Source organism: Moschus berezovskii, chromosome 15 (assembly GCF_049115385.1).
Source record: "Moschus berezovskii isolate FMDL1 chromosome 15, NW_MosBer_1.0, whole genome shotgun sequence".
In the NCBI taxonomy this organism is placed as follows: domain Eukaryota; kingdom Metazoa; phylum Chordata; class Mammalia; order Artiodactyla; family Moschidae; genus Moschus; species Moschus berezovskii.
Genome location: NC_142474.1, coordinates 29,860,473 through 29,929,260, shown reverse-complemented (window position 1 = coordinate 29,929,260; position 68,788 = coordinate 29,860,473). Strand labels below are relative to the sequence as shown.

Here is a 68,788-nt window from a genome sequence, read left to right as displayed (position 1 = left end):
TTGCAACTTCCTGTGAAGCTATAATTATTTCAAACTTTAGTTTTGAAAAACAAAAAACCAAAAAACTGTACTGGGGGCCTGAAACTCCTGCCTGTTACACTGGGTTTTCTTCCAAAAGCACCTAGGAGAAGCTCAGAGGCCAGGGCACTGGGACAGGACATGGCCCCCACCTTCCCTTTGGGACCCAGCACTGCCCACACCAAGTGCTGGTCACCCAGGGTGAGAACTGTTCCCTGGACCCCTGGTCTTTTCACTGTAACAGGCCACACAGAGAAGTCCTTCTGCCTCCTAGGAGGGTGGGGAGAAACAGCTGAGCTGACAGCTGTCCAGCCGTGTGCCCAGTGGGCAGCCCCCAGCCAGGCGTCACACAGCTCAGTCCTGCCCCAGCTGCCGGACAGACAGTACGAGCCATGGTCACATGGGAAGAGTTGGAAGGGGCACAGGTGCTGGACGGCCTGGAGCACGAGGACCACGTGTAGGCTGGGCTGATCAGGAAGCAGGTAGAGGCCCAGTCCAGGATGTCTGGGATCCTGGGGGTATGGGCTGGAAGCAAGCCCACCCCCGGCCCGGGCTCTGGGAAGTGGGAGATATGCCTGTCAGATGCCAGGCTGGGGTAGGGCAGGAGCTCAGAAGGTCATCCCACCCCCGGAGGGAGGGCATGAGACCCTGCCACCAACTCCCCCCCACTCCCCGGGGGTCTTTGAGGAGGCCTCTCTCCAGAAGTGTAACGTCCCCAAAGCATGAGACCCAGAGGTCTTGGGAATGCTGGCATCCCTCTGCCCTCTGGCCCAGCCTGTGTGGGGTGTGGCCTTCAACTGGGCACATCTCCGTGGTGGAGTTGACAGCACCACGAGGCAGCCTGGCGGCCACCAGATCCCTGAAGCAGACTTTGTGGCAGGAGGACACGTGACATTAGAACGTGCCAGCCAGCCTGTGAAGTGATTCTAGAAAACAGAAAGTGCTCGGGTGCCAAGGCATCAGAGCATAGACAAACACCGGTGCAGGGATGTGAGACTGACAGCTGGCTGCCCGCCAGTGGGAATGGTCCTCCACTGACCACCTGCCCCACCAGGCGCGGCCTCACCAGCAACAGCCTTGGGTGCTGATACACCCGCTGTGATGTGAGGCAGAGTTTGCGGCATACCATACACAGGCCCCCACACGAGGACACGTATGCTCGCTCAGGAGCACCTGCCTGAACACACGCCCATACGCACAGGTACACACACACACGTGCACACAATCCCTTGCTCTGCTGCGCTTGGGCCCCCTACCTTGGAGCAAGCCTGTGAGGATACGCGAGAAGGTCATGAAGGCCAGGTGGGCACTGCCAAGGTGCGCGAGCAGTGGAGTGGCCACGGTGATGAAGCCCCACGCAGAAGCCGAGAGCAGGATGACCTTCTCGCCGCCGATCCTGCGAGGAGGACAAGACGGTGGCCATGTGGAGCTGTGCAGCCAGGTTGCCAGGATGGGCCAGACCAGGAGATCCTGCTGAGGAGGGGTCGGGGTCCCCAAGGAGCCAAGCACCCCGAGACAGCTGAATGCTGGCCCAGCCCACCCCGACTCGGACCTCGGGTCTCCCAGTCCCCACATTCCCTTCCTAGGAGCCCCCTCTCCCAGCCTTGCCTGGGGGACGGGGATTACCGGTCCCCCAGGTGGCCGCCCACCACCTGAGTCAGGCAGTAGCCCCAGAAGAAGCTGCTGAGCACGACGCCGGCCTCTTTCTTGTTCCAGCCGAAGTCCTGGCTCATGGAGGCAGCACAGACGGGCATGCTGACGCGGGCACAGTAGAGGAGGCATGTTCCCAGCAGCAGTGTCCCTGTCCACACCTGGCACTCGGGCCTGGGGAGAGAGAGGCTGATGTGAGGGACAGCTCGGCCACCTCTCGAACGCCCACCTGTCCATGTCTGGTGACTCCTGGGAGGAACAGGCAGATGCTAGCAATGACGCATGAGGTCCCTGAAACAGCGGAGGTGGGAGCACACGGTGGCCAGCGAGGGCAGGTTAATAGGCTGCAGTGGGGGAGAGCCAGTGCTCCAGGACACAGGCACTCAGTTTCCACGGACCAAGTGTAACCCGCCAAGGGGGCAACGGGCTGGCAAGAGGACCCCAGTTGAGGCAGAGGTGGGGTAGAAGCAGTGCTGTGGCCCCTGCAAGGCCCCCAGGAAAGCTGGGTCTGCTTAGCAGGGGACCCAAGGGAAAGTGGTGTGAGGTGGCCAGCATGCCTTGGAGGCCAGAGGCCTCCTGGAGGAGCCTGGGCAGCAGGGAGGCAGCCCCGACCTCCTAGGAAGGTTGCCAGACAATATCTATACGGAGACTGTCCTCCAAACTCCTGGCCAGCACTCCTCAATTATCAGTCACCAAATCAGGAGAAGCCAGAGACTCAGGAGAGACCAGGGGATCAGCGCCTATGGGACCCTGGTCCAAGGGTGGGGTGGGAAGAGGCATCCCAGGACATCAGGGGGAAGTGCAGGACCCAAGCACAGTGTGGCTCGGTGGCAGTACTGTCCACGGCAGTCCACGGACAGTGACAAATGGACACTGATCAGGGATGTGAAAGAGGGACTCCGGTGTGGAGCACAGGGAAGTCTTTACCGGCTTCACAGTAGCTGTGTAAATCTGTGTGTGCACACTAAGTCGCTTTAGTCATGTCCAACTGTTTGAGACCCTCCTTTGGGACTGTAACTTCCCAGGCTCCTCTGTCCATGTGATTCTCCAGGCAAGAATACTGGAGTGGGTTGCCAGGCTCTCCTCCAGGGGATCCTCCTGATCCAATCTACAACTGTTCTTAAAGATGAGATGGGGGTGGTGGGATTTTTCAATGAGAGAGAGAAGAGCCTCAGTGCCCTTTCTGTGGGGGAGGATGGGGAATGACCTGGGGGAGGGCACCACTAGTGACTTGTGATGTCTTTGGGCAGTGTGGGGATATCCTCTGCAGGGGTCACAGCAGTGGGGAGTTCGGGGGGGGCAGGCCTTGGAGCAGCCTTGGGGTGCCTCAGGGATACTGCATACACTTGGGCTCACCTGTCTAACTGCGGCAAGGGTTCTCCTGGGGCAGGGGTGAGGTGGGGGAGTCAGGAGAGTGGGGAGGCCTTGAGGCAGCCTTGAGGGGGAGTCACGGGCGTCCTGCTTACACCTGGGCTCATCTGCCTAACTGGGACAAGGGTTCTCCTAGGGCAGGGGTGAGGTCGGGGGGCAGGGGAGTGAGATGCTGCTCAGGTTGTGGGAAGCAGACAGGGTAGAGGCTTCAGGTCTGCCCCCCTGCACCCCCAGGCCTGGCGGAAAGGGGCCAAGGTGTCAGTGCTGTAAGGCCTTGGGCAGGCCACTGGGCAGGCAAGGTCAGCAGGAGTGCACGGGCAGTTCTCAGAACAGTTCAGTTCAGTCACTCAGTCGTGTCTGACTCTTTGCGACCCCATGAACCGCAGCATGCCAGGCCTCCCTGTCCATCACCAACTGCGGAGTCTACCCAAACCCATGTCCAAGAGAGGGAATTCCCCTGTGGTCCAGTGATCAGGACTCTGGGGCGGGGGGTGGGGGGGTGGGAGGAGGGTTTCAATCCCTGGTCGGGAAACTAAGATCCCACAAGACATGCTGCAGTGTTGCCAAAAAAAAGGAACAGAGGAGGGCAGGGACCTCAAACCTGGCAGATGAGCCAGGACCCTGGAGTCTCATCCTTGTGCTCCAAGCCCATTCAAACCTTTGAACCCCTGTCTGGACCTGGTGGAGGTTCCCTTGGCTGCCTCGCTGGGCATTGACCTGAAAACAGTGAGAGGCTCCAAGGGTGGCAGAAGTTTGGACTCCATCTGTGGACACGGGTGCAGATCTCCTCCCGGTGGCATCCCCCCAGGCTGAGACTGCCTTGGAGGACAGTCCAGGGTGAGGCCAGGACTGGCCCTGGGAGGGCTGGAGCCCTTGCCTGGATGCCTCCCAGGAGTAAGAGACCTCAGAGGCCGTGAGTGCAACTTTGTGCCCTGAGCCAGTGGGCGTCACACGCATCACGAGCCTGGTAAATGGGCACGATGGGCCATGTCCATTATCTCCAGGTCATGGCCACTTCCACCTGGGGCAAGTGCAGCCACATTGGCGGCGGGGGACACGGGCCCAGCCACCGGGCCTCCCAAGCTTCAGTTTCCTCGGTGAAGATGCGCTCGTTCCCCTGATGCCTGTCTCCTTCACAGGTCAGTGACTAGCAAGGTGACTGCCAGCACCCGAAGCCTCAACAAGGAGTCATTGACTGGGGGGCTGGGGCCGGGGAAGGCTTGGCAAGGCCATCCACCTCCTGCCAGCATTTCCCCCCCAACCCCATTCCGCTCACCCTGGCAACTCAGTGCACTTTCCCACAGGCTGGGAAACGAGATGGGAAGCCTTCCTGTGTCTCAGGCTTGCAGAGGCCCTGGGTGGGGGGTGGCTCAGGGCCACATCATCCAGCTGCTGCTCCCACAACTAGAGGCTGTGGGGTCCTGCAATCCCACCAGTGGAGACAGACCTCCACTCGAGGGACTTGGGGGGCCTAAGCCCAGCCTGCTTCCCCAGAGGGTTGTGTTTGCCAGTTAGGAGTCTGGGAATTACCGTCCAAAGTGCTGTTAGCTCTGGACGAAGGGAATGGTCTGATGTGATGAGCAACTCTCCCAAGGAAACACTTGGGTGCTACTCTGGGCCCCAGCCTGACTGGAGGAGACCCCCTTTCCCTGGGCCTCAGTTTCCCCAGGTGCATTGGACCACAGATTTCATGCTGTGTCTCTGGTCTCTGGGTGCCCTGAGGAGGGGCAAGGATGGGGCTCCTGGGCAGCACTCCGGGACAATTTGCATTTTATATTAGAGCTTCCTATGAGTCCAGTCAGAAAGTGTCCCGTGCTGGAAGGCCCGCCATTCTGCAGTCCCAGGAGCCATCCGCTCAACTGGTTGGGGGCAGGTGCCCCCTTGGAAACTGCCTAGTGACCCTCAGTGACCAGGGAGAGGCCATCGTGCCCCCACCTTCCTTCCTGGTTGGCAAAGTGTGACTGGAATGACTCAGAAGTGATGATAGCAGTGCAGAGGCTGATGGGGCAGGTCTGGGGACTGCCCCTCTCGAGAGGCGAAGCGGGGGCAGAACCCCACAGGGCAAGTTGAGGACTCTCCTGGGACCTGGTGGCCCCAAATGCTAATTTTCTTTACAGAACCAGACTGTGAGTGGGGTGTTGGGGTAGGACAGGGGAGGGGCATCAGGAAGGCCAAGGAGACCACAGGAGGCACTGGCTCAGCGACCCGCAGAGGAACTCAGGGACTTTCTCCTCTGGGGCTCCAACCGTGCAAATGATGCCTCCAGTCCCTCCTCTTGCCCCCACCTTCCCAGCCCAGCACAGCAGGCCAGCCAGCAGGAGTGGGCAGAGGACTGGTGAGTGCAGGTCCATGAGCCTCAGAGGTTGGAGCAGGGTGACCTCCACAGCCTACATGTGAGCCCTGAGAGCCCAGGCACAGGGGAGCAGGGCTTCTAACTTCCACGAACAGCCACAGCCAGAAGGTGCCTTTAAAAAGGAAGCTTTATTCCTTTCTGTGGCCAAAGCTACGAAGGGTCACCTGCATAGATGGGACCGCGCCCCTGGCACACCTGCCCCTCCTTTGGATGCAATTTGCCAGCGCCCCAGGAGCCTGGTTCTGTTTGCTCTCTGGGAGGGAAGTCCAGTTGGAAACCGGGGAAAGCCGACTGAGACTGGCCTACTCTGGAAGGCTGGCAGGGCACTGAGAGGTCAGGAAAGGCATCAGCTTCCAGACCACCAGTTGGCCCTGAGCTTAAGCCTCCAGAATGGGGACCCCCACAGGAGTTGGGGGGCCAGATGCTATTGGCTTCCTCCTAGGGCCCTGGAGGACCCGCAGCCCTGTCCCTGAGCTGGCAGGCTGTGCCGCTGGTCGGCAGAAGGGACATCCTCCACAGGTGCTGGGGACACAGAACGAGCAAGTCTGCTCGTGCAGGCGACCCAGATGTGGTGACTGATCAGAACGCCAGACCCAGAATCCTGGCCTCCGGCAGGGCTTGCTGGGAACACGAAAGGTCATGACAGGATCAGCCATGAAACGTCCGAAGACCTTCATCCCCTCACTCTGCCCAGTCCTGAGTCTCACCCATGCCCACAACTTTTCTAGAAACTTCTGCTTCCTGCCAAAGGCCCCCATGCCTGAGAAGCACCCATGGTTGAGCAAACACGAAGTCACGAAGATCCCTGATTCAGAAAAGGGAACTGTGCCTGCTGCTGGGGACAGAGGGCAAGGGCCAGAGAGAAGCAGGGCTGAGGCTACAGGCTGCCCTGTCAGGTGTGTCCCTGGGGAACAGCCCTGCCTCTGGGTGGTCCATAAGGCAGTCAGCGGCCGCACACAATCGCCACAACCCTTTGTCACAGTTCTCATCATCTCTATCCACACAGGGTGTGAACCACTCCACCCAGGACCCCGCTGCCTGCCTGGAGGTGATCCTTTCTAAACCAGGCAGGGAGGGAAGGAGGTGGTGAAGGCAAAGCCAGACTGTTACAAAGCAACAGGACTCGCTAGAAGCTCCAGCCCTCTGCCCAGCCGCCTGCAGAGCTCGTGTCACTTGGGTTGGCTCCTGGGTCAGGGCACCTGGGTCAGCTGGAGGGAGGAGGCCTCGCCTAGACAACCAGCAGGGAGGAGGGAGCAGGTGAGTGGGAGGCAGGTATACCCAGCGTGCAGCCCTCCTGGGCACCTGGCAAGTGATTTGGGCTCTAGAGCTACCCCTGTCCCTGGGCCCTGTCCCCGGGGAGCCCCTGGCTTCCAAGGTCTTCCTGTGACTGACTCTGGGAGGCTGGGGGAGGGGAAGGCACAAGGCAGCCCCAACCCTCCCCGCTCCCCCCCCTGCCGGGGGATGCAGCGGTGGAGATGAACCAGCCCTGGAAGCAGGGCCAGTTCAGGGGAGGCAGGGGGATGTCAGGAGAGGCAGGGCCTGACATTCACCGACTTGGGGACCTCAGCCCCCCAGAACCAGAGGGGGTCCTCTTGCTCCTGGTCACTGTGTGAGTCACACTGGGGGGCAGAGCCCCCAGCCCAGGGCCATGACCTACCCAAGGTCTCCCTGTAGGGTCAACCCCCACTCCCCCCACCTCCCCCGTCGTCCCGGGGGGACCTTGTGTGCATCACACAGCTGGCCCAGGATGGCAGATGGCAGGGGTCAGGGTCTGCTGCAGGTTCCAGCGTAGCTCCCTGGCCCCAGCCCACTGACTGGGCACCTACAGGCGACCCTCAGGTGGGTGGGCACAGGTGGGGGCTGGGACCTGTCAACTTGTGTGGTCGTGAGCTGGGAGGCCCTGCCCCCAGCCCTCCCATCCCCCCAAGACCCGACCTGGACTGCAGAGAGCAGACGGGGCACTGGGGAACCGGACTCTGGATGGAAGGGAGGCGGCAGGGAGGTACGCGGCCCCTAGGCGGAGCAAAGGTGCCGCCGGCGGGAGCCGTCTCCGCCCAGGACGCCCGCAAGCTCCCCTGACCATCCCCCGACGCGCGCGGCCCCACCTGGACCACTGGGTGTCCTCGGCCGCGTCCCTGCGGGTCTCGTCCGGGGGCGGCTGCATCGGGCGCGGACGGCGCGGGCTCAGCGTGTCCGGGGCCGTTCCCGCCCGGCCGAGCCACCGGGCAGCGCCGCCCAAGTCCACGTGTCAGTCCCAGCGGCGCTTCCGTCCGGCGCGCTCCCAGGACGTGTCGCCCCCGGACAGCCACCGCGGGGCGCGGGCGGGCAGGGCGGGGCCCGCAACTCGGTATCCGCCCCACTCATATCCTTCGGGGAGGCCGGGCCTGGCGCTCCCGCGGGAGGGGCAGACCCCTGCGCGACCCTGGGCCTCCTCGCGGCCGCCGCGGACGTCCGGGACGGACGGCGCGGGCGCTTCCCCTGCAGCCGGCCGGAAGGATGGGGCTCTGGAGGGGCTGAGCCGGCGGTGATCCTGGCGGGCAGCCTGCATGCCGGCCACACATAGGAGGCTCCTCACCTCGCAGGGCTGTGCATACCTCAGGTGAGAGTTGGGGTTGGTCTCACCCACTGCAAGGGGAGCAAGACTGGAAGGGAACCAGTTTCAAAATGGGTCTTTGAAGGTGGGCTCTGGCCCCGGGACCCTGGAGCAGCAGGGGGAATCCTGGCGATCCAGAGCCCGTGGAGGGGACCAAGTGTTCTGACTCCTGTCAGGTGCCAGGCCCCGCCATCGGATCTCTGGAGACTCGCTCTTGGGGGGATTCTCATGACTTCAGAAGCCTTGACGCCCAGGGGTGGTGGGCACAGCCACAGGGAGGCAGCCAGTGGACTTCTGGGCGATTCTGCCTCTCCCAGCTGTTGCCTCTGCACACCCACAACCCCACCTCCACCCCACCTCCCAGGATCCATCCTCCACATGGCAGCCTGGTGAACCTGGCCAGGTCACACCAGGAGGAAGCCCTCTGAACAAAACCTAAAACGCCCTACCCCTTGGCCTTGGCCTTCCCCCTCCCCCAGCTCCTTCTGTGCAGCGGTGCCCAGCACAGGCCTGGCTCTCCCTGCTCCACACACACTAGAACAGACGGCGCTTCTTCCAGCCATACGATGCTCAATGGGTCAGAAAGACGGTGTGGAGACAGTGGTGCTCCCCCAAATAACCCAGGACTGAGGAAAGTGCGAGAATCCTTGCTAAATTCTAGCTGGCAGTTCACTGCCACCTACTGCCCCAGGCGCTTTGGTGATAATTTAAAAAATTTATTTTTGGCTGCATCGGGTCTTTTTTTTTTTTATCTATTTATTTACTTTAGGCTGTGCTGGGTCTTCGCTGCTACACAGGCTTTTCTCGTGATGAATGGGGGTCACTCGTCGTCGTGGTGCGTGGGCTTCTCATCGCGGCGGCGCCTCTTGTGAAGCACAGGCTCTGAGCATGCAGGCTTCAGTAGTTGTGGTGCTTGGGCTCAGTCGTGGTTCCCAATGCTGGTGACAGCTGTTCTGGCTGCGCCCACTGGTGCTGGGGCCTCGGCTCTTCCTCGTTTGGGGCCTGTGCATTTTGTGTGTTTTACTTCCAGTGTTGCTGCCTAGACATACCACAAAGGCCTCACTGCTGTCGTGACCTCCCCTTCCTCAGCCTCCAGACCCGTCCTTACTGCGCAGCACAGATGGGCTGCTACACCTGGCACAACTTCCGGTCAAGTGCAGCCCCGCTGGACCATGGCCTGGGTGTCCCCGGGGTCCTCCCCATCTCTGGCCCCAGTCAGCACATGGGGAAAGCACAGACGTCATGCTGCTTTAGGAAAGCTGCCCACCACGTGCTTGCTCTGCATGTCTGTCTTCAGGGGGCATCCTGGCTGGACGGCAGAGCCAGCCTTGCAGCCACCAGGCTCACCCCTGGCATTTCAGTCCACGCCAGGACCCATCCCAACCAACAGCTGCCTTTTCTAGAAACTGAAAACCTTAATTCAAATACAATATTTCTCATGTGCCTTGAATAATCCTTGTGCTTCGGAAGAATCCAAACTAGGGGTCATTCCTCATGTGACTTCACATCAGGAACACAGAGCATCAAAATATTGTCACGTTTTATTTATTTCAAGGCACTTTCCACCAGAAAGTGTAAAAAAGAAGAAATAAACTACCCTGGTAAAATATCACATTTTAACAAACATGACAGTGAGATCCAAATGAGACGAAGTAGAAAAATCGACATACTTAATGTTCATTACCTTGAAATGCTTGCTGTAAAAAGACTGCAAAAGGAGGAAACAGAAGTCTGCAAAGTCGCCCCTTTAGAGATTTCCTGCCCATGGGGAAGGAACCACACTCTATACAAAGGGAAAGAACCCAGCAGCACCATCTGAATTCTCCACATCCCGCTGGCACCCAGCTCACATGGGTCTTTGCACTGACTGGTCAAGCCCTCCACTGACTAAATGATGAAAAAGCCAGCAGCACTTCTCTTAAGCATTCGACAACACTTCCTACATTTGACAGGCCTTCCTCAGGTCCCCAAAGTTTATGGATGATTCTTACCCAGTAATATACATCTCAAACCTGCTATTTTGAAAAATGTCAGATTGACTGTATGTTAATGATGCACATAAATTATAATATATACACTAATAATAAAGGATAGGAATATGCTGAATTACTTCGTGCTTTTTGAGAAGTGTAATTTTACCTCTACTTCCCTAATATTTTTCTTCAGCTTCTGCTGTATTTAACTATCCCCTGAAGATTAAAGGCCCCTTTCTCCCTACCTTTATTCCCAAATCTTAAGAGGAAATGATCATACAGAAAGGTCACATCTGAGTTGATGACTGAGACAGAGCTGAAGCTCATCACTTCCAGGGGCTGAGCAAAGGACCCCTCCCAGTGCTCACAAGGCCCAAAGGGTAGCTCTAAGGGCCAGTCCAGGGCCTGATGGTCTCCTGATGATCTAAAAGACCTCAGCGCTTTTGCCTTTGCTCTGTGACTGGGGAGGGAAAACTCTGCCTGAAGCTGTACCCACTGAACACCAGTGACCTGCAGCCTCCAAGTGCAGCTGGGAGTGAGTGGGGAGAGGAGCTGAAGCCAGAGACTCTCCGGGACAAACACTGAGTGTGTGGGCTGTGCCCGAGCCGCCCCACAGCTGGAGCAGACCTGACCTCCCAGAGGACCTACCCAGCCGAGCACCAAGGTCAACGGACTCTCCAGATTCGTCTGCTGATGCTTGAGTCTCTGTGGAGCCCAGGTGCCAGTACAGCCCACTCTGTGGGAGGGATCAGGTGAGAACTGAATCCCAGCCACGCAGGTGCTCCCACCAGAGGATGTGTGGGGGTCACCAGCCCTGGAAGCTCTGCATGCCAGGGCCCCCCACCTCCACCAGCCTCACTGAGGGCCAGCAGCTCTGCACTGGCACCCTGGGCCACCTGCCCCAAACCCCAACACCCGAGCCTGCACTCAGGGCTCACTGACGGCAGTGGGCGCCGGGCAGGGTACAGACATGAGGGAATAGGAGCTGGATGTCTGACAGACTGGCTGACACAGTGAGAGGCAGAAGTGCCTCTCAAGAGCCCACTGCACCACAGCGCATGCCTGGCACCATCACGTGTCACTGGGAGCTGCCCCCTTCTGGCTGTAGGTACCAGACAGTGTCACTACGGTCACCCTGGGGAAGCCACCCCAAAAGCAAAAGTTGTACTTGAGATGATGAACACTTCTGAGAGACCACTGTGGTCATTCTTGAAATTAAGGAGAAACCTTTATTTTCAACAAAAGTGCCCAGGAGAGATGGTTCATTGATCCACTAGCAAAGAGTCTCTCACCACTTACAGCACCAAAATATATATTTAAAAAATTAAAAAACACACAGCCCGCCCCGCATACACACACACACACACACACACACACCCATCTCCCCCAAAGCCACATGACCCAGACCAAACAAGAAGACAACCAAACTTAGTGCCCTCGCACAAAAGAAGTCTTTGAATTGGGATTTACAAATTCATATAGTCTTTCCTATGAAAAAACAAAAACAAACCAAAAACCAAAGAGGGAAAGAAAACACTTCTACACGAAGGCCGGCCAAGATGGGGGCGAGGAGGACATGCTGTCCTCCTGGATGCTGACAGAGCGAGACAGTCATCAGTGCTGCCCGCTGCTCTGAGAGGGGCCTCGAGTGGATTAGCGACCCTAAGATGAGGCGCCTTCAGAAGCTGAAGTGCCCAGAATGCCGAGCACAGGCCATGGGGCAGTCCTCGCCGGCCTTCCAGAAGAGACGGTATCTTGCACTGGGAGTTTTCCAGTGCTTAAAAGGGCCACTTTTCCCTTTCAAAATGATGTAGGGTCAAAAAAACAAAAACAAAACACACAAACAAACAGTAAAAGAAGGGAGAAGAGAGTTCTCTGCTGCCGTAAAAATCTTCAGTCCCAGGTGGCGCCCGCGGGCCTGGGGCCATGCAGCGGGGCCCCCACACAGACTACTTGGGTTCCTCGATCACACCTTTGCTGAGGTCTGTCATTTTGGGGTATTTTACTTTCTTCTGGTCCAGCTCATTCTGAGCCCAAAGGAGTAGTTTCAGCAACTTTGCCAGCTTGGGTGTTGACTCACGATTCTCGTAATCCAGGACAGCTTGGTTCACTTCACTCCATACCTAGAAAATAGACAACCAATAAAAACCACCTCACACACAGAGCACCTGCAAAAGGGATCCATTATAAGATGCACCTTATACATCTTCAAAACCATCTTTACACAAGAGGCTGGCTACTTATTTAAACAAACATGAAGCCTGTGACTGTCGGGCACTCTGGAGATGTAAAACACAGTCCTTGCCCAGAGGGGCACACGGTATGGTCAGCAGATGTCACATCCGGCTTGGGCATGAGGGAACTGGCAGGGAGGAGACACCAGTTCCACCCAACAAGCCCTACGAGGACACCTGATGAGGACCCCAAAGACACCCTCCTTTCAGGACAGTCAGTGCAGTGGGCAAGGGGAACTGCGGTCGGGGAGCTGCCCTGTTGCTGGGAACACAGAAGCCGTGAGAGAGAGTGCAAAAGAATCCAAAGCACGTGTGGGATTTTCATCAAAAGATATTTGGAACATCTGTTCCGAAGAGTCTCCACACAGTAAGCCAGCTCGGATTAAAAAAAACAGGCAAAGAGGCTTAACTATCGTTTAACGGTCTCAACACCCTGGGCTCCTAGTATGTCACAAGTAAAGTGTGGGGCCCTCCCAGCAGTGTCCTGGTCACACCACACACACTGCCCCGTTTCTTTGGAAATCCTGCCCCGAATATCCACAGAGGGTGTGACCAGAAGCCCTCTGGAGCCCACCTTCTGCCTCTGCATCATGTTGAGCAGGTCTCCGAAGGGTGAGTCCTCGGGGTTGTCAAAGGCCAGCAGGGCCAATGTGCGCTCCATCTCGGTTAGACACTCGCGGCTTTCCTCACCCTGCTCAGCCAGCTGGGTCTGCGCAAACTCCAGTGCCGCCTCCGTCTCCCGCTGGCGGATCAGCTCAATCAGGTGTTGTTGCTGGTTGGGGGCCAGGCAGACAGGGTGAACAACTTGCGCCCAGCCAGCGACACCCACCCCACCCCAGGGCTGCACCTGCTTCTTATGAAAAGGGCCTCTCAGAGGACAATTGTTAAGTACTCCAAGCTCCTGAATTTGCATTTTCAAAGCAAGAAACAGCTTCTGAGATACATGGCAGAGCAGCTAACTTAAACCCCTTCCCTCATCAATTACAGCAATATTCTAATGAAATTAGCCTCGTTACCTCTCAATAACAGAAAGCAGCCGTCCCCAAGCTTTCTGGAAAAGGGATCGGCTACCCACTCCAGTATTCTTGCCTGGGTAATTCCATGGACAGAGGAGCCTGGCGGGCTACTGTCCACAGGGTCGCAAAGAGTTGGACATAACCAAGTGACTAACACGTCCACTTGCCAAGCTTTTTGCCACCAAGAACCTGTTTTGTGGAAGACAATTTTTCCCCGGACTGGGATGGTTTGGGATCACTCAAATACGTTACATCTATTGTGTCCTTTATTTTTAATGTAATGTTGCCGCTGACCTGATAGGAGGTATCAGTCTGTGGCCCGGAAGCTGGGGATGGCTAACATGAAGAATCAATACTTTGGCCACCTCATGCGAAGAGTCGACTCATTGGAAAAGACCCTGATGCTGGGAGGGACTGGGGGCAGGAGGAGAAGGGGATGACAGAGGATGAGATAGCTGGATGGCATCACCAATTCGATGGACATGAGTTTGAGTAGACTCCGGGAGTTGGTGATGGACAGGGAGGCCTGGCGTGCTGCAATTCATGAGGTCGCAAAGAGTTGGACATGACTGAGCGACTGACTGAACATGAAGAACTTTAATTCATCAAGTGTCCACAAATAACTCACTTGCAGATGGAAGTAGAGATAGCGGTTTGTGTCCAGCAGCTCTGGGTGGAGGCTGTTGATGAGTGCAATGGCCTCCTGAATCTGGCCTTTCAGTATCATCTCACGGATTTTGATTCGCTCGTCAAGTGTTTCTAGATCAACACTGGGTTCAATCCCAGATTCCATTCGAAACTTCTCCGCTGCCTCCTTAAAGCCCTCTGGAAAAGAAAACTACCTTCACTGCTCAGAAAATCAGCAAGATACCACCACCAGGGCTTTTTATCTCTAGAAAGCCCATCCTCTATGAGTGAAAACCTCTAGTAAGAACTGCACTTTCTTGGGATGTGGGATTAACACCTCTGTGACTTACCAGCTACACTTCCTTTCCTTCCACCTGCCCTGCCCCCTCCCCTCTGACTCTAACTTCCAGTCAGGGGAGGATGGGCATTGAGGCGCCCACACTGGGGTCCAGGCCTATGTGGAGAAGCTGCCAACCTGCTCCAGGGGCAGCATGGTGCCCTCCCACTGTGAATGAGTACACAGTTTCTTCAATCTCAGAGACTGATGGGGGCCAAGGTCACTGGAAACTCCAGGAAGGAGACTCACTTTCTGGAGACATGTGGGTTTTCTCACCTCTGCAGAGCGACCCTTTCCTCCTCAGGGTCAGGAGGATGGGGTGTTATCACAGAGCACATGCATTTCCTTCCATAGGTCCCTCCCCCTTTCTTCGACTTGGACACACCTTCTAGAAACAGTCCAGTATCATTTACCAAACTGTCTAGAAGAGATTAATGACTTGGACTTTAAATGTACTTTTGCACATTGTTAATGATGTAGATCAACTGCAAAAATGTCAAAGGCCAAGAAATAGGATTTTTCTTTAGATCTCAGAGACCTGAAATCATGATTTCATCTCCAGAAGAGGATATCTCTTTAAAATGGTAGTTACAAGTTTGTTACAAGAGCATTGTGTTTCCATGATGCCTGAACACAACCTAACTTTCAGGACCCTCCAGTGGTAAAGTCCTGCTTGTGAGCCCAGAAAGGGAGAATGGTGCCCAAGAGGCAGCACCCATAGCACAGCCCTCACCTGTGACCAAGTAGTTCATGATGAGACGGTTCATGTCTGCTCGTTGGACGTGTAAGTTATTGAGCTTTTCCATCCACTCATCCTTTGTGATTTCATCGGGTTTTTCTGTGTAACTCATTCTGATTTATTTCTACAGGGAAAAAAAGTAATATTTTAAGAATTGGTGAAGAATTCTCACAATTGTGATCATTTCAGATGGGGTAGACAGAGGGAAGATGCTTAAAATGTGGAAAACAGCACATGCAGAGGGCCTGAGACTCAAACACAGGCTCAGGGACCAGAGAGAAGGTTGGGGGGTTCAGAAGGCAGGATGAACATGAGGAAGAGCCAGGAGTCTGAGTACCAGGAGGTCAAGAGGTCAGTCCAGGTCAGATGAAGGCCTTCCAGGCCCAGTGGCAATCTGTTAATAGATGGATGCTCCTCTAAGCACAGGGTAGCATGGAGAGGTACATGCTGAAGATTCATTCACCTGCTATGATGTGTGTGCTCAAGACAAGCCATCTTGCACACCCTCCACGCTGACAGAGATGAAGCAGACTGACAACACCAAGTGCTCACACAGACACGTGCATGGTCTCTTGAGCCCCTACCCTGTGGTCAGAACGGACTGCACAGCAACACACTCAGCACCACTCTGAAAGGCTGTGCATGTGTGCTCTGCTCCTCACCGATGGCTCTTCTGCTAGGCGGGACCCCGAAAAACAGCCTACTGTGTCCCAGACACAGACAAGCCTGTGCTCAGAGTCACTGTTCAGGATGGCAACACTATGGAGACTGCCTACCCAGGAGTTAGTCAACAGCAGCAGCGACAAGCAAACGATGGCTCATAGGACTGCAGTCCCAAAGGACCAAAGCCCTGGGGCAGACCAGTTTCTGACTTCAGAATTGTTCAGGCTGTACAAAGACTACTTGGTACATGTTACCACAAGACATCCTCCCTGGGGTCTGCAGCAGCACCCTACGATTGGACATGACTGCTTCAGTGAAACGCATGAGGATCACATTGAGTGGAACAGAAGTTACTAAATAGCTTTTGTGGGGTCGGGTTCTGCCATGAAATCAATTAAAAACAAGACCAAAAACTTTTGGTTTTCAAAGTTTTGTGGATTTTAGGACCACTGACTGTATCAATGGAACAGAATTTACCAAAGCAGTTAAAATACACGAACAAGCCCATACAGGGGACTTAGAAACCAGCTATGTGAAGAGAGCAGAGCAAGTTGCAGTAGAGACCCAAGGGCAGCAGTTTTTTAAAGAACAAAAACAAGTTATACAATTTTTACTTAGTAGTAAATACATTCATAGCAAAAACCATTTGTTATTTTTTCAAGTAAGAGTGTGAACCCTGAAACTCAGGAGGTGGTTATCACGGGAAGGGGCCCCTGGGAGCCCCAGCAGGGGTGTCAGGATGGGTGGTGAGCCCACCCACTGTCCACTTCAGTTTTACCCTTTGTTACTGACATAGCTATTGTGGATATTACTTTATATAAAGCAAAGCACATGCTCAATTACCTCAATAAATAAAAGCAATTTAAAACATGGTTCTGGTTTCCCAGTGGACATGGGATGCCTGTGGGGTGGTGAGAGCTGAGCAGGAAGACCAGTGAGGGGCCACCCAAACAAGAGGACAGCAGTGGAAGAACCAAGAGCACAGCCCACAAGACTCTGTAGACTGAGCCAATGGGCCTTGCTGCTGGACCCAGCGGGATAAAGAAGATTCATGGACCATGGAAGGGTTTCAAGCTTGAGACCTTGGAGAATGGAGTCCCAAATGAGGAAAGACTGGGAGAAGAACAGGTTTGAGGAGTCGGGCGAGTTTGGGGTGACTATCAGACCCACAGCAGAAGAAGTCAAGCAGGCACCTGGATTACAGGTCCCCAGTTGAGCGATGGAAATATTAATTAGGGCAATGTCCACCACAAAATGACTGAAAGCCAAGAGTTCACCAGAGATTGCCCAGGGAGACAGTGTCGGTGGGGAAGCAGAGGGGAGCAAGATAAAATCCTCGGTCGCCGGGGGATGCCATGCCCAACTCTGATCCGCCTTAGAGAACTTGTCTGAGACAAAACCAAGGGGCCGTCCCTCACACAAGGTCATTTCTCTAAGCTGCGGCCACTAGCGCAACTCCCCGCACTCTCAGTCATGAGCGACAGAGCAGTACTGGAAAGTTAACAACTTTGAAGAACCGACCCATTCTGTTTTGTGCAGGAAAAACTGACCACTTAAACACCCCACAAACAGTACGGACTGCGAGGAACCCTTCGCCCCACGAGCAAAGTCCTGTCTCGGCAGCTCAGTGTCTGCTCGAATGCAGTCCTGGTGCAAACAGTTCCCGCCGCAGACCTGTGCGACTTGTGAAGAACTATCACCTCCCAGCAGGCGTCGCCGCCCCTCAAAACATGCTCCATCAACAACACCGAGTCCACGCCCGGACTCTGCCGCCTTAGGAAGCGGAGACAGCTGGACCTGGAAACTCTTGAGGGCGCCGCCTCCCCCGAGAACGCGGCCCGAGGACACCTGCTCGGACGTCCGAAACCGGCAGGCCCCCTGCACGGTCGGCCGGCGGGCGCAACCCCGCAGCCCGGTCAGCCTCCTCACCGGCCCGCCTCGATCCCTCCCTGGCCCCGACCCCAGTCCGGCCCTCCGCCTACCGGCCGCCGCACTCCGGCGGGGACGCTAGGCCCGGCCGCCTGGGCTCGCCGCGGCCATCTTACCGTGCGGATCCCGCCTGCCGCGCTGCGCGGTTTCCGCGGCCGCTCGAAGGGCCGGGCAGGACCGGGGTGGGGGAGGGGGAGGTGGCGGCGCCGGGGTCCGGGAGGCGGAGGCGGGGGCCGCGGCGGAGGCGGAGGCGGGGGCGGGGAACGGGAGGGCAGACGCACCGGCGGCCGCCCCCTCAGCAACTTCCCGCGAGATCGCGAGATCGCGAGCCGGCAGCCAATCAAGTGCCTTTACGAGGGGGCGGGGTGCGGCGCCCGGAAACGCGGGACTCCAGTTTCCGTCCTTGCGCAGAACTCCCTTCTCTGCGCCTTCGCTCTACGGATTGGCGCGAGAGTCAAAAGGCATCGGCTGCCTCTGAGTAAGATGGCCGCCGTGGAGGCGTCGTTGTAGGGGAACTTCGCGCCGGGACGGCGACATCTAGACTGAGGTGAAGGTCCCAGCGTCCTTCTCGTCGCTTGTGTAAGCCCGAGGGCATGGGGCGGGGACGGGGTACAGGCGCCGGTGCTCCGCGCAGCCCGGAGGAGGGGACCCTCCCGACCCGGTGCCTGCCTTCGCGCAGGCCCGGGAGGAGCCGCCCGAGCGCGGACGGCGGGAGCTCTCAGTTCCAACGGTTGGGGTGAGCTCCGGGGCACGCGACCACAGCGGGGAACGCACACCAGCTTGCTCCAGAACAAGTCTACAGGGCCAGACCTGCCCTCAGGGAACCTCCCAGGGGCCCGGCGGTCTTTCCCGCCTGTGGTTCAGAATCCGCGCTCTGGTTGGGCGGGGACAGCAGGCCTGTGCAGCTAGGGCTTCGAGGTGCTGCGGCCGCTGCTCGAGGAGCGGGAGGGTCTTCCTGCCCTGCGGCCGGGGTCGCGGAGGCGCAGAAAGACATTCACGTGTTTATTCGGTTATTACTGTGCGTCCACGGGAGAAGAGTACAGATTACGTCAGAGCAAGGTCTCGTTTTCCAGGTCAGTTCAGTTCTGTCGCTCAGTCGTATCCGACTCTTTGCGATCCCGTGGACTGCAGCACGCCAGGCTTCCCTGCCCATCACTAACTCCCGGAGCTTGCTCAAACTCCTGTCCGTCGAGTCGGTGATGCCATCCAACCGTCTCATCCTTTGTCGGTCCCGTTTTCCAGTTGATGGAGAATCAAGTTAAAAGATTTTAGAATCCTTCGGGAAGGAAATTAAGGGGCAGCCCTTTATTCCATCCGATGAGCTCCAATGTCGTTCTGTTAAAAGTCAAAGTTAAGATGGTTCCGTGTGATTGCGTGGAAATGCACTGGGACTTGTTGCAGAAAGTAAGTGCAGTTTGGTAAACAGATTAGACAAAGACGACTAATTGTGGATATTTCCCGTCAGTGAACTGAACTAAATCTGCAAGTCCAAAGCTTTGGCCCTAATCTATTCAAAATGCAAATGAAGTGTGTCTGCAATTACATTCTTTTCAAGCAGTTAATCCTCTGAACAACTTTACACCCCAGCTTTACAGTGGGCAAGGGTGCAGATTTTTAAAATTCTTTTCAAGGGTGCACAAGCACAAATCCGGTGCCCTAAAGAGCGAGGGTGTTCCAGTCTAAAGAAGGTTCAGCTGCGCCTCCTCTGTGGATCATAGGTTAATGGCCCCTCACTGCCAGAAGTGGTCTTGCTCTGCTTTAATTCTGTCCAGATACTGACTTCCTATTGAAACCCATACAGCAGGCAGGGTCATCTCTCTTGTCCCTGGCCCCCTCTTCACACCCCTCAGCGACTCCCCAGTTGCTTGTGCAGAGTGAGCATAGCTGAAAGCCTCAGCACCCTGCCCTTCCTTTGGGCTCTCAGGAGATGGATCTGGGTGCAGCACTCCTAGGCCAGTGCCTAGGAGTGGGAATACCATCCCGACAAAGCAGGGTGTCGTCCACTGCTTTGTGTTCCCTCGGTCCCTAAATGATCCCTTCGTTGCCTTCAGCACACCGTTCTATATCACTGATGCCTGATAGTGTCACAATTCTCCACCAACATGTGACCCTCACAAGAGCTGAAACTTCTGGTACATGGCAGGGGTTCCGTAGATACTTGTGGAGAATGTGGAGGAGCAGATGAGTGAGTGAGGGTGAAGACCTTCGCTAAAAGCTGTCTCAGCAGAAATGGACAAAAGATGGGAAACAGCGGTCTGGGTGTAGTGAGAGCAGAGGAAGAAGTTGAGAATGGTACTGAATCACACAGATCAGCAGTCCCTTATTAAAAAAAAATTATTAATTTCTGGCTTAGTGAGGGTTTTCCCTAGTTGCGGTGTGCAGGGTTTTCATTTCAGTGGCTTCTCTCCTTGCAGAGTGTGGGCTCTAGTGCACAGGCTTAGTTGCCCTGAGACATGCGGGATCGTCCCAGATCAGGGATCGAACTGGTGTCCCCTGCATTGGCAGGCAGATTCTTAGTCTCTGGACCACCAGGGAAGTTGAGCAGTTATTTAAGGAGAGTTGTTAGGTTTATTAGTTTTAAAAGAGCATGCAAGAATTATCTTAAAATGAAATGTGTTTTGAGAATAAAATACACAGTACCTCCTTTAATCAAATCCTGGACTATTCAACGACCAAGTGTCATGCACATTTTACAGAACCGCAGTGTTTTGGAGGGTGTTTCTGTCTTTCTCTCAAACCCTCAAAGCATGGAGTCAAACTCCTGAATGCTGGAGCCCTGCTTTCCAGGGAATTTGGCAAATCAAACCTGTTTCTTCAGGGTAAGGCATAAGCTGATTGGACATTGCTGCTCAGAATTGTTATCGGTTCTTGTTGTTGAGTTGCTAAATCGTGTCCGACACTTGTTGACCTCACAGACTGCAGCACACCAGGCTCCTCTGTTCTCCACTGTCTCCCAGAGTTTTCTCAGATTCCTGTCTTGTGAGTTGATGATGCTGTCTAACCAGTAATGGCTAAATGTCCTTACCACTAGTGGGCAGTAAACTCCAAAAGGTCAAGTGCCATAGCCTTGACTTTACTCAGGGTCTTGTTCTTAGATTCATCCTGAAGCTGTTGAAAGGAGTAAAGAAGACTGTTTTTATGCTTTAGTTCTGCTGCATGTATCCAGATAAGTTAGCTGAATGAAGACCCTGTGAAGCATGTGTCATGGGGTCTGAGATGGTTGCCCTCCTCCTCCCTGCTGGACTGTATTTCCGTTTCTGGATTATACCACTAAACCAGCAAGCACTGGTTATGTCATAAGTTTCTTTAGATGGGTAAAGTAATATTTTAGAGTAATATTTTTTTTTTGAGTTTTTAATTCCTGCAGAGGATGTAACATAAACTGTGTCTAGCACGGTGCTGCCTAAAACACATGGGGTGGATTGAAGGCTGGGCTGGACAGTGGGGCACAGGCAGCAAGCTCAAGTGGCAGTTTACCTGCCCTGTCCAGTCAGTGGGCTGTTTGCAGACCATCTCTGCTGAAACTCGCCATTCCCTTCCCTCCTGCCTGGAGAGGGCTTTGATAAATACATTGGTTATAGATACAGACACATGCACTTGTGTATATAAACATCTCATAACATATGTGTGCACAGCTATTGAAAACTTATCTGTATATGCTTTACGGGGTTTCTTGTTTTTGTTTGGTTTTGGTTGTTTTGTTTTTGCATGAGCCCAGTTCTGATCAGATGTCTGATATGGGAGATAGAATACTGAATAAAGATGAGCCATTGTTTCAATTGATAACCATGTGTTCTTTTGAAAACTTGCCAAATTTTGTTTTTTCTTTTTTTGACTTTAAAATTCTCTTATGTTTACTCTTTAAATGCTTTTACTTTCTATTGGAATGAGAGAAACTTTGGTATGCCTGACAGAATCACAAGATTTTTCATTTTTCTGTATAGTTGTAAAAGGCAACATTCTTGGTCTCCTATATTGATTTGTTGACATTTCAGAATAAAACCTTTTGGGTATCTCTCTGAAATTTCCTAGTAGCTCAACTTGTGTTATTCTTGTTGAGATTTCCTTCAAATGCACTTTGCTCACTTTCACCATTTTTTTTCTGTGATCCAGGCAAGCACAGGAAATTACATGTTTTTTTTTTTTCTCTTTTGGACAAATCCAAAAAGCTACTGTTAGACCTGACTTTCGTGAATCTTTCATTTTTCAAGCATTTTAATTTTGGAAAAAAATAATCTCTTAAAATGTAGCCAGTACAGTTACTTAGGACTTCCATGGTGGCTCAAAGGTAAAGAATCTACCTGCAGTGCAGAAGACCAATTCAATTCCTGGGTCAGGAAGATCTCCTGGAGAAGGAAATGGCAACCAGGTCCAGTAATTCTTGCCTGGAAAATCGCATGAACAGAGGAGCCTGGCAGTCTACAGTCCACGGGGTCGCAACGGTCTATGGGGTCGTGTCGGATGTGACTTAGCGACTAAACAACGACAGTTATTTGTCGATACGTACTTGCCGTACTTGCGTCTGAGGACTGGCGGCTGTGGCCCTGCTCTGGGACCTTCCTTGTCTCCGCTGACCATCCCCTCCCACCCTGTGGAGGGAGGTTCCTGTTCCTGCTCACCAGCCACCTTCAGAATTCAGTTCAGATCTGTTGGCCTGTTTTGCCTTTCTCCTTTGTCACCTGCTCTTGTGGTATGACGGACGAGCTTGTGAGGAAATGCTGAATCTAGGCACAGTGTGGTGCAGGCAGCACGCCACGTGCTTGTGTCTGCTTTACTCTTAAACTGCTTTTCTGTGAAAGGAGTTGATTTTTCTGGCTTTTTTATTTGGTGTGTTCTTTTAGAGACTTGAGATGAAACTAGCCAGCAAGGAAATACAGTTCTTATGCCTCATACTTATTAAAATATTTCTTCTGAAGTTAGCTATTTACTTTTCACTAAATTTATGGGGAAAGTAGTCTCAGTATCAGGAGCCATCCTGAAAGGTAGGAGTAACCAGCATTGTTCTGAAGTCTGAGCCCTGCAGCCCATGGCCCCTGGGGTTAGAGGACACATGCGTTAGCTATTCAAAAACACCCAATGCTGACCAAGGCCAGGGAGGAGGAGCGAAGGGGGTCCCACCAAGACTTTGACCCTTGGTTTCCTCTCTTCTCCCGGACATCTCCCCTCCAGCCCAGGCCTGCATCTGAGTTTGGGTCCAGATTCACTGGCGACCTTGCCCCAGGGCCAGGCAGTGGGCCCCACCATTGACCCCAACTTCCTGACCCCTTCTTGGCCTGCCTGCAGGTGGGTGCTAGCCTGTTCACCCTTGAATTCTGAACAAGAGTAACAATAAAGCGACTTGGCTGCTGCCTCATCTGGTTTTAAATTGTCCTTGGAGAGGGTCTTGACACACTTTTACCTTGTCTCTCAGGGTTGCACTTGACCACCAGGAGAGAGGGGTGGTTTGCTCAGGACCCTGCTTTCCACTGGGCTTTAACTCAGGGGTGAGAGAAGGCCGAACACCAGGAAGTGGTCTTCTAAAAAGGATTGCTGACTTTTCCAGGTGTGCTTTTCTGCCTTCATAAATTTCCTCAGAATTGTTCATGGGTGTTGGTGGCAGGACCTGGTGTCCACACATGTTGAGGACGCATCAGTCGTATTTGTCCCATACTTTTCCTCAAAGACTGAAACCCCTTGAGGCCTGGAAGCTTGCTTAGCTTCCTAACCTCTGAACCACTGTTGTTGTCAGTTCCCTGAACTTCAGGATTTTTATTTGTGTATTTGGGGTATTTGAGACAATTGGAGACTCCTTTTAAACCTGTTCCTCTAGGTTTAGCTATTAAAGTAAGTTTGTTAGGAGAAGGTAGTCCTTAGCTGAAAGTGTAATGAAAGTGAAAGTGTTAGTTGCTCAGTGCTGTGTTTGCGGCCCCGTGGACTGTAACCTGCCAGGCTCCTCTGTTGATGGGATTCTCCAGACAAGAATACTGAAGTGGGTTGCCATTCCCTTCTCCAGGGGATCTTCCTGACCTAGGGATTGAACCCAGACCTCCTGCATGTCAGGCAGATTCCTTACCATCTGAGTCACCAGGGAAGCCCCTTCTTAGCTAGTAGACTTCAACTAAAAGTACCCAAACTGCAGTTCTAGAAATACCTTTTTCACCAGGGAAGAGCAACTCCTGTGAGGAGTGACAGCAGGTGAACTGAATTATCTGAAGAGGTTATAGAAGGACAAGGGCCTGCCTCCTCCCACAGGTGGCAGATGCCTCTGAACCCTGTAGCCCATGGTCACAGCCAGCTCCCTCTGGGAGATTAGAAAGGGAGGCGAGGTGCAATTTCCTTTCCTTTGCTGCCCGAGTGCTCGCCTGAGCTGCCATCCCCAACCCAAGTACTGTAGTGGCACAGGTGGGGCTTCCTTTTGGGGTCTCCTTTCTGTCCCCTGAGCTTTCTGTCCAGAGCTTCCTCCTGTTCCATCGGCAGCCAGAGCCTTGGTGTCATTCACAGGACCCAGTGCCCACCTGAAGCCGCACACAAGTTAAAAAGAAACACAGATGTAAAGAACAGACTCTTGGACTCTGGGAGAAGGCAAGGGTGGGATGATTTGAGAGAATAGCATTGAGCCATGTATATTATCATATGTGAAATAGATCTCCAGTCCAGATTTGATGCATGAGACAGGGTGCTCAGGGCTGGTCCACTTGGATGACCTTGAGGGATGGAATGGGGAGGGATGTGGGAGGGGGGTTCAGGATGGGGAACACATGTACACCCATGGCTGATTCATGTCAATGTATGGCAAAAACCACTACAATATTGTAAAGTAATTAGTCTCCAATTAAAATAATTTTTAAAAAAAGAAAGTGAAAAGACAACACAGATTGGAAAAAAAAAACTCACCTTGTAGAAAGACATTGCTGCTGGTTTGCTTCATGTAAAGATTTTCAGTCAAAGAGGCTGGGTGGGGTTTCCCCATTCCAGCTCCCATTTAGGGAGCCTTTGAAGATAGCTTCCCTTGCGCCCCAGCATATGAGTCCCATTCAACAGACAGCTTGCCCAAGATCATACTGCTGGTTCAAGCCAGTTTCAACTCAATCTGTCATGTTTCTGAACTTCTCACTACACTCATCTGGGACAAACCTGAAGACGGTCAAGATGTTGGAGTGTGAAGTTAGTCTGCAAGATTCCATGGAAGTGGTCCTAATGGAATCACACCAACAGAAACAAACTGTGTTGGAATTCTTTGAAGAAAAGGGGCATTCTCTGAGAGCCTGGCAGGCTGTGTGGTCTTTCCAGATGTTTATTTAGAAGCACACCTGCTCCCAGGCCCCTAGTGCTCCCCTACAGAAGCACCTGGCAGCCCTCTGTAGGGTCTTGGGTACAGCTTTATTACACACAGGGCACTTAAGGAGTTACTGTCCTGGGGCCAGCGTCCCAGGGTAGCAGGTGTTTCCCCTCTGATGTCTGCTTGTTGAGTATTTGGGGAGGGGAAGGTGCTGGGGAGCTTCCATGGTGGCTCAGACGGTAAAGAATCCGCCTGCAGTGCTGGTGACCTGGGTTTGATCCCTGGGTTGGGAAGAGCCCCTGGAGGAGAGCATGGCAACTGACTCCAGTACTCTTGACTAGAGAATCCCCATGAACAGAAGAGCCTAGCGGGTTGCAGTCCATGCGGTTGCAGAGTCCAACGCGACTAAGCACGCACAGGTACTGGGGTGTTAACTGATACTAGGCAGCACTGAGTGAAGAAAATCCAGGTGGAGGGTTATCATTTGTCAGATCCCTTTCCTTGCAGTCCCCGTAGGCAGGTGTGCCCGTTTGTGTGCGCTGAGGCTGGAACTGCCCCGGCGCTGAGCTGTTTGGCCCGGTAGGGAGCGGGCTCGGGTTCCAGAGAAGTTGGGAACGCAGTCCGGCAGGAAAGGAACGCGGCGCCTTGCTTCTGCGTCCGGATGCCCGACTTTTCTGCCACAAACTGGGCCCAGGGTGGCTGACGGGAGCCGCGCCGCCTGCGCTGCCAGCCTTGGCCCTTGGACTCCGCCACCGCGCGGCGCAGGGCAGGGGCGGGGCCTGGGCCGTGCTCCTCCTTCCGCCCGCCGCGCCGGGGCGCTGCTCGGGGTGCGGCCGGCCAGTCTACCCCCGGCATCTCGGTGGCCGGCGTCTTCCCTCCACTGGGAGCGCGGGCGGCCGCTCTACCTCACGCGTCTCGGTGGCCGGCGCCAACCCCGCCCGCCCACTCTGCGGCGGTCGGAGGAAATGGCTGCGAAACCCTGGAGGCTCGCGGCCCACGGTGAGTGGCGGCCGGGGCGCCGGCCGTAGGGGCGACCGCCCGCGGGACTGGCGGGGATGGTGGACCTGGAGGCCAGCCAGCCTGGCGCCGCAGGGCCCGCGCCCGGCCGCGCTCCGTCAAGCGGAGAAGATGGCGGCGGCGGCGGGGAGGGGGAAGGGAGGACGGCGCGGACCGTGGGCTGGAGGGGGGCGGAGGGCGCCGGCCTGCTGGGCAGGGTCCACTCTGAGGGGCCGGGCCCGGTCCGCTCGCTGCGGGCGTGTCCGAGGGGCCGGGTCGTGGTCGGAACGGATTGAAGTGCGCCAGCAGGACGCCGCCCGGTGACCCGCAGCGGGGTGACCCTAGAGCGGGGCGATGCTTTTTCCTAGAAGTTCCTGGTCTAGCTGCTGGTCCGTGGAAATGATTCTGCCTTAACTGTGTAACGTAGGGTTGAATCCCCCACCACCACCCTTTTTTTTTTTTTAACCAGGGTAGTTTCTCTAGACATCTTAAAGGAGGTGAAGTTTCCCTATCGGTCTTTTTTTTTTTCCCACCCTGAAGTGTGTTTTTTGTCGCTTTTGTTTCGCTTGTTTCTAGTCGATTACTCTTGTAAAGGATAACATTAGGATAGTTGTGTGGTATTTGATGCTATGAGAAGCAAAGAACAACAAAAAATCGCTTCAGAAAATCGGTTTCATTTTTTGAAAGAGTATGTACCTTGTTGGGGGCGGGAGGAGAAGGGGACGACCGAGAATGAGATGGCTGGATGGCCTCACCGACTCTGTGGACATGACTTTGAGTGAACTCCGGGAGTTGGTGATGGACAGGGAGGCCTGGCATGCTGTGATTCATGGGGTCGCGGAGAGTCGGACACGACTGAGCGACGGAACTGAACTGAACTGAACTGATGTATCTTGCCGTAAAATGCAGATTTTTAACTTTTATTGCGTCACTTGTCGATTTGATGTAAGATTCAAATTTATGTTGTATTTTATCCTCTGGTTGACCTCACAGTAGAAAGGGATCACTTTCAGCTTCCCCAGAAGATGTGCCCCGCCATCCCCTTTCTGGCTCAGGCCTGTGGATCCTGATCCCACGCCCTGGTTTGGTTTCTCTCTGTTCTTTCTTGGGAGACCCTGGAGGTCAGGGCAGGTTTTCTGCTCTGAATCCAGCCTCCAATCGATGAGCTTAGAGATCGGACTTTACAACAACAGCATGTGAGTGAAATTGAAGATACTGCTTAATTCGTGTGTTGGCCTTAGGTAACATCCGTGTAATTTGTATACTTGATGGAATGAGATTTCAGCCTCATGATCTTGGGCATTTTGCAGGAGGGAAAGGCAGATGTTAAGATCTTTTCATTGTGTTTATGTGTTCACATACCTCATTGTACCTGTTGGTTGGTATGGGGGAGGCTGAGCCTCCATTTGACAACAGTTCACAGTGGGCAGTCCACCCAGGCTGACCCTGTTCTGAGCAGTTTATGTGTGCTCATTCGTTTCAGTGACTATGATGTTTCTGTACCTGTTCTAACCTCCCAGAAGCTGAAGCACCTGTAAAGAGCTTGCCCAGGATGGAATACCTGGGTTCTATCTGGGCCTTTGGGCCAACCCCAGACAAATGTTCTTTGATTTCCTCAGAGCTGTGTAGTTCTGGTTTCAACGTGCTTCTAAGGAAGGTGCTTTAACTGGAGACTTTAAGGAAATAAGATCTGTGACTTTTAGGAAGACTTCTCATTGTATTCAACAAATATTTATTGTATCCTGTGTGCCAAGCACCCTGGCTGTAGCAGAGACCAGAAGGGTGGTCTTCTCAGACCTGGAGACTTGTAACAGGGACCTATGAGGGTTGTCAGCCACGTAACCAGGAGCTTGGGGCCCTTTTTGGCACTTGGGATTGGCGTGTAGATATAACCATCTGTATGACTGGCCCACTTTTAACATGGCATAGATGTGTCAAGGGTTACCTGTGGAGACCCAGCCCCAACCCTGTTGTGAAACTCCTTGCCTGATGCACTTCTAAGCATTCTGTTTCCTAGTTGGTTGTGTTCTTGCAAACTTGTTTTAGCAGTGAGTTTAGGAATAAGGTATATCTTTAACTTAGTTCTGATTTTCCACCAAGAACTGTCCTTTATTAGTATTTGATTATTCAGATTGTTTCAAGTGAAGTGAATTATGCTCTGATAAAGGGCATAAATTAAAAGTTGTGCAGTTGGCTGTTCCCCTTACTGTCTGCTAGTTCCCCCGGTGACCTTTGCTTTCTGGCCAGCCATGCCCCTCACAGCACGCATGCCTGTGTGAACATCACAATGACTTGTTGAGGAAACGTGTCATGGGGCTTGGACAAGGTGCCCAGTGCTTCAGGTGGGCCTTCATGAGGGTGGAATTTGTCTTCGTGTTGAGGAGGGGATGGATTAGAGTGGGGACCTGGGATCCCATCTTTATGACTGGAGTTGTGGGACCTCTGTTGACCTTGTAAGTCTTTCTATGACCACAGAGGCCTCAGCGGCTCTGAGCCCCTTCCCGCGCAGCCCACAGGCTGGGTCTGTTTCCCATGTGTTTTCCAGATGTTCCAGGTCCTGGTTGTTTTATATTCCTGTTAAACAGGATGTGTTTTTCTTCTTTTACACACTTGTCCCAACATCCCTGGTGACTTCCATTTGGCTCCTGAGAGCCAGGGTTGAGTTTTTCACAGGCTGACTGACTCGTCCTTGGGTCCCTGAAGTTGGCACTGTGTCCAAGAGCAGACTGATTTCTCACACACCTGGTGGCCTTGAGAATCCTTTAAGAAAACTTTCCTTAAACAGTCCTTTGTGCACTTCTTATTTAGATGGTGGCATCTTTAACAGTGGATACATAACATGACCCTATTTATGGCCAGCATCAAATAACGTGTGTTAATTCCATTGCAGAATCTCCACGATTAACAGCTAATGGGCATATACTGATTGGGAAGGGATAGGCCAATGTGAAGTGATGTGAAGTGCTTGATGTGAAGTGCTCACACCTCCTGGAGTCTCACTTGATGTGAAGTGCTCACACCTCCTGGAGTCTCTTGCTCAGGCCTCATTTTTTTCTTCCTAAACTTCTAATTTATCCTCCTACCCAAGCATGCATTTCCTCTCTGGTAACCATAGCTTTGTTTTCTATGTCTGTTTTGCTGTTTTGTAAATAGTTTTTCTCTGACTTAATATGATAATCTCTGGGTCCATCTGTGTTGCTGTAAATGGCATTATTTCATTCTTTTTTATGGCTGAGTAATAGTTTTGCTTAGAAAATCGCATGGACAGAGGAGCCTCGTGGGCTGCAGTCCATGGGGTCGCTACTAGTCGGACCCAACTGAGCGACTTCACTTTCACTTTTCACTTTCACACATTGGAGAAGGAAATGGCAACCCACTCCAGTGTTCTTGCCTGGAGAATCCCAGGGACGGCAGAGCCTGATCGGCTGCCGTCTATAGGGTCACACAGAGTCGGACATGACTGAAGCGACTTAGCAGCAGCAGCAATACTCCGTTGTATACATATACAACAGCAGCAGCAATACTTTGTTGTATACATATACCACAGTATCCATTCATCTGTTGGTGGATATTTAGATGGTTTCTGTGTCTCAGCTCTTGTGAATAGTGCTGCAGTGAGCTTTGGGGTGCATGTATCTTTTGAGTTTTCTCCAGCTGTGTGTCCAGGAGTGGATTACTGTTTTGTGCGGCTATAGTCCATGGGATCGCAGAGACTCGGACACGAGCAACTAAGCACATAGCACAGCATGGCGACTCTTAGTTTTTTCCTCTTTTTGAGTTGTATAATTGACCCTTGAACAACCCAGGTTTGACCTGTCCAGGTCCACTTGCACAGGGCCTGCTTTTAAGCAGTAAGTACTACAGTACTGCACAGTCTGCATACATAGAGGCCAAACATAAGTTATATGTGGGTTTTCAACTGTGGGCAGATTGGGAGCCCAATTTGTAAAGCAGCTGTTTCTCTCACGGGTATCAGACTTGGGTACTATGTTTTTGGTTTTCATATGCTGATGCAGATGTGTAAGTGATATTTAATATACCTTTACAACAGGAAGGTAAATGGGGGCCTCCCCCAGTATAAATACAGCTGTACTGTGTTTGGGTTGCAAAGATCAATTTATACATAGAAAACAAGACAATATACAAGAATATAAAGAAAGCAGAGACCCCAGAAAGTAGCAGCCTTTGGAAGCTCAGTTACAGCTGTGGAAATGTTTGTGAGCTTGGTTTTGCAGGGGGCGGGGTGCAGGCAGGATGTGCCGTGAACTGGATGTAGCCTCCTGCTCCACTCACGGGCATGGGGCTTGTTCCGTGGCAGGGGCTCTGGAGTTCATCCTGCTCTCATTGTGGTCTTAGTAGAGAACACCGGCACATGGCTGTTCCTGGATTCTTCCACACCGGTCTCCTGGTGACGGTCAGAGGTGTGCGTCCATGCTGGGAGCACCCTCAGAAACACACCTGCGCTTGCCTAGTTCTCTCTGCCAGGTCTCAGTGAAGCAGCCGCCCTCGCAGGGGACAGAGATGCTGCGTGCTCTGTGCTGAGCACTGGGGGGCCCTTGATAAATGTTCACAGACTGTTCACGAGGGCTTGTTTTCCCAGCCACTCACAAGCAGACATTGTCGTTTTCATTAACTTGCCATTTATCCTGCACTAACTGGTACTTGATGCTGTGTTGTTTCAGGTATCCTGTTAGGAAACTGAGGTCATGGTTGTCTCCATATACCTGAGTAGAATGCCTGTTAGGTTTGCAGCTGGGGTTGAAGTCTGGGACACCCTGGGACTTAGGCATTAACGTGGGAGCGTCATGCTGTGGTCATTGAGGGTGGACACTGCTGGCTCCCTTGGTCAGAATCAGGGATGCTCAGCTGCACAGGGGGAGTCGTCCCCCTGAGATCCCCCATTTAGACAAGTTAGTACAGTGCTACCCGTTGGCTCTTTAGGTTGTAATTTTAAAAGAGTTGACTTTTTCACAAGGTGTTGTAGTGGTAAGGTGCTCTCCTCAGCACATCCCAAGCCCGGGCAGCAGTGGCAGTTGTAGGGAGTTGCATCAAGTTCAACTCTGTGTGGATCTGTAAAAATTAGTAGGACAGTCCTGTTGTTTATTTTATAACTTTTATTTAAGCTTGGGCTTTCCCCACTGCCCCCTAGACCTAGACGTTGGCCTCTGCTAATCTCAGAGAAAGAGGACAATTCCAGCTGAAGTGTACAGTGTGGGTCTGGACTTTGCATGTCCATGGTCTCCAAGCATCATGCTTGCCCCATGGCCTGTGGCACAAGCTGCAGCTGCACTCGGGAAGCAGATCCTTGTGAGAGAGCAAGCTTTGTTTCTCCCCAACCACTTTCTCTTTGGACGTCGGCGGCAGTCCCTCCAAATGCTGCAGTTTCACGATCTTTGCCTCTCCATCGTCCTGGAAAGGTGGCGTCCTGAGCCTCACTGTCACGGCCCTGCAGTCTTAGAGCCATCTGACATCACCCTTCATGTCAAGTCTGTGCTGTTGGTTCTCAGACTGACCCTTTATACCTGAAATTAACAAGGACTCCAAGGGCTTTTGTTTCTGTTTTATCTATTGATATTTCCCATCCTTGGCATTAAAAATGAGACATGAAGTTTACTTACTCACTTAGAAATAATAGCAAACACCTGCATATTAACATAAGTAACACTCTATGGAAACTATGTTCCAAGATAAGAAACAGCTTAATAAGAAAGGTGGCTTGGGGTTTTAAATGTCTGACTTAAGCAAGGCAACAGTAGCCGGATTCTCCTGCCTGCTTCTACATTCCAGCTATCATCACACCAACATCATTTAGCTTCTGAAAAACTACCCTGCCTCGAAAGGTCACAGAATACTTTCATGTTGTTGTTTAGTCACTCTGCTAAGTAGTGTTGTACAAACAGTTTGACCTTGGAGGCCAGATGGAAGGTCCGGGGGCCACACTTTGAGAACCTCTGCCTAGATCATGATTAGAAATGCTGTTGTTGAGAAATGAGAATTGAAAAAGACAGTTGTCTCTAAACTTTAACACCTGGGAAATGGATTGCTGTTAAGAAGATAGGCAGTGTCTTTGAATGCAGGCGTTTCAACCCTTTCCTTGCTTTGGGGTAAAAGAGTGGAATATGGCCAGTTTGCTGTCCCCAGTGAGGAGGGTTCAATGCACACATCTCCCTCTCAGTGGACTGCCTGGAATGAGAGGCTTGGAGTGTGGCCAAGGTGCCTGCTGGGTGAAGTCTCAGGGGTCTTTTGATCTGAGGGTGTTTTGCCTCTACTGTATGACGTCCTCTCCTCACCCACAGACTCCCACTGGACCCTAACTAGCAGCTCTTGCCACCGTGAGGCACTGGGGAGCTGGAGGGTCAAGGTTCTGTGTTAACAGCCATGGGACTTGGAGATGCTAGGGAAGCAGCTGCGGGGGTGCCTGCACGGATGGCTGTTCTGGGAGGTACTTTCCATGCCCGGGTCCCGGCTGTGACCAAACAGTCACTGTTGCCCTCTGTCTTGGTTGGGGAAGGGGAGGAGTGGCACCCATTTGGAACCCCATCCCAGTGCTGTCCTGGGCATTTAGTGGTGGCCAAACTCACCCCATCCTGCAGACTCAGTAAGGATAAGAGCCTGTGCAGTTCAGAGGGTCCCTAAGACCCCAGCGATGGCCTTCCAAGCACCAACCCCCAGGGTATAGGGTTCAGATTCCCTTGACTAGTGTTTGAAGCCATGTTTTCCTGTCCCTGGGAGGCAAGAGGGAGCTGCCGTGACGCAGACCTAGACTGGGGGGTTTCACACAGTGGACTTGAGTTTCTGCAGCTCCGGGGACGGGAAGCCTGGGGTCAGGGTGCTGGGGCAGTTCGATCCTGGTGGCAGGGCCATGGGTGAGCTCTGAGGCCTCTTGCCAGGGCAGTCACCCCATCTGTGAAGGCTCAGAGGGTGCAGATGTGCAGACCACTCCAGGAGCTTGTCCACGGTGGCAGGGCCCTGTAGAGAACGGGGAGCCTTGTTTCCTCTGTGACCTCAATGTGTTCAGGTGGCTTATCTGGTCACAAGCCTGTGTTTTCACTAGAAACTGGGGAGAGACACTGGAGTAGCCACTGCACACAGGGAGCTGGGGGCCTGACCTCAGTAGAGCTTGCCCAAGGGAGACGTTGGTCCCAGCGAGTTTTTAAGCAAAAAGTTTTGTTTTTTGTCTCCACATACCTGTAAAGCAAAAACACCTCAGAAATGTTAAACAGCAGGGTTGTTCCTAGATTTCTCTCTGTGGTTACCTCTTGAGAAGCTTATCGTGCTATGGGCACCTTTGCTTCAGGGTAATTTTTGTAACCTCAGGGTTATCCTGATGGGGCTCCTGAAGGACTGAACTGTCATCTGTACATTCAAGTCAGGATGAGCGTGGGGTCACATGTGGTCAGAGGACACCCACCCTTAAGGGTGTTTCCCATCATCTGAAATTCCTGAGCAGGCCATCAATAGTGACTGCCTTGTTAATAAAAACGAAGTAGTGAAAGGGGCTTTAATTGGGAAAGCTTGCCTTTTTTTTTTTTCCTGGTAGGTGGTTTAAAGAATTTTTAGCGTCTTCTCAGTCCCTCTTCGTCCACAGCACAGAATTAGTCAGAGACGGAAGACCCTTAACATGAAATCTCAGTAGCTGTGAACCTTGGCCTCGCCTGGCAGAACTGTAAAGTGAATTAGCGCAGCCAGAGTAAAGAGGTAACGCTGTAGTTGGGAATATTTCACGGTTGTGAGGTTTTGAGGACCATCCTGTTTTGCTGCCAGGTAGGGCAGGGCAGGTGTGTGCTTGCCTGTTACCTTCTTGAGAAGCTTAGCTGTTTGATCTTTGTACTGGGAGAGTAGGAGCTTCATTGCAGTTAAAGTGTCTCGGAGAAATGAACCCTCAGTCCACAGACCTGACATCTTTAAATGACCAAGATGTGGTTACTTGCATGTTGCAAGTTTGTAGAAGCTGAGCCTTCAGATGTACCTGGTTGTAGAGTCCAGTTTCACCCCCGTTGTTTGGGGAGCATATTTTTTGTTCTTAAGAAAATCATTTCTGGCGGCTTATTTTTCAAGGGTTGGACAATCTGAAGGGAAAATTAAGTGGTGGTTTTAGACCAGTTTTGTGGAAGGAAATGTTTGTTCTCTTCTGATACTAAAGTGTCAATACATGTGACTGCTTGACATGGATCCAGCGTGTCCTTAAGCAACTAGAAATGTCATGTTACAGATGTTCGTGGCATGTATCAAAACCCTTTTGGAGGGCAGGCTCGGAAACCCTGACCAGGGTCACAGACTTGTGAGCAGACCCCGCCAGTGGGCACACGCCACTGGCACAGCGGTCCCTGGCAGCGCACCCGCTGAGGGGACGGGGCGCCCGCAGAGCATCGCCGCATTTTCCGCATGTTTGGCAGGTGTTTTCTCAAAGATACACAGTGTGAATCTTGAAGAAAGCAACTGACAGTATTTGTTACTGATGAAAAGATGCCAGCTTAAGTGAAAATTAGAATTTTGGAAAGCTTTTTTCTGCCACCATGAGCTTGATTTTCCCCGTAAGGAAGAATGTTTCAGGAGATTGACGCTGGCATTAGCAGATGTGTCTCATGCTGGCTAGTGAGATATGCTGGTCTGTGGGCTCTGCGTGTGTGCGCTTGGGCACAAGGTGCGCTCTGAGTGCCTTACAGTTTTATAGCTGGGCTGTAAGCCAGGAAGGTGTGCAGAGTGCACGGATGTGGCGCCAGGTTCCTGTCACAACTGCTTTTTGTGGAAGTGCAGTTTGTCAATGTTACTGTGGTATGAAGGAATGCGCGCAATTCTGAAAGTCTTTCTCAGGTTTAATTTTGGAAATACACATCCCACATGAGCAAATGATCTTTGGGGTCCTCAAGTTCTAGGGATATCATGGGGCCTCGACAACAAAAAGAGTGGAGAGCTGCCAGGGAGGTGGGCTTGCACCTGCCCTCGGGTGCTGATGGGGGCCTGGGGAACCCACGGTTTCTCGCTGGTATTTGCATGTCTACTTAGTAGGAAATGGAGCCGTTTTCAGCTGAGAGGACATTTGTACTTAGAAACTTTAAGATTGTACATTTCAGTGTATCCAGTGTTCGCCTCTGGGTTTCTCTTTCCCAGTGTTCAGCTCAGTTCAGTTCAGTTCAGTCACTCAGTCGTGTCCGACTCTCCGCGACCCCATGAATCACAGCACGCCAGGCCTCCCTGTCCATCACCAACTCCCGGAGTTCACTCAAACTCATGTCCACAGAGTCGGTGATGCCATCCAGCCATCTCATTCTCGGTCGTCCCCTTCTCCCACCCCCAACCTTTCCCAGCATCAGAGTCTTTTCCAGTGAGTCAGCTTGTCGCATGTTTCAGCTTTAGAGGAGTGCCTAAATGGCAACCCACTCCAGTATCTTTGCCTAGAAAATCTCATGGACAGAGGAGCCTAGTGGGCTGCAGTCCATGGGATCGCAAAGAGCCGGGCATGACTGAGCGACTAACACACCGTCCTTTTCCTTTCTGGAGTAGTTGTTGGTCCACTGTGACCACCGTTTGGTGACCTGCTGTTGTATGTGGACCTACTTTAAGCTTTGTTAGGAACATAGCAATTTGTTTTTAACTTGCTTTGATCATAGAGGTTTTGTTTTTCTTTTATCTTGATTTTTTTTGTTTCATGACCTGAAATTTTATGTTTGAATTTGTGAAGAAATCATGAAATAGATTTTGCAAGTATAAAATCAAGAAAAATGAATCAAATTGTCTAAAATTATGTTATCTTTTCTGAGTTAAGTATTTCATTCCACTTAACAAATAACTGGATTTTCCTTTTTTGATTTTTCAGAACTCAAATCCAAAGGCATGATGTTTTTAGATTAGCATAAATTTTAAAAACGTTTTTTTCCTGAGAACATCCTAATTTCTTTACTTTTTTCATTGTTGTGAAATATAAAAGTAAGAATTATTTCCAGTACCTTCTGAGAAGTTTCTCATTTTGAAATGGGTTTACCACTTAAAAGAGAAGCAGTGGCCATGGTGTTGGGGAAGAGGGGTGGCCAGAGTGAGATGGATCCTGTCCCTTTAAAAGGAGGTGGGATAGAATGTTTGTCCTGAGGTCACTAAGGAGACCACAGTTAACAGGGGAGGCAGTTGGAGTGAGGCGAGGAAGAGGTGAGGTGAGGCACAGGCAGGGGTCTTGGGTATAGAATGTGAAATGTGTTAAAATGTTAATACTGCAGATTTACCTAGAAACAGAAACGTGTTTGTGGAGCATTTAGGTTTGATGATTGAATGGGGACAGGAGGAGAAGTGTTCTTTAAATGCGTCAATACACAAAGATAAGCTGTACCACAGGATGTCCAATAATTTTAACATTAGTCTCCTGAAATCTATATTAGATTTTTAACTAAAATGATGACATAGCTACAGTGTTAAGAATTTCTAAATAATTGCTTTCATGTATAATTTTCTAGTTCATCTTTTCATGTTTTGTTCCTGATTCTCCCTCTGGTTTTTATTGGCCTGGGTCCATCAGAAGTAAGGTTGTAATTAGGAAGCAGCTGATGCCAGTGACTGATTTTGAAATCTTCTCGCCCACTGAGGCCTCTTCACTCGATCTCCTGCTCCCTCTCCACAAGGGTCCCAACCATGGCCCACCCCAGCCCCTGCTTTCATTGTGTAGCCAAAGTGTACATCTCCCCTTTTTAAAAAGAGTCCTTAGAGGAGGGGGCTGTGTTTGTGGACTTGCCGAATGTCTTTGTAGGTCCCATAATGTAGACTTAAGAAATTGCTTGGAAAGTTTTGTGCCTTTTTTTTCCTTAAATATGATTTTAGTTCTGGTTGCTTTAGATCTTTAAACTGTTTTTTTTTTGTTTGTTTGTTTTAGAAGCTTACTCCGTGGACACAGTCTCAAGATAATTTGCCTTGTGATCTGTGAGCAGTGGCTGACGACAGCAGCATTGGGGGCCTGGTGCTTTCCTTGTGTCACGAGGTTGTAACGGCCCTGTTTGTGCTGGGTTTAGGAAGTCGGGAGAAGTGCCCATGCTTCTGTGTGGGGCAGGTAACAATGGCAGTAGTGTTGACATCTTACTGACTGGAGATATATTGATGCATCTTTTGTTATCCAAATGTTATTTACCAGAGATGTTTCAGTATTCACTCACATATCAAATTATTAGCCACAGTTTTGGTTTTACGAAACTCCCACAGTTGATAATATGTTAAATGCCAACAACACAATTTTAAGTTTTGATGTCATGTTTTTATTTCAAAAGTGGCATTTATATATGTATAAAAACTGGTATACCATTAATATGTGTTTGAAATATTATAAACTTTAGCCCAAGAGTGTCTAATCAATCATTAGATTGAGTGCGCCTTTAGTTTACATGACATGTATTCTTGAAGGTGAGGGCTGTATCTTGCAGAGGAGAGTCCTTCCTGCAGAAAGCCTTGGGTGACCAGGACAGTGGCATGGCCCTTGAGGGCACAGTGTCACAGAGTGGGTGCTGATGTCACAGAGCGTGGGCCAGGGCCCAGAGCGGGGAGCTGCAGGTCTGGATGGGGGATGGGAGGTGACGCCACTTGGTGGGAACCAAACAGAGTTCCGTGGTGTGTGACTTTGAATTTTGCGTGTTTTCTGTTTGCAGGTTTTCATTCTGTACGAGTCCTTCCCCTGGGATGGAACGTGGCATAAAATCTGAGTTGTCATTAGCATTTAAATGTAATTGAAGCTTGTACAGCTTGGGGAAAAAATTCTTAAGGTATATACTGTATTTTTTCAGGCTTTTTTCATTTGAAATAAGAAAGAAGTTTTCACAAACTAGAGCCTTTAATGATCTCTTAGAAGAGGGAAGAAATAGACACACGAGGTGCCATCTGGCTCAGTGTTCCTGCTGCGGACCTGAGTGCAGAGCTGGCTGACCCCTGTTGTGTCGACACGGTCTCGGCTCTAGGATCTGGGTGGGTTCAGCGGGGCTGGGTGTTCAGGGTGCAAACGAGTCCATCTCCACCCTTCCCCTGCTGGGTGGTGGACTTCTCACAGTGCCGGGGGCTCCAGAGTTCTGGGCCCGAAGCCAGCCAGGTGGGAGGTGGGCCCATGTCTCCCTGTGGGGAGCCAGAGAGCCCCTGCTGCCCTATCTTGCCCCGTCCTGGCAACACCACTGCCCAATTCCTCATTCTCCTTGACTTCCGGTATACATGCTTGTCCTTAGCAGTCAGGGGATATGTTCATAGATGTGGTTTGCTCGCTGGGTTTTCCTCCTGAGCATGGGGTTCGTAACTGAATCCTCCCGCACTGTAGAAGCACTTTTGCCTTCTGTAGGTCGGGTTTTCCCATGTGTGAGGGAGTCCTTTGTTTGCTCATAGCTGATGGGTGTCAGGCCTGGACCACAGCCCTGGCTGTTGCTTGACATGGCCTGGTTGTGTTTCCTTGTCAGGTATGGATGAGAAGGGTGACCCGAGCGGTGAGGAGGCGCCGAAAGCCATCAAGCCCACAAGCAAGGAGTTCCGGAAGACGTGGGGCTTCCGGAGGACCACCATCGCTAAGCGCGAGGGTGCCGGGGATGCGGAGGCAGACACCCTGGAGCCGTCGCCCCGGCAGCAGCAGAGTCCATCCCTGCGGCGCAGCGGGCGGCAGCCAAAGCGCACTGAGCGGGTGGAGGAGTTTCTGACCACTGTGCGGCGTCGTGGCCGTCGGAGCGCCCCCGTGTCCCTGGAGGACTCTGGGGAGCCAGCGTCCTGTCCAGCGACAGACGCGGAGACTGCCTCTGAGGGCAGTGTGGAAAGCGCCTCGGACGGGAAGAGTGGGCCCAGGTCCAGCTCCACGGGTGCTAAGCAGCGGTCGGCCTCCTCGGCAAAGGCCAGAGAGGGCGAGGACGAGGACGACACGTCTGACAGCGACAGCGACGGACTGACCTTGAAGGAACTCCAGAACCGCCTGCGGAAGAAGCGTGAGCAGGAGCCCGCGGATCGGCCCGCGAGGGGCATCCAGAACCGCCTGCGGAGGAAGCGGCGGGAGGAGGACCCGGCTGAGACCGTGGACGTCCAGGCGGGTGATGCGATGGAGGGCTCGCTGCCCACCTCACGGGAGCCTGAGGGCGACCTGGGGGCTGCGGCCCAGGCAGCAAAAGAGGACAGAGAGGGCCGGCCGGATGGGAGAGTAGCCCCGGGAGGGAGAGCCGAGGAAGCCGCAGACTCGGTCCGACACAAACCGGAGTGTGAGGTGTATGACCCCAGCGCCCTGTACTGCCTATGCCGCCAGCCTCACAACAACAGGTGGGTCGTTGGGGAGGGTTGGGGGCAGAGCCAGGAGAACTGCCAGAGACTTCACTGTTCTCTTAAAGAGAGTCTTAAGCTGGTCTGAATGAGTGACTTACTCATTGGGAAAGATGAGCAAGTCATTGTCAGAAAGAAACCAGTGGAGTGGGCGAGCACTACCCAGAACCATGCCCTTGCCAGGTGGTGGCTGATGTGGGATGTTGGCTGCCTGGTCATACCAGCCATGGCAGTGAATGGGTGCGATGGCTGGCACCAGAGTGGGTCTGCCGTCCAAGAGAGCCCTCGGGACACTGCTTGAACTGGCTGTGACTGGAGCACAGTGTGGACGTTGGGTAGTTGCAGGGGTAAAGATGTGGCTGCCATTCTGTGGACAGGCATTTGAGGTCCAGGGCAGGGTGCCCTCAAAGAAAAGGATGATGTACATTTGGTAATGTACAACAGTAATAGAACTGAGAGAAGGGCACACTGAGATTCTTTATGCTCCATGTTTCTGTAATTTTTTTTTTAAACAGTATTGGAATTTGACTTATTGATATTTTTAAAATTGAGTTTGTCTCTCCCTTTCTTTTCATTCCTGATACCATTGGCTTCCCTGGTGGCTCAGGCAGTAAAGAATTTGCCTGCAATGTGGGAAACCTGGGTTCAATCTCTGGGTTGGGAAGGTCCCCTGGAGAAGAGAATGTCAACCCACTCCAGTCTCCTTGCCTAGGAAATCCCATGGACAGAGGAGCTTGGCAGACTACAGTCCATGGCATCGCAAAGAGTTGAACACAACTGAGCAACTAACACTTTGACCATTGTTTTATTTCAGGTTTATGATTTGCTGTGACCGATGTGAAGAATGGTTTCATGGTGACTGTGTGGGCATTTCTGAGGCTCGAGGGCGGCTCTTGGAGAGGAATGGGGAAGACTACATCTGCCCCAACTGCACGATCCTGCAGGTGCAGGATGAGGCCAGCTCAGAAGCCACAGACATGCAGGACACGAGGTCAGGACCCCTGGGTGCCGACAGCACGGACTTCACCAGTATAGGAACCGTGGAGCAGAAGTCAAGTGAAGACCAGGGAATTAAGGGTAGAATTGAAAAAGCTGCAAACCCAAGTGGCAAGAAGAAGCTCAAGATATTCCAGCCCGTAAGTACTTATTTCCTGAGGCCGACGGTAGAGGTGACTGTAAGCCCTCAACTGCCTTTGGCAGAAACATCAAGATTAGAAGAGTCTTCTGAGTTAGTGATTGGCATAGGGCTAGGGTAGGGCTGGGCTCTGCGGGCTCATGGGTCCATGCACCAGCTCAGGGCCAGCATGGCCTGTTCTGTGTTTATTGTTGTTAACTGTGTCTGTTTCCTGTGCTGTCATTAGTGATCTAACATATTTCATAATTTTTTTAAAAAATTAGTCTTTAGTGTTCTCATGACCAACATCCTGAGCTTAAAGTGCATGTATTAAGAAAATTACTTTTGAGTCACAGAAGTGCGTGTGCAGCTGTGTCGCCTGCCCTGTGTTGAGAAAACCAGTAGTCTCAACCCCACCTCAAGGCAGGATGCCGAGGCCAGCCATGGTAGCCGCACAGCTCCTCAGGGTGACCAGATGACTGTGCCTGACGTGCCCTCTGTGATGATGTTCCCCACTCACCAGTGTTTGTGCAGCTCTTTTTTCCTCCTTTCCCAGCTCTTCACACGTCTTGTCCAGGGGTCATGGTTTCTGTGCATCTTGAGAACTGTCTCAGGCACTCACAAGTGTCATACTCAGAGTGTGTTTTCACCCCAAGCCTTTCTTGAATTGGGCACCCCCCGCCACCACCATGGCCCATCTCTTGTAGGTGTTGTACACATAGGGGTTCTGCGGTGGCCACGTCAGCACCTTTGCCATCATCCCCTTGCAGTGAGTTAGCTTTGAGGCCTGGACCCTGTCCTGGGGGTGTGAGGAGGCACTGAGTGGAAATATGAGAATAACTGGTAATTAAGAAAAAGATAACGGAAATGGAAATCAGCAGGAAGCTTCATCTTACTGCTGTGTTTAAGACTGCACGTAAGCTTAAGTTTTTTTTCTGGGTAAAACTTGGATTCTATGGAGGAAAATCAGTTAAGTACATTATTTGAGGAAAAAGATTTTGCTCAAGTACATTTCATGTATATGTCACATACATTATTAGTCTCGACCATTAAAATGTGCTTTAGTAATCATGGCCACAAGCAGCTATGTTCAGCCCTTGTCATATTCCAGATTCCTGCCGCATAACATGGAGAAGGAAATGGCAACCCACTCCAGTGTTCTTGCCTGGAGAATCCCAGGGATGGGGGAGCCTGGTGGGCTTCCATCTATGGGGTCACACAGAGTCGGACATGACTGAAGTGACTTAGCAGCAGCAGCAACAGCAGCCGCATAACAGGGTGACCGGAACTTCGCGACTTAGACAATAAATGTCCATTAACCCAGAAACCCAGAGCCGGGTCCTTGGTTCCAGGTCTTACAAGACTGCTCTCCATGTCTTAGTGGAGCTGGGGTCTCTTCAGTCTCAGTTGGGGTAAGATCCACTTCCAAAAGCTTTCATGTAACTAAGCATATAAAGTATGTTCCTGGCAATTTCTGTGGCATGCTGATACTAGACCTGTTGTTTCTGAGATTCATGTGTAATTGGGTGTTCTGGCTATTGCCTGAGGTCCTTGACTGCAGAGCCCAGGCTTGGGCACCCTCCCAGCAGAGCCAGCAATGGGGTGTTCCCTCTTTTGGAAGCTCAGTTCCTCTTTTGAGGGTTTTTACCTGATAAGTCAAAGCTTTGGATTAACTCAAAAGCCTATTACCTGGTATCTTAATTAAATTGGCAAAATCCATGCCCATTCGCTCAATGACAGAACCTAATTCTGTGTGAAACCCCACCGTGTTGAGAAGTGTGCAGCAGAAGTCCTCTCAGAGTTCTGCCTACCATGCAGGGCGTGAAGGGTGGTTGAAAACATGACGCCTTACTCGGGAGGTGGGTTTATGTGTTTTGAATAAACAGATACATTTTTATGCAAAATCTTTCATACATGGTTAAAGGCATTAATCTCAGTACCATAAATAGTGACCTTACAGAGCATGGTGCCTGCCCCAGTGGGTGAGTACATTGAACCCATGTCTGGTCCTGCAGGTCGTGGAGGCGCCTGGTGCTGCCAAGTGCATCGGCCCTGGGTGCTCAAGCGTGGCGCAGCCCGACTCGGTCTACTGCAGCAACGACTGCATCCTGAAGCATGCCGCGGCCACCATGCGCTTCCTGAGTGCAGGGAAGGAGCAGAAACCTAAAGCAAAAGAAAAGCTCAAGACAAAGCCAGAAAAAATCGTTCTTCAGAAATGTAGCGTTCAAGTAAGTTGACCAAGACCAGCCATTTACGTAGTTGAAACCAAAAGTACCTGGAGGTGCCAGGCTTGGGTTGATTGAGAGAGAGGAAGGTACAGAGGGGCCCAGACGCCTGCACGCTGCCCTCCGCCTTCCCCACCAGTGTTCTGGTGAGAATTACGAAGAGGCAAGTGTTCTCATGTTTTCTTCCCCTGCCTCTAGCTGAGGGACTAACAGAAACACAGAAGCCAGTGGCTGCATGGAGTAGCTCCCCCCGCAGATCAGCCATCCTGGGAGCGAGTGGTCACTGTTGGAGTCTGTAGGCAGCGGGGTTGGGAAGCGGGCCCTGAGGGTGCCCACATTGAGAGTCGGGGGCGGGGGTGCAAGGTTGTCATTGGTATGCCTGTCCTCTCCACGTGCTGTTATGTCCACAGCCCTGTCTGGGCAGTGTTGCTTGGGTGCATTTTCACACGGGAGCGCTGCCTGCTGTGCTTGCGCTTCATTTCATTGCTTTGCTCCAAAGCCCCTCATTATCCTGTCAGCCTGGCCCCTCAGCAGGATGCTAGGGCGGTGGCCGATGCAGCTTGTGGGCTGGGCTGACCCAGGAGCTGAGTGTGTCCTGACCTGCATGGCCAAGTAAGATGAGCGCAGGCTAACTTCTGATCTCCCTAGTGATTGGGGCTTTACTGATTATCCAGGCAGGCATTAAAATCTCTTCTGTGCACAAGAGACTGGCTTCAGACAAAAAGGAAAACGCAGTGAAGAAGGCAGCGGTGGCCCCTCCCAGGAACGAGGTCCTCACTAAGGAGCCAGCCTGTGAGAGCAGCACGCCGTCCTGGGCCAGCGACCACAATTACAATGCAGTAAAGCCAGAACAGACTGCTGCCCCCTGGCCGCCACTGTTGTATAAATGTATGTATCACCCAGGGGGAGCTCTGGACCCTTCCTGGTCTTTCTGGACGGCCGTGCACTCAGGCCTGTTCAGATCTAGGAGTTCTAGCCATGTGTGGTGCTGCATCTGCAGAGATCGGAGCCCTTGCCTGAGGCCAGGAGGCCTCCTGAGCCTGGCGCACCCTTCCTTAGTCTGTCGGGACTTCCTGTCAGTGTTTCTAAAAAGCTGTACCAGCTCATGGCTGAATGTTCACCTCTGACCCATTGATGTCTTTAATTGCTTTCTTTATTGTTAGGCTCTGGTAAGTATGTGTAGTGTCTTCAGCAGAACCTGATGGTGGGGCACTCAGCCCACCCCCAAGGTCCGCCGGAGTCTGCCACGGTGCCACCACTGCCGGGAGCTCTCCACATGGGGCTGTGCCATGCAGCCTGCTCCCCACACACGTGACACCCTCTCTTCTCTGTATGTTGTGGGCATCTTTTACTGCATAGTAGTATTGTAGCTGATTTTCAGCTGAAGTATGATTTTCAGGAGTTAAATTATTTTTGACCAAACGGATTTTTTTCACGTCCAATTCACATACTACACACGACACAAATACACACGCCAGTCCTGAAGGCCGTTGGCCCGCTTCCTGTGCCGGAAGGTAAGTGAGCACGATGTCTCTGCGCTGAGCAGCACCCAGACCAGGAGTCCCGCCCTGCCCTCCTCCCCTGCTTCCTGGGAGTGGGGTTGGATGGGTCAGACAGACTCATGCAGTCCCAGAGGAGGTCGTGCAGCTTGCCTCTCCTCAGTTCTTGTTTCTCAGCCTCATTCTCCAAAATTAAATTTTGGACGCTTAAATTGCTCCAGGGCACATTGTATTCTGTGATTGAGATTATTTCGTGCTCAATTTTAATTTATGCTCTTAAACTCTTGCAACTTTTTTGAAAGCACCAAAAGGTTAAGTGGTCCTAAGCTTCCAGATTACAGGCAAGTGCTGCCTTCTTTCAGCCCAGTCTTAAACCAGTCCCCCAAAGGGGGACCTCCTGGCTCTAATGTGGCTGGAAAACTGCATAACTAAATGCATTTTGAGAATGTAAATGACCCAAGACCTAAGAAATGAAGTTGCAAGTAAACTGCAAAGTGATACTATGTGTATGTGTGTGTATATATATATATATTTATTTATTTTCTGATATTAGGAGTGAGTGGTTAAATATTAACCAGTTGCTATATTAAAATGAATTTCAATACACCTCAGGTTGTTTGAACGAAGAACTTCATGCTAACAACGTGTCCAATTTTCATCAAATTATAGCAACTCAACACAGTAGAGGTACACCTCTACACAGTAGCACTTTCCAGGGCTTATGATTGGACCTAACTGTAACCATTGCCCAGCTGTCAGCGGGCGTGGAACAGCCTCTCTGGGATCCTGTGCTAACTGCTCTCGGTTGGTTGTAGGCATGTGGCAGAATAAAAGGAAGACTGGGGTGTAGCCCCAAACTTGGGTGATTGATTTCTCTCCAATTTCCTTCTCTGTCTACCAGAATCCCCCAGGCTCTGAGCTAGGAGTCAGCTGTAGGGTGCTCCACAAGTTAGGGAAGTTGACAGATAGGAGGGGTGGGCACTTGTCACCCAACTCTTTCTTCTGGGTGTTTGGTGGAAGACTGGGGTGGAGAGGTGGGGAGACCAGCCCGCGAGGAGGCAGTGACTGCTCACAGTCGGGGTTTTCTCTTCCCTCTGCCCTGCCTTTTCTCTCTGCACATCAGCTCCTCACTGACTTTCCCAGCACATTTACGGCTCAGAACCACGTGGATGGATAGCCACAACTTCAAGCCTGCATAAGGCTAGTTTTTGAGCTAGTTGAGCTAGTTGCTTCTGATGATTTTTTGTTATCCCAGAAATGTCATCTTCCCAAAAGATGATTGGGAGGAGCGTAAAAGGGCGCTGGTAAACACCCGACTTCGCCTCGGTGAGTAGCAGCTATGCCTCTGCCTCTTCCCCAAACCACCACCTGACAGGGAGGGGGCTGCGGATCTTCCCCAGGGCCCTGCACACACACTCAGCAGGACCCTTACCTGCCACCCGAGCCTCAGGTATGACTTTGGGTGCAGGTGATGCAAGGACAATCATCAGGAGGGGTCGTTGTCCACATGGCCCTGGGTCCAGGTCAAGTCTTGGGTAGACATTGGGTGGTCAGCGTGCTGCCCTGGCGATGCTCTGGACCCTCCTCTCCCAGGCTGGCACTGGCCTGGGGTTGTGGGTAAGGGGCAGCCCTTGCTGTGCATGAGGGCTCTGACCTACTGCCCCTGCGGACGCAGAGCCCTTCACATCCTTGGGGTGATGGGAATAACATGTACTTGCTCTCTGATATTTATTTATATTGTTTTTCAGAGTTTCTGTACAGTTTAGCTTAGGGGAACAATTGCAGTTTTATTTCTCCCCCAAATTATGTATGTTCATGTTTTCATAGTTCTGTAATTCATTTTTCCTCTCCATTTCCTCCTCTTCACTTCTCAGTACTGTCAAGTCACAACGAGGGCTGAAGTGTTTTTTTCTGAGGTGTCCCTGGTTTGTTAGAATTTGAAAGTGGGACTCTGACAGACTCAGAACATTTTCCCATGTTTTAGGCTCCCTCCATGGCCCCGAGGTGATTTGAACAAACACGGGATTTGAACAAAATTTTGAATGAAAAATGAAATTTCTGCAGTTTCCTTTAGCTTTGAGAATTAAAATGGGAATCCCTGTGTGCCAGGTCCAATGATGCTGAGCAGCCTGCTGGGACACAAGCGTGGCCCCGTGAGCCACGTGTCCAGTCTCCAAGTTGCGGCTCCGTGGGCTCCAGGACCCAGGGATGTGGTTTCACAGGGGCGACACCTGTCACAGGCTGTGAGAGAAGAGCTTCCCAAAGCAGAGCAGTCAGTAGCGATGCCCTCCTCGGAGAGACATGTTTTATCAGCTGCATGAGCCATTTTTATCCGTCTCTTCCAGGGTAGTGGCAAAAAAAAATGTGTTTGGTGACAGACTAGCTTTGCACGTCTGCATCTGTCCCCCTACTTGAAGAGTCAGAACCTGTTCTCATACAGGGTTCACCAAGATGGCTGTTTTTTGTTACCCATACAGCTGGAATGTTTTTGGATGTCATTATCTGGTATTTTTAAGTATTCTAACAAGTGTTTGATTTTTTAATAGCCAAGCTGTTCAGAAAGTTAGTGCAGGGAAGGTTTCGCATGCACAGGTGTTTTCTCTAACAGACCCTCAGGTGTTTCCAGGCTGCCCCCTGTAGTTCTGGTGTTTCACCGGGGGGATGGGGTGGAAGCTTCCAGCAGGACTGGTCTTGCTCTCCACACCTGCTCTTCTGTGGCCTGCGTGTGGCCTGTGGGGCTCTGTGTCTCCTGTGACAAATGCAGATGAGCCCGAGGCAGGGTCCCGAGGTGGCATCGAGTCCACGGGCCTCTGAAGATACAGCTGTAAACCCTCCCCTGTGGTACACGAGGCTCGGCTGTACTTGAACAGTTAACGTCCTCGGTGTGTGTGTGTTGCACATCACCGTGCACATAGTTAGTCTTTCTTCTGAAAGTTAAAGGAGTTAACCTAAGAAGATCTATAAAGTTTTCCACTTTAAATTTATGTAAACGAAGCTTGGGGCGTTGCCGTGCACCGGGAGGCATCAACAGGACGATCAGCAAGGTAACTGCCGCTTAACCCTCGGGGTCAGCAGGTGCCTTGGGCCACAGGCTGCACTGAGCGCCACCCTTGGGGACTAGGGGCCTGCGGCTTGGGGGCAATAAGCATCCAACCCCATAATGGTTCTTAAAGTTGTAGATGATTTAGGCACAGACGAGTGAAAACTGAACCTCAATGAAGTGGTAGGAGTGCCTATTGGCAGGGTCGGAGCTCAGGATATGCAGCAGCTCTGCTCCTGGTGGGGTCTCAGGGCGGGGGTCACCCCACCACTAGCCATGCAGACAGGACACGGGAACACTGCCTCCCATGGCCTCCGTCCCATGTCATCCTAGTGATTCCTGTTGAAGGGGTGACTGACTGTTTCTTTCATACATTACCAACCCATTGTGAATCATTCAGTATTTTATTTTCAAAATACTGTATGTGAAACTATTAAAACAAGGAAGGGTTTTTTTGCCTCTGGAAGTGTACTTGGTTTCCTGCAAATTTATTGTGGATAGTTCTATGCACCTCTCAAGGTGTAAGTCGCTCAAATACTGGATGTCAGTAAGAAAAAAGTCCCATCTGGACCAGCTTTGGCCCCAAAGCAGGACAGTTAGGCTGTGCACCCACATACAGACTCCTGCTGTGAGAGCACAGAGCCAGAGCTCAGGCCTCCCGAGTCTTCTCTGTACCACCCCCCCAACTCCACCCCCGCCATGTAAGCATTACTACTACTGCAGGAGAAATTCACTGAAGAATACTTAATTAAGCAAAGGTACAAAAGCAAAACGGTAATTTTCACACCAGGAGGAGTTAAAATGAGAGGCATCCTCATACATGGCCAGGCTGAGCTGAAAATAGAGCTGCTGATACAGTGTGTGGAGTCCATGCCCCAGATCCACTATGGTCTCTGAGCCCTGGCTGGTCCCCTTACCCGATCCTTGGGCAGTAGCTGCCTTGTCTGGGAGGTCTGTAGCCACATGGGAATGGGCAAGGGGAAAGGGAGGGGTTCTCCTCACACCATGTGGCGAGTCTTGCTTGGCGCCTGGTCACACCAGAAGCTCTAATTCCTTTGACATTTACAGCCCGTGCTTCCTGAGAAGTGTCCCCCTGCCCATGCTTCCCCTGTACCCAGCTTTCATTGTGACTAAGCCTCATATCTGGGGACTTTTAGGGTAAATTGGCACCTTGTTTGGGCAGGACAAAAGGCATAAAGCCATGGCCGTCCCTCAGGGTTTCTCGCGGGGCCTATGAGGAGCCACCCTGCAACAGCCTTGACTGGGCGCGGGCAGCCCGGTGCTGCTGCCTGTCCTGCTGCAGCTGCACAGCACTGTCTGCCCAAGGAGGGCGGCCCTCCGTGCCTGTGTCCTCCCGTCCCCACCGAGGCCCACCAGTGCCACCCAGTGGCCAGCGAAGCCATAGCGCCACAGCTGCCTTGCCGAGTGACAAGGCCTCCGGTTTCATGCTGATTGGGAAATTAGCCAATTAGAATGTTGCTGGTCCCTGAACGCACCGGCCTGCCTGGTTCCTACCGGGCTTCACCACAAACAACTCATTTCCAGTACAAACCAATGGCCGGACCCAGCAGAAGCGACGTCATCTGGGGCAGTGACCAGGCCACCGGGCAGCTTTTCCTCCTGTAGCTGCTCCCCAAGAAAACGCCTAACCTGGAACTCGGGCCACTCTGCCACAGGCAGGACCCCAGGATGATCCAGACTGGGCACACAATCCTGGGGGTGGGGGCTGTGTTCTTCCAACTTCCAGGCTGGCAGCCTTCCCTGCTTCCTGACAGCACTGGGGGGTCTGCCGTCTCTGGAGCCACGATGCCCTGGGGGTGCTGCTTTCCTTCCCTTCTGTGAAGGTGCACACACGGTAACAGCTGGGAGGAATGTGGGTGCAGTTAGCAGGTGCAGTTTAAGCTCTACACAAAAATAAGTTTGTCACTGTCACACTCCAGTGCTGTGTGGAGTCACTGCCATTCAGGCAGCAACCAGTCCACATCTGACAGTGGGGCCAAATGGACAAGGGGGACAGAGCCAACTAGCTGTGAAGGTCCAGCCATGTCCACATTTTTACCAGTTTCTTAATTTACACTAGTTACACCTACTTACATACTCTGAGATGCAGGGAAGGCAGGATGAAAGGTGACTTTAAAAAGCCAGAAGCAACTAGTTTTCCAAGAGAGCAGAAGGCTGGTTCGGGAAAGCTGTCCCCGAACTCAGGTGATGTTCACTTATTGCACCTGCTCCTGGACGGCAGGTTGCTCACTTCAGTCACCTGGACTGGGAGTGGCCCAGAAATACTTCTGTTTCCAAGAGGGAGCACACGGGTGAGACAGCACAAGCGTGGGTCTTAGGGAGTGAAGGATGTGAAGTTAACAGGAATTGTCACCTGAAACAACGTAGATGCCACATGCAGGATTTGTGACCTCCACCACAGGTGCCTCTGAGGATTCTGGAAGCACTTTAGGCTATCATTTTGGAGTTACTTTAAAATGCTGTTAATCTCAGTGGTTTGTAAAAAAAACATCAGTGACTGGGCTGGTTTTAGGTCTGGATTTTAATCCTGACAGACTGGTTCCTTCATCCCCTGCTGGTGGTCACGTCTGGGACTGCATCCTGCTGCACTCTGCTCTGTTCTTTCCCCCCAAGAGGGCCTCCACTTGTCTCATTTAACCTAAACTCTAGCAGTCCGCACATTAGGTGCTGCAGACCCTCTTAGCAAGTCTGAGCTGGTGAAGAAAAGTTTCCGTGTACCGAGGTGTGGCAACTCCCTTAGGGACATGAACTTGAGCTGATGAAATATGCACAGAAATGTAATTTTTCATTTTAGTTACTGTGAGGTCCCCAGTTTTTACTGTATTAACTGATTTGCTTATGGGATGTGGGTATTGGTGAGCGGGGCAGACGTAGAGCATTAGTGGGCCCTCCATGGGGAGTGGGTGGTTCTGGGAAAGCCTAGACAGCATCACATGGGGGTGCCAGCAGACACAGGGCTAGTGGTTGGGACACCGTGGATGAGGGGCATGAATCAGTCTTTGTGAGATGAAAATGGGAGACTGGAAGTCGAGATTGTTGCTTGATGACAGTAAACTGCCTCTAACCCGACTCTTAAAAGTGTTGGGTGTGCATAGTAGCATTGTTTCAAACTTGGTTAAAAAGTAATTTCCCTTAAACTATGAAGTGGAAAAAACTTGCAGTCCCTGGGCTTTTAGCACCCTGTCTGCCCTGGCATTGCCAGTGTAGGAGGCAGGGCAGTCCTGGAGGGTAGCACTCTGACCCTGTGCCGGGATGGCCCTGCAGGGTGTTGGCTGTGAATGCCTCGGGGCTGTTGTGGGGTCAAGCCTTAGCTGCAGATAGGGTCTCACTTCCCTCACTGGACTTTCTCCCTGGGTCTCCCTAGGACAGTTGGCAAGAAGCACCAGCAGGTAGATGGGTGGCTTTAATCTCTGGATAAAGTGGGAAGGTTGCTGGAACATCTTGAAGTCTCCCATTTAGGTGCTGGGGGCTCATCATGCAGTGGGTGTTTGAGCAGTCTGCACGTGGGCAGGTGGCCTCTGCATCGGTCCCCCGTGAGGTGACCACCCGCCCTAGGTGGTGTCCCCATGCTGTCCTAGCTCACACCCTGGACCCGCCTGTTCCCCCATCTTGCCCGTCTGGGTCCAACCATTCTGGGCAGTGGACCAGAGCAGGGCTGTCTGGGAGTGGGCCACAGAACCCAGTACCAAGGGACTGTTTATAAAAACAAAATTAGTGACGGCTGGTTTTAGGTCTGGATTTTAATCTTGACAGGCTGGTTCTGAGAATGACCTGCCTTGCTTACCTGCAAGCGCAACTGTCTTGGTCTAATACAGGGTTAGGTATACTCGGTCAGCATGAAGTACTGGCATAACGATTTCCATTTGAGCTTTTGACCGCGTCCCTTGTCTGGGTTAAAAGCTCGAACCTACTGTCTTAGCCAGTAACACACTGCAGCTGGAGGCATGTGAATGGGAATGTGTTGTGGCCCTGCCACCCGGCTCCTGGTATAAAAGTAGCTGGCCTCCCTCATGTTGCAGTCTTCTGCCAGAATCCTATGTCTCATTAATGTTACTGTGTCCAACTGACTTTCTGAAAGAATGATGAACACCTGTGAGCCCCTTTCCCCCCGGGATGGACTGTTGCTAGTACTTCCAGAGCCTTGGAAGGGGCGGGGCGGTGGCAATGAATATGCATTTAAAGAGTGTGCTGCATCCTGGAAAGGTTTTCTAAGTTATGTTTACCAAAAATTGCACTGGAGTTCTCCATGAGAGTGGTCTTTGAAATTATACCTTTTCTTGATAAAGTGAAATCTGCCCTTCAATTTTCAAGTTATGTTAGCAGTTTAAATTTAGCCTTTAACAGCTTACTGGCTTATTGGTTGAAGTAAAAATTTTAATTAATAATAAAGCATTTGTTCTCAAAGTATATAGTCGCTATCAGAATTGTTGCTGGTAGTCCTTTTTACATGCCTTTTGTGAATTTAACAGTTACTTTAACAGTTCTCGTTAAGTCCGTTTCACAGAGTGATGCCTGGTTAGCTCTGCTGGTTTCTAATGCGCGTGCTGTGTGGGCCCCCACCCTACCTCACTAAGCGGGTCTCTCTCCTTTGCAGCTGTGAAGGAGGACAGACGCGTGGAGGACAAGACGGCTGTGGTAGTGGCGAAGAAGTTGGCTCCTCCAGGCTCCTCGGGGGCCGGCAGACAACCCCCGGGCAGAAATCTCCTTCCAAAGAAGTCCCCTTCTTTTGCAAACGCAGCAGTGGCCAAGCCCACTGTCAGAAAGGCGCCCTCAGGCTTCAAGGGCACCATCCCCAAGCGGCCTTGGCGCTCAGCCACCCCCGCCCCCTCGGGCAGTGCTCCCCCTGCCAAGCAGGCAGGGCTGGTGCCTGCTGCTGCCGCGGCTGCCCCCAGAAAGTTCCCCAGCTCTGCTGCTTCTGTGGGCGCTGTCAGGAAGCCTGCGAGCACCTCGGTTCCCCTGGCCTCTCCAGCGCCAGGACGCCTGGGCCCCGTGAGCCCCGCCTCATCACAGCCAAATTCACAAATTCGGCAGAACATAAGACGCTCCTTGAAGGAGATCTTGTGGAAAAGGTGCGCTGTTTCACTATTTCTTATCTGTTAAAGTGGATGGCTTTCCCCATAAGAGGTGGCAGTTTCATGGTGGCCCCACTGTTCAAAGGAAAAAGTCACACGTGGGACTTCACTGGTGGTCCAATGGTTAAGGCTCCTCGCTTCCTCAGAGGAGTTTGGGTTCAATCCCTGATCGGTGAACTAAGATCCCGCATGGCACATGGCGCAGCCCAGAAAATAAAGTCACTTGTAAGTGCAGCAGTTGATGTGGGGCTTTTTTCATTCCTTCTAGAGTCAATGACAGTGATGACTTAATCATGACAGAAAATGAAGTAGGGAAAATTGCACTGCTCATCGAGAAGGAGATGTTTAACTTGTTCCGAGTCACAGACAATCGGTACAAGAGCAAGTACCGCAGCCTCATGTTCAACCTCAAGGACCCCAAAAACCAGGTGTGTGCCTGACCCTTAGGAGTGGGACAGCCCTGGCCAGGTGCTGCCCAGGCTTGGAGTCAGGGCACTCGGTCCCCGCGGTGGCTGTGGGTGAGCCGTGTGCACTGTCCTTATGGGGCTGTGCACTCACCTGGTCAGGCTCCTGCCTGCCTGCTCTACCTCTTAACTCCATACTTTCTTCAGTCGACTTTTCTGTGAGGTGATCTCTTGCAGGGTTGGTGCAGCAGGCCATCAAATCAGCTGCCCACCTTGGGGCCCCTGTTGCTTGGGCCCTCAGCTGGCCTCGGGGAAGGAACTCACCTTGCTGTGGTCTCCACATCCTTTCTAGTGTATTAGAATCAGACCTGCAGAGGTTTTGAAGACATGAATGAGACCTGTTTGTTTATAGGGACTTTTCCATCGAGTTTTGCGTGAAGAAATCTCGTTGGCAAAACTGGTGAGAATGAAGCCAGAAGAACTGGTCTCCAAAGAGCTCTCTGTGTGGAGAGAGCGAACAACAAAGCCCGTGAGTACTGGCAGGAGCGGCGGCTGGAGGCCCAGAAGCCTGCCCCCACCCCCGCCCTCCCACCCCTGAAGTGAACTAATAGCCTGTTGGTGCAGGCAAGTCGTCTTGGGGAAGAAGGTCTAAGGCTTTATGTCTTTCTCATTTTAGGTGATGGAGTCCAGAACGAAATTGCACAATGAGACTAAGAAGCCTGCCATTAAACAGGAAGCCATTCCCGACATGGAAGACTCTCCACCAGTGTCAGACTCTGACGTAAGCACCTGCGCCTTTGGGGTTTCCAGATATCGCTGGGTGTTTGAGTTATTGGGAGGACACTGACCTTAAGCAAGTGTGTAGAGTTCTACTGCTTCTCAAGTTCTTGTGTCCAGTGGTCCTGTTTTCTTTCTTCAGTGATTCTTAGTCGTATGGGGTGCTTTCTCATGGGTGCTGTTCATTTAGGGATGGGTTGGAAAAGAACTGACCCCTCTGCCACTTGATGTGTATTAGGAACAGCAAGAGTCGGTGCGGGCGGCCCCCGAGCGGAGTGCAGCGCCACTGCCGGGCGTCTTCAGCAGCATGCTGCAGGACACAACCAGCCAGCACCGGGCGCACCTCTTTGACCTGAACTGCAAGATCTGCACAGGTGAGCAGCCTGGGGACACTGGAGGCCTCTTCCTGACCTTGGGCTCAAGCCAAGTCAGATAGTCAGGGGCTGGAGTGCACCCTGCCTTCAGAGTGCCGCTTCTTAAAGCTGGGGTCATCCATCTGCTCATGGGCGGCTTCACCCTCCACCATGTGGGATTTCTCACGCAGGCCTTCCTCTTGTTCTTCAGGTCAGGTTCCATCCTTGGAAGATGAGCCAGCTCCGAAAAAACAGAAGTTATCAGCTTCTGTCAAGAAGGAGGAGTCCAAGTCCAAGCACGATAGCCCCCCACCTGAGCCAGTTCTTAGCGAGGCAGATGACCCGGCGCCTGAAACCCCGCCTGAAAATTCCTCAGAGCCAGACCTGGAAACTGCAGCTCGCACCCACTTGGAGGGGAAGTACCTCCCAGTGCCTCTGGAGGACAGCCAGCCTGAGGCCCCTGCTCTGGAAGGTCTGCCCTGCCCCACCCCTGGTTGTGGCAGCGTGCTCACCACGGTCACGCTGTCCGGCCGGGACCCCAGGACTGCACTGGGTGGGCCGAGCACGGCCACAGCTCCCGCAGCAACCCACCTGGAGGGCACCACCCCAGCAGAGCCCCGACAAGACGTACCGAAGCCAGGGCCACCCTCCGTGACGGTGCCCAAGTCCATCCTGGCCAAGCCGTCCGCGTCCCCCGAGCCCAGATACCTCCTGTCCGTGCCGCCATCCCCAAGCATCAGGTGCGGCCTCTGTGTCCTTCCTTTCTGATAGGGAGAGCAATAATGAGTGACTCAGTCATTCAGCTCAGAAATCCACCCAGAAACGGAGCTCTCTTCAGTTTTCTGTTTCATAAAAAGGCATTTTTTAAAGTTTTGGTTTTAGGATGTAGATCTTAAAAACTAAATTTAGAGCCATCTGCTTTTGTGCCTATACAGTATATATTTCTTTGACCAGGATGTATTTGGTGTCTCAGATGGTAAAGAGTCTGGCTTCCCTGGTGGCTCAGACAGTAAAGAGTCTGCTGCAGTGCGGGAGACTTGGGTTCGATGCCTGGGTGGGGAAGATCCTCTGGAGAAGGAAATGGCAACCCATTCCAGGATTCTTACCTGGAAAATCCCAGGGACAGAGGAGCCTGACAGGTTACAGTCCATGGGGTCTCAAAGAGTCAGATGACTTTCACGCAATTTAAGTAAATACTGGCAATTCTTTGGGCAGAGAGAGAAGGTTCACTTACTTTCCGTGGTTTTGTTTTGCAGCATCTCAGAGTCCCGGTCCCCTCCTGAAGGAGACACAACCCTCTTCTTGTCTCGACTCAGCACCATTTGGAAAGGATTTATTAACATGCAAAGCGTAGCCAAGTTTGTCACTAAGGCGTATCCTGTCTCTGGATGTTTTGATTATCTCAGTGAGGTTAGAACTGAGAGAGAGAAGTGTGAGAGTGTGTGTGTGCACGCGCACGCATAAACACACCTGTTTTCCAAGGAACTCTGATCCCGCACTGGAGTCAGATGTGAACCAAGAGAGAACTGTGTGTGTGTGTGTGCGCGCGCGCGCATGCGTGTGTGCATGCGTGTGTGTGTGCAGGCGTGAGCATACCTGTTTTCCAAGGCACTCTGATCCTGCACTGGAGTCAGAAGTGTGACGGTCTTCCTCTCGCGTGTCTCGATGCACAAGCTCCTCTAAAGGCAAAATAGGGGTTGTTTGTGCTGGGCTAGATCTGAGATTATGCAGTTCGCACAGTGGTGAGAATTCAGACCCTTCTTCTTCCCTGAAGAAGCTGAAGCTCCTCTTCCTCCTCCCTCTGCTCCACTAGAGCTTATACAGGACCTGGGTGGGTGTATGTGTGCCCAGCCATGTGTGTGCACGGGCACACACACAGCACCATTGGTTTTTAAAATTAACGAAACAGCACTAGCATTTCAGACTCAGCCAAGAGTGCGCAGGTACTTCTGAATCATACCTGATTGTTACTCTGTGTTTGTTCTTAGAAGGGAGCGTTAAAATGCTTTGCTGTCACCCTAGTTAGTAGACGGTTGTCCTCGTACCATCCTTGGGGTTGGTTGGTCGTTCATGATCCTGCATGTTAGTTGCCTGAGCAGCATTTGACTGTGTAATCGCTACTTTGTGTGGAATAGTTGTGGTTTTCTTGTGAATCTGGTATCTGGGGTCTCTCTGTGACCACCAGGGTTTTACTGGCCACTCACTCAGAGTCTGTTCCATTTAGGACCTTCCCGACACAATTCACATTGGTGGGAGGATTGCTCCAAAGACCGTGTGGGATTACATCGGCAAGCTCAAATCCTCAGTGTCCAAGGTACCTGCCTGCAGCCTGGTCGCTGTGCCCCAGGAAGGAGGGGTTTGTTAGTACTTGAAAGGTCTAAGTTTGTGAGATGTTTCCAGGTGAATGTTTCAAATCCAGCTGACAGCTGGCCACCCTGTGAGGGTGTGTTTGGGGGAGCATGGCGGTGGAAGCTTTGTGATATGTGTGGAGCTGAGTTGGTCAGAAACACGGCCGCTTTGCTTCCTTACTGTTGAGTTGCTGGGGTAGAGTGGGCAGCGGCGGGGGCAGCGGAGATGTGGACACAGCTATGTATCTGCATTTGTGCTGCTCTGTGGTGGAGGGGCTCTGGTTTTTGTTGGGGTCACAGAGGGTGACAACCCTGGTCCAGTTCAGCCCTTGGGTTTCAGAGCTGCAGACAGCTCATCACACGCTTCGTGGTCTTTTAGCTCTGTGTCAGACGCTGGCCCTACACGCAGATGAGCCCTTTGGTTCCAGAACCCCATGAGGTGTGATCTGTGTCGAGATCCCCCTGGGACTATAAATAGAAATAATTTTAAAGCAGCTTCTCCAAGACCAAGATGGAACCCAGCAGTCTTGAGTCTCGAGCCTGTGCTCCTTCACCGTCCTGTTTTTCTCACGTGTTGGGCAGCAGGACTGGGCACTGCTTCCCCTGCAGCTGCTCCTGAGGCTCAGCAGCTTTTCTGAGCAGCCACAGACCTATGCTCCCGTCCTGTCTGTCCAGGAGCTCTGTCTGATCCGCTTCCACCCCGCGACCGAGGAGGAGGAGGTGGCCTACATTTCACTCTACTCCTACTTCAGCAGCCGCGACCGCTTCGGCGTTGTGGCCAACAACAGCCGGCACGTCAAGGACCTCTACCTGATCCCACTCAGCGCCACCGACCCCATCCCCTCTAAACTGCTGCCCTTTGAGGGGCCAGGTAAGCACCAGCTTTCAGACCCCAAACATCCCCTCCCACTGACGCAAAGCCTCCCCTAGACCTGCCTTGGCAGCAGAACTTGGAGCAGAGCTGAAGCAGATTGGGCTGCAGAACTTCCAGGGTAGAGGAGGGGGCACTGGAGGTTCCCTGTCAAGGCGTAAATTGTCTTAAAGAGTTTTGTGCAGAGGGCCAAGCCTGCAGTGTCCACCTAGAGCCTGCCTGGCCCCAGGTAAGCAGGTGTTGACATGCAGGAGCTGGGGCAGTGCAGGGCGGGCCGAGATCTGGCCTTTCGGTTCTGCCTCCCTCTGGATGTCAGCCGGGCTGTTCCTCCTCATCTTGGGATTCATTTCAAGGAGTTGCAGGAAATGGCAGTGAAATAGGAAATGGCTCTAGAAATAGGCACTTTGAAACCTGCTGCTCGAGTTTTACCTTCAGTGGGCCTTTTTCTGCTTGCTTCTTCCTTACAAAGTGCTGCATCAAAGCGTGACTTAGACACTGATCTCTTATGGAAGGGCCAAGGTGGTTCCAAGGGGGATGTGGTCTCTGAGGGCTCTCTAAATCCTGAGAGGTTGATGTGACTTAAGTTTCACAGAAAGATACCCACATAGAAGCGTCCCCTTGGCCAGGAAGTCCCCAAGACTGATAGCCCCTCAGAGATGCCGAGTCCACCACATGTTGAGGGCTCTTGAAGTACTTTACTTCAGGGGTGGTGGCTGCACCTGGCATCTTTGGGGCCCCTTGCACCTGGCATCTCCGTGTCTATGGCCATGCTCCTGCCACAGCCACATGCACACATGCGCCTACCTGTGCTGGCTGGGCCCCTGCAGGGCCGCTTGCCCCTGGTGGGCTCTGCAGCCGTGCCGCCAGAGTCCTGTCAGTCCCCACAACCACAGGTTTGTGCTCTCAGCACCACACACAGACTGTCTCAATGCCAAACACGTGTCAGAAGCCAAGTGCTTCAGGGGGCCGTCGCCCTTCCTCATGCTAAAGTGGTGCTGCCTGATGGGTGGCAGGGAGGGCTGTGGCCAAAGTTCTTGGCAGGCAGCTCCTGAGGCTCTGGCCAGTCCCTGGACACCGTGTTCCTGATGCTGCAGTGACGGTCGTGAAGCCAACTACCCAACACCGTGAGGAGCCTCTGGTCAGTCCTGAGGGCGGTGGCCTTTGTGGGGTCTAGCGCAAGCATAGACGGGGATAGGCACGCGCTGAGTGCTTGTCCAGTGGGGCAGGGAGACCGTTCCAACCTCGTTGGAGCCCCTCTTGTAGCTCTACCTGCAGACTCCATGGCTTCGTCCCAGGGCATCTTGTCACATGAGCTGGGGACTAGCCAGGCTTGGGGCCACGGGACAGTCCCTGGGAGAGCAGAGGTGGATGAGTCAGGCATGGGGATGAAGTAGGGAGGGAGTGGCTGGGGGGCCACCAAGGAGACTTCTCCAGTGAAGCCCAGTCAGGAGCTGATACACTGTGTGCCATGCTGGGTAGGGGCCGCACTGGGCATTCTGGGTGACACGGCCACAAGGAGGACTGGGTGGGGGTGCTTGCCTCAACTGCCAAGTGACCACACTGGGTGACTAACAGGGTGGACATCACTCCTACCCCCACATTCCCGAGCCTGAGACTCCTGAAGGGGCGCCCCACAGCTCCTGTGGCAGATTTTCACCCACAGAGAGAAGACGTTTCAAGACTTTTTGATTGAAGGGCTCCTAAGTCTCAGCTTGTTTAACTTGGTATATGTGTTTTTAATTCTCCTGGGATGTTCATCTGACAGTGGTATCTGTGTGCCTTCTGTCCACTTGCACATTGGCCAGACGTCGTGACCCTGGGCCACACTCCTCCCTGAGCCACTTCACACACTTAAATCATGATGCGGTGCAAGTGCTCGCGGGCAGGTCCCAGGCTCGTGGTGTGTGCAGTGTCTGCCAGGTGGGTAGGGTGCTCGGCTGTCTCTGCACCGTGTTTATGGCACCGGCCTAGCCTGAGGGGCATCATGTCCCTCAAAGCAGCCAGCCCAGCTGAGCACCCATAGTGCCTGGGGCTGTTGCTGCCTGAGGTCACCAGACTGGGGAGTGTGGAGCCAGGGTCTGCCCTGGCCCTGGCTCCGTCCTGAGGCCTCACTGGGGCACGGGGCTTTGAGCAGCCCGCAGGCCGGCTGCTGGGGCTGGAGGTGGAGAGTGACCCACTCAGCACGACTCGGTCTCTGGAAAAAGTTACCAGTGACCCTCACCACTGAACTTAGGAGCCAGTGGGTTTTCACTGTGTGGCTCACACCCAAGAAGCAGGTGGAGACAAGGCTTTGAACCCGTGTCCAGAGCTGGGGAGGCCCTGCACCCTCTGCCCACTCTCAGCGTCCTCTCCACCCTGCACTGTGGATGGTGGACCTGGAGGGGTCTCCACGCACAGCCCACAGCCCAGCCCCCTGCACGGCGTCCAAGCACACCCTGAGCCTGCTCCACCTCCAGGACCTTCTGTCCTGTGTGCTCTCAGACTTGTCCCAGAGAGGCCGGGCCGTCATCATGTCACATGCCGCCCTGCATGTGACAGTACTCTCTATGGTGGAACATAGCCCAGCTCGACGCTCCTCACACTGGGACAAGGCTCCACTGCTGAGATGCGGGGTCTCAGCCAGGGCTCCCCAGCCACACTGAGCAGAGGACAGGGCATACCTTCTAAGGTGTGGCAAGGAGAAGGCTGTTTTCTTAGCAGATGGGGTCAATCCGTGGTGTCTTCTGTCTGCATTCCTAATTGTCTCCTGAATTAGCTGAAAATGTCCGTGACTTGCAGTGTTGTCAGGTAAGCATGTCTTGAGTGTCTGCGTGTCTGCGTGTGTGTGTGTGTGTGTGCGCGCGCGCTCACCTAGTTGCACACTTCCGTAGCCATGCAGAGACACTGTAATCAGAGTCACAGTCATGCCATGCAGAATGTGTTTCTCTCTCCTTTGAAATCAATAAAAAAATATTTCATGGAAACTGGTCATTGTTTGTCTGAGTTTGAACCATTTGGCAGGTCTTGGTACCTGTCTAGGCTCACCGTGACCAAGGACTATCTCTGCTTTGCCTAAGCCAACACCACGAGCTTCCAGCTGTGCGGGCGGCACTGCACGGGCTCCTGGTCGCTGATGGACAGCGCTCTGCTCACTGGGACCACAGGTCTTAGGGACCCAGCGTGGGAGGTCTGCCAGGGAGTGAGTGTGCGGGGGCAAGGCAGGGCTTCTCCGCCCAAGCACTGAGGGCGGTGGCTGTTAACACCAACACTGTTTCTGTTCCTGCAGGTGTGAACATTTTGTCTTGTTGGACTCAGGCCATAAGAAGGTTTTCACTTTAATGAATAGTGGAACATGCCAGGTAGACTTAGGGGTAGGAGAATCATGATGATGGGGTTAAGGAGGCAGCTCTCAGCTGGTTTATTGATTAAAGCTAAACCTCACCCTCCAAGTGCCACATCTGAGGTATCTGGGGGCACCCCCCACCGTGGGGTGGGAGTTGCTGCTTCCCATCACTTTCCCTGGCCACCCTGTTGCTGACACACCCAGACACAGGCCCTTGTTTGGACCTTGGCTCAGGAAATAATCACAGGCCTTTTCAGTGAATCCACTTCTGTCTGTATGGGCAGTCTGGGACTGGCCCTCCCACTGTGAGAACCTAGGGGTACGTGCAGCTGAGAGACTTGTTTCACCCCCTTGGAACATTGTGGACCGTTTGCTCTCACAGTTTGGAGAGTCAAGTAGGGGTACCAACATCCTGGTGCTCAGTCTGGTCAACATCCCTTGTCTGGAATCAGTAGTTCAGTGTCCCCCACACCTACTTCTCATCTACTTTCTCATAAGCCTCACAACTACCCTCACAGGGAGGTGGATACATTAGCACCCTGGCTGGTCACTGCTGCTGGGGCTAGGGGTGCCCCATGCCCTCTCTGGAGCCCCTGTCTCTGCACACTTCTCAGGGTGCCTCTCCTCCAGGGCTCACACTCAGCAGTGGCCATGGCCACATTGGCCCCAGTGGACATCTTTGGGGACGACTGTACCACCAACCGCCCCAGTGGTGGCCTTGCCAGATGCCCACGTGTGAGAGTGCACAGCAGGTGCAGTGGACATGCCCTCGTCTCCATGAGGGTCACTGCCAAGGCCCCATGTAGTGCAGGGAGTTGTAGGTCTCCCATGAGCAAGTCCTTTCCGAGGTGCTGGCGACATTTCAGGTCTTCATGCTCCGTAAGCTGATTGTGTGAGTCGGATGCAATCTGACTGGTTCCAGATAGGGGCGTGCACTGTGAGACGACCCAGTTTAGATGTAAGATCCTGGAGAAGATTAGTAGGGAAGTTCAAAACTAACACTCCTCCAACTCCGGAGCTTGACGAGGCGTGTGCAGATGGGGTAGCTGAAAGCGGAAAGCATTTAACCACAGACCTGCTCAGGCGATGCCAGGGAGCTTAGTGTTTTCAGAACAAATGTAAACGTGAAGCAGTTCCATCATATGTGTGATGGCCGTGGCCACAAAGGCAGAGACTGAAGTGTTTTGCTGAGTCAGGTACACTTTGTTGGTTAGGAAGCATCTGGAGCTGGTGAGAGCCATGGTGGTGGTTGAGTGCTGACTGAGGACAGGACGATGACCCTGGAGCTAACGTGGTGACCACGGTCCACACACGGCCACTCTGGCCCGAGCTTGGTTCACACCCCAGGCCGGCCCTAGTCTTGGCCCTTCAGAGGTCTAGCTCTTCAGAGGTGGCACAGCCTCACTGCGGTGAGAACCGTCATGGGCCCTGCCCTGAAAGGATGGCCCTGGACAGGGCTCCTACCTGCCCTGCCTGCCATTGCCAAGCACATCAATCTGCTGCTCACAGGGCCGCCGAGGCTCCAGCTTGTGCTCAGCACACGGACCTGTTCTGCCAGCTCTGGGGCTGTGTCGGCGACAGTCAGCCTAGAAGGGCCTTGAGAGCCAGCTGAGCAACTGACTACCCCAGTCTGGGTTTTCGTGAGCTATAAATACTCAGTAGAAGGCTGTTAGAGTGAGAGGCATACTAAGTTAAAGTAATTCATTTTGATTAGAAAGTGAACTTGATGGCTTACCTTTGACATCTGAGCAGAGCTATTTGGATACGATGCTCGGTGCAGTGGGCCTGGCCCTCCTGTGCCCGTGTACCCGTGACCCCCTGTGTCTAGCTCCTCCCACCATTCACAGCTGTGTCAGGTCAGATAGAGGACATTCTGGAAGCCACTCCTCTCACTAGTGGGGTTCTTCATGGGCCCTCGGCCATTGAATGTCAGCCTGTGAACAGGAGGCCCAGAAGCCATGTGGGGAGGGGCTGGAGGTGTTTTGTGTGGAGGTTACCCGTGTGGATGCTGGCCTGGCCCAGCTTGCTCTGGCAGGCCTGGCCCTCCTCGTCAGCACCTCTCTGCTGGCATTTAGGAAGGGCGACAGAAATGCTTGGAACCATGTGATGGTGTCCAGAAACAACTGATTTGTGAGCAACTTAAAATCACAGAACAGGAAAAGCAGTCCCGATTTTCTTCTCAGTGAATAAACAGGAAATATGTAGTGTGAATATCTATAAATAGTGCTGATTTATCCATAAATTGAAATTATACAGTTTGATTAATTTTAACTATCTTCTGCTGTAGAAACAGAATTTTTCTCCTGTGTTTATCATTTCTTCCTAAATCACTGATGTGTAACTTGGTTTTTTTTGTTCCCCTGTCAGTATTCTGGATTTATTATGAGTGTTGCGGGGGGGCATTACTGAAACAGTAGCATTTCTGATATAGGGTACTACAGTGAGGAAATAGTCATTTTAAAGAACTGTGCTCTTTCTGAAGTTCTCAGCATGTTTTCCATGTGGCCTGTCCATCACTGGCCCTGCCCTGAACACCTGTGCACTGTAAGGCCCATGTCCTCTGTTGACAAAGACCTGAGCATTAGGTAGCTCTTAATAAGTTAGTGGTCATTGAGTTTCTTTCTAAACCTGAAAGAACGTTTATTTTAGCCCTTTCGGTCAGCATCATTTTTCCTGTTAATTGTAATTTTTGACACAAGTGAGTGATTAACTTAATGGAATGCTGCGTGCTACATTGATCATTGTAATCGAGTTGTAGAATTGGTCCCTAATTGAATCTTTAACATTAGTATAAAACAGCTTAATTTATATATTGCAGCTCATAAGAGTCGAAAGAGAGTGCTACCCTCCTGATTTGTAGCAAGAGACAAAAGAACAGAGCTCAGAATTTTAGAAAACATTGTGGTCCACACAGGCTTCATTCCCAGTATGTTAATGGTCTGGGGCGAGTGCTTCTGTCTCAGCATTGCGTGTAATCGGAAACCTGTAGAATTCCAGTTGCTGAGATGAAACGTGTCTGTGAATCAGGCCCCCGGTTCATGGGTTGTGGGGCGTCAGGCCGGGCAAGTGTGCAGTGCGGTCCCGGCGCAGTCTGCGTCTGTCACTGTAACTCTGCAAACGCTTGATTTTGTCTTGCCATAGAATCTCTTCCCCATCCCTGCCCATAATAAAGCTTACCTCTCAGGGACAAAGGCTGATTTAGATTCTCACATTCTCACAACTCTTGTTTTTTAGGTCTCGAGTCACCGCGTCCAAACATAATCCTCGGGTTAGTGATCTGTCAGAAAACAAAGCGGCCCTCAGGCACTGGCGAGCTAGACAAGACGGAGGAGAAGCGAGGTCGCGTGCTGACACAGGACGAGGTGGAGCCTATCCACCCCAAAGTGCCTGCTGCCCTGCCGCCGGAGAAGAGGCCCCCCAAGTACCAGCTCTGCCCAGGAGACGTGGCTGTCAGCACCACGCCCCCAGGCTCTCCCCCACCCCCACCCCCTCCTCCAGAAGCTCCTGGGGCGCCAGGCTCGTCTTCCATGTTGAAAATACTGTCGACCCTCAAACCAGGAGCCACAGCACCATCTGGAACGGCGGCGGCAGCTCCAGCGGCTGCTTCCTCTGTCTCTTCTACTTCAAAGACCGCCTCGCCCCTGGAACACATCCTGCAGACTCTCTTTGGGAAGAAGAAGTCCTTTGACCCCCTCTCCAAAGAGCCTACAGAGTTGGCCCCAGCCCCCCACCAGGACTCCAAATCCAAGACTGATGGGGGGTTGGCGGCAGCACCCCTGCTGGACCCCATCGTCCAGCAGTTCGGTCAACTCTCCAAAGACAGAGCCCTGGAGGAGGAGGAGGACGATAGGCCATATGATCCCGAGGAAGAGTACGGTCCCGAGAGAGCCCTGGATACTCCACCCAGTGACCAGGCCAGGCACCAGGACATGGAAGAGGCCCCCGAGGCAGCTGAGCGGGAGGAGGTGGCCTACGACCCTGAGGATGAGACGATCTTAGAGGAAGCCAAAGTGACCATCGATGACCTGCCGAACAGAATGTGTGTAGACACACGTGGTGGGCCTGGCCTCTCTGCCCCCTCCTTGGTAGAGCAGCAGAAGATGATTGAAGAGCTCAACAAGCAGATCGAGGAGCAGAAGCGGCAGGTGGAGGAGCAGGAAGAGGCACTCAGGCAACAGCGGGCCGCCGTTGGGGCCTCCATGGCCCACTTCTCCGTGTCGGACGCACTCATGTCACCGCCTCCGAAGGCCACACTGCCCAAGGCTGAGCTGTTCCCGCAGGAACCACAGGTTGTGGTCAAGCCGGCTCCGGCCCCCACCACCAGCCAGGCCCCTGGCCCAAGCGCCGAGGCGCGGCTGAGCCGGGACCCCCGGCAGGCCCGGCGGTTGGCCGTGGAGAGCAATGAGAGCGAGGCTGCCCTGAGGGCCCCGTCAGCCAAAGAAGCACCCGGAGGGGCCTCTGCCGGTCCAGGGCTGCTGCCGGCCCAGGAGGAACCAGAGTCGGCCCCTCCACTGTGGGCTCCAGGTGAAGAGGTCCCACTGCCGGCCAAACAGGATGGTCCCCCGCGTGAGCCCTCAGAAAGCCTCAGGCCAGAGAGCATGGCTGGCCTGGACTCCGTGGCCAGACCTGCCCGGAAGGTACTACTGCCCACACCGCCGGGTGCCTCCTTCCAGCCTCTCTACCCTCCGCAGAGCGAGGGCCAGGCCTTCCCCGCTCCTGGTTTCTCAGGGCCCATGTATGCGCCTCAGGAGAACCCAATGGGTTCCTCACAGTATGATGACCTGAGAAATGCTCAGTTTGCTGAGAAAAGTGACGCCCTGGCCACTGACAGTGAAGGAGACAGAGAGCCCCAGGCCAGGCCAGGCGAGGGAGCCGGTGTGTTCCCTGCCTTGGCACAGAAAGGGGGACCTCCACCCCAGTTTCAGGGCCAGAGGGAGCCCACACCGCGTGCTTTCGGGATGTCAGGCCTTCATGGCCCCAGTTTCCCGGCTCCTCGGGGGCCAGTCCCTCCATTCTCAGAAGAGAACGCTAATAACGATGGGCCAAGAGGAGGGCCTCCACCGGCGGCCAGATTCGGGCCTCAGAAGGGGCCCATCCCTTCCCTGTTCTCAGGGCCACATGGGCCACCTCCTTACGGGGACGGCAGGGGCCCCTCCCCGTCCCACCTGGGTGGACCCAGGGGAGCAGGGCCACCTCCGTTGGAAGAGTGCAAGGACGCCCACGGGGAGAAGAGAGAGTACCTGGATACCCTGTACGGTGAGGCCTCAGGTGGCCCAGCCCAGTGCGAGGGACCTGAGCAGGCCCCATTCCCAGGAGGCCGGGGTGCCACGCCGTTCCAGTTCGGGGGCCAGAGGAGGCCTCTGCTGTCACAGTTTAAGGGACCCCGAGGCGGCCCTCCTCCCTCTCAGTTCGGAGGTCAGCGAGGACCCCCACCCGGCCACTTCGTGGGCCCAAGGGGGCCTCACCCTGGGCAGTTTGAAGGCCCCAGAGGCCAAGCGCCTGGCTTCATGCCCGGACCCAGGGGGATGCAGCCTCAGCAGTTTGAAGAGCAGCGGGTCCACTCACCACCCCGGTTCTCTGGCCAGAGGGCACCTGCACCCCTGCCCTTCGGGGGGCCCCGGGGGGCCACCCCATTCCCAGAAAAGAGTGAGCCGGTGCCCCCCCGCTTCCACTTCCAGGGCCCAGCTGCCCCTGGCCCCAAGCCAGCACCCAGGCCGCTGCTGGAGCTGCCCAGCCACCCTCCTGCACCGTCTGCTGCGCCGGCCCAGGGCCCAGAGGCCGACTTCCGCGAGGGGGGCCGGGGCCACGAGTACAGAGGCCCGGCCTTTGAGGGGCGGCCCCGTGACAAGGCCCCAGAGGAGCCCGAGGCCCCACCACCTGACAGCCGCTCAGGCCGGGCCCTCGATGACCGGCGGCGTGAGAGGGAGCGTGGGAAGCCCTGGGAACGGGAGCGCGGCCGGACCTGGAGCCGCGAGCGGGACTGGGACCGCGGCCGAGACTGGGACCGCCACCGTGACAAGGACGCTGGCCGCGACTGGGACAGGAGCCGCGAGCGGAACGGGGGCAGGGACAAGGGGCGTGAGTGGGACCGGGGCCGAGAGCGGAGCCGCAACAGGGACCGCGACCGCAGGCGCGACCGGGAGAGGTCCCGCAGCAGGGACCGCGACCGCGACAAGGCCCGCGAGCGGGAGCGCCGCAGGGACCGCAGCCGGAGCCCGGAGCGGCCCCGGGACGCCAAGACAGAGACCCCTCGGGCTGCCGCCCCCACTGCCCAGACCTAGGGCCCAGCGGGAGCTGCACTCCCTGCTGAGCAGATGGTCTTGGAAAGAACTGGGGGCTCATGCGCAAATAGAACCTTATGGACTTGAAACATTACTGTAATTTTGTGTATAATGGTTTCTTACAAAATTTCACACCTTTACAATTCCGATGCTTTTTTAGAAACAAAAAATGAAGAACTCTTAACATTTCCATTTAAATGTACTGAAATGGGAACGTACCTACAAAAGCATATTGCTTTTTCAAATTATAAAGTTATCTTTTCTAATAACTTGACTGTTGTAAATTCTGAGGGAGTTTAGTGGCTTAGCCATACCTTTCCTGACATCTCACCTGTGTGTCTGCTTCCAGGGGTGTGGCTGTCTCCAGAGTCTGTTTTCACAGGATTCAAACCTGATGGCCATGGGTTTCTGTGCATGGCTGTCAGCTAACCTCTGGATGGTTGAGAAATGCCAAACTTAACAGATGCATCTTTCTCTCGTCACAAAGAAATTTGAATTACAAATCTCAACCAGGAATCAAAACATTTCTTAGTTTTGCTCAGTTTTTACGTATTGCCTTACACTTTTTCTTTCCCAAAAAACATGATTAAAAGCAACATCTGAATAGAAACTGTTGAATTTTAAATAACATTTAGTTTAAAAGATTTAAATTTTACCAGTCTAAAGAAAGGAAATAAATCAATTAAGTGTAATTTAAAAGGTGGGGTGAGGGGCCGTTCTTTGACTTGAATAATCAGGAACAGTTTTTTGGTTGAACTTTACCACCTGAGCAGTTCTTTCTTATGTCCCAGGAAAAGTGCACTAGCTCCACACTGCTGTCCTTGTCAGGTGATAAATCTCAGCATTTGTCGTTGAAATGGAACAATATTTGTATAAAGCCTGAGGTGAAAATAGCGCTAGTAGCTCAAAAACTGCAAATTAGAATGCTTTTCACCGTGAAGCACAGTAAGCTGCTTCTCGTCGTGTGTTTCAAAGTACTTCTGAAGTGGAAAGTAGAAGAAAACTTGCTAATTTATTTGACTGTATAAATACACTTTGATAATTTTTTTTTATATTTTCATAAACTTAATTTTGCAAATGTTAAGTTAGAGAATATCCTTTGTTCTTTGGCGTCTATTCCATTGTACATCACTACAGATTCTTCCCTTTCTAGCACAAACGTTTAAGCTGCGAGAACATTGAGAACTTAGCAGTTTGGGGTGATTTGTGGGTATTAACAGACCCTATCAGTAGGTTAAGTTACATTAAAGTGGTGACGAGTTCCAACATCTAATGTGATGTGAAGGTTTTGTTGTTGTTTTTTACATGTAAAACAAAAATTTTCTAATTTAAATACAACCAAATGTAAAAAAAATCAAGTGTGTTTCTTTAGGTTTACTTGATAGAAATTTCTGTAAATTGTATTTTATATTGCAAAGTATTATATCACTGTACATTTAAACATGAAACTTCATAGCTTTGTTACATGAAGTAGAATAAACATCTACAGAAAGTTTTTCTGTCTTGTGTGGCATCGTGTTGGAAAGTCAGGTCTGGACAGGACACCTCGATTCCCTACTTCCTGCGGGTCAGCGTGTTATGGGCAGGGGGTGCCCTTGGCCTGAAGACCCCTCCCAGATGCACCCCCTTTAGGGGACGGTTCCAGTGTGGGTCCCCACATCTAGCAGGAAGTCCGAGGCCACAAAAGAAAAGACAGAAGCACGATTAGGGGTGACAGGGACATGGGGTCTGGGGACAGGCAGTCGACGCAGGTCCCTTGCAGGATCGGCAGGCACCCAGAGTCCTAGTTGCTGACTCAGGGCTTAAAGGTGCATCGGGCTGGCCGGCAGGTTGGTAGGGAGCATGTGGTGAGGCAGAGCAGGTGGGCCAGGTGCTGTGCAGGGTGGAGTAAATGGTGGAGTGGAGTGGGAGCAGGGGACATGTGGTGCTTTTAGGTCAGGAGAACAACCTCCACTGGGAGGAGAGGATGAAGCTGTGGGTCTTGCCGTTGAACTTGAGCTGCATGACTGGCCCCAACCTGGTGACCCTGGCACCAGCATTTGTCTTCTTAACAAAGCTTGTGCACCCATCATCCTGCCGTGAGCCAAGACACCCAGAAAATGTCCCTTGGGCAGGACAGACCCCACCCCGTGGGCTGAAGAGTCAGTAACTGACCATCGGCTACCCAGCTGAACACACGAGAAACCAGGGGTGAGCGCAGGGATCCCAGCCTGGGGATACCGCCACCACTGCCATCTTGGAAATGCATCAGGCCCGCTGACACACAATGGCCCAGGAAGGAGGCCGCTCATCTGTGGAGAACCCCATGGTGCTAGCCTGACCTCGGTGAGTCCTGCCAGAGAGAGAAGCCCAAGTGCTGCAGGACAGACGCTGGGCAGGGCTGGGGGAAGCAGGTGCCCTGGGGTACGAGACCCAACCGCAACCCGGGTCCCTCAAGGTGAGGATTGGAGCTCCAG

The 68,788-nt window shown here is 52.7% G+C and overlaps 3 protein-coding genes across 10 annotated transcripts in view; 1 reads left to right on the top strand and 2 right to left on the bottom strand.

Moving 5' to 3' along the window:
- SLC17A9 (solute carrier family 17 member 9) overlaps positions 1-7,652 on the bottom strand; it is a 14,572-nt gene extending 6,920 nt beyond the window's left edge. The window contains exons 1-3 of one of the 2 annotated variants that reach the window (XM_055433601.2): positions 7,498-7,652; positions 1,645-1,842; positions 1,275-1,491 (exon numbers count right to left, since the gene is read on the bottom strand). In XM_055433601.2, coding sequence (XP_055289576.1) covers positions 1,275-1,491; positions 1,645-1,800 — 373 coding nt within the window. In that variant the 5' untranslated portion in view covers positions 1,801-1,842; positions 7,498-7,652. The remainder of the gene's footprint in view (positions 1-1,274; positions 1,492-1,644; positions 1,843-7,497) is intronic. The other variant, XM_055433592.2, reaches the window with a different exon arrangement.
- A 3,509-nt stretch (positions 7,653-11,161) lies between these two features.
- GID8 (GID complex subunit 8 homolog) lies at positions 11,162-17,771 on the bottom strand. Of its 2 annotated transcripts, none has more exons than XM_055433614.2 (5): positions 17,620-17,771; positions 14,906-15,035; positions 13,837-14,033; positions 12,767-12,964; positions 11,162-12,081 (listed from the first exon to the last, which is right to left on the bottom strand). In XM_055433614.2, exons 2-5 carry the CDS (start codon positions 15,021-15,023, stop codon positions 11,908-11,910), a joined length of 687 nt encoding a protein of 228 aa, XP_055289589.1. In that variant the 5' UTR covers positions 15,024-15,035; positions 17,620-17,771; the 3' UTR covers positions 11,162-11,907. The 2 variants fall into 2 exon arrangements, with proteins under 2 accessions (XP_055289589.1, XP_055289599.1); XM_055433624.2 differs by lacking the exon at positions 17,620-17,771 and adding an exon at positions 17,557-17,576.
- A 136-nt stretch (positions 17,772-17,907) lies between these two features.
- Positions 17,908-67,821, top strand: DIDO1 (death inducer-obliterator 1). Of its 6 annotated transcripts, none has more exons than XM_088843921.1 (17): positions 17,908-18,050; positions 36,616-36,720; positions 37,379-37,492; positions 38,168-39,005; positions 39,820-40,141; positions 42,135-42,347; positions 43,019-43,232; positions 51,499-51,973; positions 52,245-52,404; positions 52,793-52,909; positions 53,057-53,161; positions 53,396-53,531; positions 53,722-54,250; positions 54,767-54,920; positions 55,735-55,824; positions 56,534-56,729; positions 63,286-67,821. In XM_088843921.1, the coding sequence occupies exons 4-17, from the start codon at positions 38,170-38,172 to the stop codon at positions 66,330-66,332; spliced, it is 6,594 nt and encodes a 2,197-aa protein (XP_088700047.1). In that variant the 5' UTR covers positions 17,908-18,050; positions 36,616-36,720; positions 37,379-37,492; positions 38,168-38,169; the 3' UTR covers positions 66,333-67,821. The 6 variants fall into 6 exon arrangements, with proteins under 6 accessions (XP_088700047.1, XP_055289556.1, XP_088700044.1 ...); XM_055433581.2 differs by having other exon boundaries at positions 36,616-36,789; XM_088843918.1 differs by having other exon boundaries at positions 17,908-18,082.
- Positions 67,822-68,788: the final 967 nt, after the last annotated feature.

What these genes read in the sequence shown, in the direction of transcription:
- GID8 (XM_055433614.2), bottom strand. Translation starts at nt 15,023, where the DNA reads ATGAGTTACACAGAAAAACCCGATGAAATCACAAAGGATGAGTGGATG. An exon ending in CATGAACTACTTGGTCACAG is followed by an intron (nt 14,034 to 14,905) that starts GTGAGGGCTGTG and finishes TTTCTTTTCCAG; the next exon opens with AGGGCTTTAAGGAGGCAGCG. An exon ending in ACATGATGCAGAGGCAGAAG is followed by an intron (nt 12,082 to 12,766) that starts GTGGGCTCCAGA and finishes TCTATTTTCTAG; the next exon opens with GTATGGAGTGAAGTGAACCA.
- DIDO1 (XM_088843921.1), top strand. Translation starts at nt 38,170, where the DNA reads ATGGATGAGAAGGGTGACCCGAGCGGTGAGGAGGCGCCGAAAGCCATC. An exon ending in AAGGAGATCTTGTGGAAAAG is followed by an intron (nt 51,974 to 52,244) that starts GTGCGCTGTTTC and finishes CATTCCTTCTAG; the next exon opens with AGTCAATGACAGTGATGACT. An exon ending in GCTGCCCTTTGAGGGGCCAG is followed by an intron (nt 56,730 to 63,285) that starts GTAAGCACCAGC and finishes CTTGTTTTTTAG; the next exon opens with GTCTCGAGTCACCGCGTCCA.